The sequence below is a fragment of the Oncorhynchus clarkii genome, chromosome 19 (genome assembly GCF_045791955.1).
Source record: "Oncorhynchus clarkii lewisi isolate Uvic-CL-2024 chromosome 19, UVic_Ocla_1.0, whole genome shotgun sequence".
Classification (NCBI taxonomy): domain Eukaryota; kingdom Metazoa; phylum Chordata; class Actinopteri; order Salmoniformes; family Salmonidae; genus Oncorhynchus; species Oncorhynchus clarkii.
Window position 1 is genome coordinate 5147877 of NC_092165.1, and position 70736 is coordinate 5218612.

At 40.3% G+C, this 70736-nt stretch overlaps 3 protein-coding genes and 1 long non-coding RNA gene across 4 annotated transcripts; 1 reads left to right on the forward strand and 3 right to left on the reverse strand.

Annotated features, from left to right (window-relative positions):
* Positions 1 to 13519: 13519 nt before the first annotated feature.
* Positions 13520 to 22716, reverse strand: LOC139375513 (pneumococcal serine-rich repeat protein-like). Its single transcript, XM_071117345.1, has 9 exons — positions 22662 to 22716; positions 18311 to 18490; positions 18019 to 18222; positions 17071 to 17834; positions 16341 to 16972; positions 15442 to 16083; positions 14421 to 15256; positions 14055 to 14298; positions 13520 to 13775 (listed from the first exon to the last, which is right to left on the reverse strand). Exons 1-9 carry the CDS (start codon positions 22714 to 22716, stop codon positions 13520 to 13522), a joined length of 3813 nt encoding a protein of 1270 aa, XP_070973446.1.
* A 9477-nt stretch (positions 22717 to 32193) lies between these two features.
* On the forward strand, positions 32194 to 36399 carry LOC139374632 (uncharacterized). The gene is made up of 3 exons (XR_011627705.1): positions 32194 to 32253; positions 32337 to 32651; positions 36329 to 36399. It is a non-coding gene; the product is annotated as an uncharacterized lncRNA (long non-coding RNA).
* Positions 36400 to 52696: 16297 nt separating this feature from the next.
* Positions 52697 to 58626, reverse strand: LOC139374633 (up-regulator of cell proliferation-like). Its single transcript, XM_071115664.1, has 3 exons — positions 58549 to 58626; positions 57761 to 57836; positions 52697 to 57446 (listed from the first exon to the last, which is right to left on the reverse strand). Exon 3 carries the CDS (start codon positions 57322 to 57324, stop codon positions 52774 to 52776), a length of 4551 nt encoding a protein of 1516 aa, XP_070971765.1. The 5' UTR covers positions 57325 to 57446; positions 57761 to 57836; positions 58549 to 58626; the 3' UTR covers positions 52697 to 52773.
* Positions 58534 to 66337, reverse strand: LOC139375514 (uncharacterized protein DDB_G0284459-like). The gene is made up of 5 exons (XM_071117347.1): positions 65944 to 66337; positions 65742 to 65800; positions 64430 to 64520; positions 58860 to 58915; positions 58534 to 58632 (listed from the first exon to the last, which is right to left on the reverse strand). The coding sequence occupies exons 1-5, from the start codon at positions 66272 to 66274 to the stop codon at positions 58534 to 58536; spliced, it is 636 nt and encodes a 211-aa protein (XP_070973448.1). The 5' UTR covers positions 66275 to 66337.
* Between the last annotated feature and the right edge of the window lie 4399 nt (positions 66338 to 70736).

Below are 70736 nucleotides of genomic sequence, written 5' to 3' on the forward strand. Positions count from 1 at the left end.
ATTGAATATCCTTTACTCAATCAAAGTGTATCGATGTGAACAATCCCTCTGTAAATATTGATGGAGATGTTTACTTTCTGCATTTCTTTTTAGAGTTTATGTTGATATTTTTACTGGGGAAAAGGTAGATATTCACAACTATATAGCCTCTATAGCTCATGAAGCATTGTGGGGATACATAGATACATTGAGGACCAACTAGTGCATAAATAAAACATGGAATGGAGTACTTAGTGCATCAGTTATCAGTATAATGAAAACATGGACTGGATTTCAGTAATGTTCACTAGTAGGTTACACTACAGTCGTTATCAGTATAATGAAAACATGGACTGGACTATCAGTAATGTTCACTAGTAGGATACACTACAGTAGTTATCAGTATAATGAAAACATGGACTGGACTGCAGTAATGTTCACTAGTCAGATACACTACAGTCGTTATCAGTATAATGAAAACATGGACTGGACTATCAGTAATGTTCACTAGTAGGATACAATACAGTAGTTATCAGTATAATGAAAACATGGACTGGACTATCAGTAAAGTTCACTAGTAGGATACACTACAGTAGTTATCAGTATAATGAAAACATGGACTGGACTATCAGTAATGTTCACTAGTAGGATACACTACAGTAGTTATCAGTATAATGAAAACATGGACTGGACTATCAGTAATGTTCACTAGTCAGATACACTACAGTAGTTATCAGTAAAATGAAAACATGGACTGGATTATCAGTAATGTTCACTAGTAGGCTACACTACAGTAGTTATCAGTATAATGAAAACATGGACTGGACTACCAGTAATGTTCACTAGTAGTATACACTACAGTAGGTATCAGCATAATGAAAACATGGACTGGACTATCAGTAATGTTCACTAGTAGTATACACTACAGTAGTTATCAGTATAATGAAACCATGGACTGGACTATCAGTAATGTTCACTAGTAGTATACACTACAGTAGTTATCAGTATAATGAAAACATGGACTGGACTATCAGTAATGTTCACTAGTCAGATACACTACAGTAGTTATCAGTATAATGAAAACATGGACTGGATTATCAGTAATGTTCACTAGTAGGCTACACTACAGTAGTTATCAGTATAATGAAAACATGGACTGGACTATCAGTAATGTTCACTAGTAGTATACACTACAGTAGTTATCAGTATAATGAAAACATGGACTGGACTATCAGTAATGTTCACTAGTAGTATACACTACAGTAGTTATCAGTATAATGAAAACATGGACTGGACTACCAGTTCACTAGTAGTATACACTACAGTAGTTATCAGTATAATGAAAACATGGACTGGACTACCAGTTCACTAGTAGGATACACTACAGTAGTTATCAGTATAATGAAAACATGGACTGGACTATCAGTAATGTTCACCAGTAGACTACACTACAGTAGTTATCAGTATAATGAAAACATGGACTGGACTATCAGTAATGTTCAGTAGTAGGATACACTACAGTAGTTATCAGTATAATGAAAACATGGACTGGACTATCAGTAATGTTCACTAGTCAGATACACTACAGTAGTTATCAGTATAATGAAAACATGGACTGGACTATCAGTAATGTTCACTAGTCAGATACACTACAGTAGTTATCAGTATAATGAAAACATGGACTGGACTGCAGTAATGTTCACTAGTCAGATACACTACAGTCGTTATCAGTATAATAAAAACATGGACTGGACTATCAGTAATGTTCACTAGTAGGATACAATACAGTAGTTATCAGTATAATGAAAACATGGACTGGACTATCAGTCATGTTCACTAGTAGGATACACTACAGTAGTTATCAGTATAATGAAAACATGGACTGGACTATCAGTAATGTTCACTAGTCAGATACACTACAGTAGTTATCAGTATAATGAGAACATGGACTGGACTATCAGTAATGTTCACTAGTAGGATACACTACAGTAGTTATCAGTATAATGAAAACATGGACTGGACTACCAGTAATGTTCAGTAGTAGGATACACTACAGTAGTTATCAGTATAATGAAAACATGGACTGGACTAGCAGTAATGTTCCCTAGTAGTATACACTACAGTAGTTATCAGTATAATGAAACCATGGACTGGACTATCAGTAATGTTCACTAGTAGTATACACTACAGTAGTTATCAGTATAATGAAAACATGGACTGGACTATCATTAATGTTCACTAGTCAGATACACTACAGTAGTTATCAGTATAATGAAAACAGGGACTGGATTATCAGTAATGTTCACTAGTAGGCTACACTACAGTAGTTATCAGTATAATGAAAACATGGACTGGACTATCAGTAATGTTCACTAGTAGTATACACTACAGTAGTTATCAGTATAATGAAAACATGGACTGGACTACCAGTTCACTAGTAGGATACACTACAGTAGTTATCAGTATAATGAAAACATGGACTGGACTATCAGTAATGTTCACCAGTAGACTACACTACAGTAGTTATCAGTATAATGAAAACATGGACTGGACTATCAGTAATGTTCAGTAGTAGGATACACTACAGTAGTTATCAGTATAATGAAAACATGGACTGGACTATCAGTAATGTTCACTAGTCAGATACACTACAGTAGTTATCAGTATAATGAAAACATGGACTGGACTATCAGTAATGTTCACTAGTCAGATACACTACAGTAGTTATCAGTATAATGAAAACATGGACTGGACTGCAGTAATGTTCACTAGTCAGATACACTACAGTCGTTATCAGTATAATAAAAACATGGACTGGACTATCAGTAATGTTCACTAGTAGGATACAATACAGTAGTTATCAGTATAATGAAAACATGGACTGGACTATCAGTCATGTTCACTAGTAGGATACACTACAGTAGTTATCAGTATAATGAAAACATGGACTGGACTATCAGTAATGTTCACTAGTCAGATACACTACAGTAGTTATCAGTATAATGAGAACATGGACTGGACTATCAGTAATGTTCACTAGTAGGATACACTACAGTAGTTATCAGTATAATGAAAACATGGACTGGACTACCAGTAATGTTCAGTAGTAGGATACACTACAGTAGTTATCAGTATAATGAAAACATGGACTGGACTAGCAGTAATGTTCCCTAGTAGTATACACTACAGTAGTTATCAGTATAATGAAACCATGGACTGGACTATCAGTAATGTTCACTAGTAGTATACACTACAGTAGTTATCAGTATAATGAAAACATGGACTGGACTATCATTAATGTTCACTAGTCAGATACACTACAGTAGTTATCAGTATAATGAAAACAGGGACTGGATTATCAGTAATGTTCACTAGTAGGCTACACTACAGTAGTTATCAGTATAATGAAAACATGGACTGGACTATCAGTAATGTTCACTAGTAGTATACACTACAGTAGTTATCAGTATAATGAAAACATGGACTGGACTACCAGTTCACTAGTAGGATACACTACAGTAGTTATCAGTATAATGAAAACATGGACTGGACTATCAGTAATGTTCACCAGTAGACTACACTACAGTAGTTATCAGTATAATGAAAACATGGACTGGACTATCAGTAATGTTCAGTAGTAGGATACACTACAGTAGTTATCAGTATAATGAAAACATGGACTGGACTATCAGTAATGTTCACTAGTCAGATACACTACAGTAGTTATCAGTATAATGAAAACATGGACTGGACTACCAGTAATGTTCAGTAGTAGGATACACTACAGTAGTTATCAGTATAATGAAAACATGGACTGGACTACCAGTAATGTTCCCTAGTAGTATACACTACAGTAGTTATCAGTATAATGAAACCATGGACTGGACTATCAGTAATGTTCACTAGTAGTATACACTACAGTAGTTATCAGTATAATGAAAACATGGACTGGACTATCATTAATGTTCACTAGTCAGATACACTACAGTAGTTATCAGTATAATGAAAACATGGACTGGACTATCAGTAATGTTCACCAGTAGACTACACTACAGTAGTTATCAGTATAATGAAAACATGGACTGGACTATCAGTAATGTTCAGTAGTAGGATACACTACAGTAGTTATCAGTATGATGAAAACATGGACTGGACTACCAGTAATGTTCACTAGTCAGATACACTACAGTAGTTATCAGTATAATGAAAACATGGACTGGACTATCAGTAATGTTCACTAGTCAGATACACTACAGTAGTTATCAGTATAATGAGAACATGGACTGGACTACCAGTAATGTTCCCTAGTAGGATACACTACAGTAGTTATCAGTATAATGAGAACATGGACTGGACTATCAGTCATGTTCACTAGTAGGATACACTACAGTAGTTATCAGTATAATGAAAACATGGACTGGACTACCAGTAATGTTCCCTAGTAGGATACACTACAGTAGTTATCAGTATAATGAAAACATGGACTGGACTATCAGTAATGTTCACTAGTAGGATACACTACAGTAGTTATCAGTATAATGAGAACATGGACTGGACTATCAGTCATGTTCACTAGTAGGATACACTACAGTAGTTATCAGTATAATGAAAACATGGACTGGACTATCAGTCATGTTCACTAGTAGGATACACTACAGTAGTTATCAGTATAATGAAAACATGGACTGGACTATCAGTAATGTTCAGTAGTAGGATACACTACAGTAGTTATCAGTATAATGAAAACATGGACTGGACTATCAGTAATGTTCACTAGTCAGATACACTACAGTAGTTATCAGTATAATGAAAACATGGACTGGACTACCAGTAATGTTCAGTAGTAGGATACACTACAGTAGTTATCAGTATAATGAAAACATGGACTGGACTACCAGTAATGTTCCCTAGTAGTATACACTACAGTAGTTATCAGTATAATGAAACCATGGACTGGACTATCAGTAATGTTCACTAGTAGTATACACTACAGTAGTTATCAGTATAATGAAAACATGGACTGGACTATCATTAATGTTCACTAGTCAGATACACTACAGTAGTTATCAGTATAATGAAAACATGGACTGGACTATCAGTAATGTTCACCAGTAGACTACACTACAGTAGTTATCAGTATAATGAAAACATGGACTGGACTATCAGTAATGTTCAGTAGTAGGATACACTACAGTAGTTATCAGTATGATGAAAACATGGACTGGACTACCAGTAATGTTCACTAGTCAGATACACTACAGTAGTTATCAGTATAATGAAAACATGGACTGGACTATCAGTAATGTTCACTAGTCAGATACACTACAGTAGTTATCAGTATAATGAGAACATGGACTGGACTACCAGTAATGTTCCCTAGTAGGATACACTACAGTAGTTATCAGTATAATGAGAACATGGACTGGACTATCAGTCATGTTCACTAGTAGGATACACTACAGTAGTTATCAGTATAATGAGAACATGGACTGGACTACCAGTAATGTTCCCTAGTAGGATACACTACAGTAGTTATCAGTATAATGAAAACATGGACTGGACTATCAGTAATGTTCACTAGTAGGATACACTACAGTAGTTATCAGTATAATGAGAACATGGACTGGACTATCAGTCATGTTCACTAGTAGGATACACTACAGTAGTTATCAGTATAATGAAAACATGGACTGGACTATCAGTCATGTTCACTAGTAGGATACACTACAGTAGTTATCAGTATAATGAAAACATGGACTGGACTATCAGTAATGTTCACTAGTAGGATACACTACAGTAGTTATCAGTATAATGAAAACATGGACTGGACTATCAGTAATGTTCACTAGTAGGATACACTACAGTAGTTATCAGTATAATGAGAACATGGACTGGACTATCAGTAATGTTCACCAGTAGACTACACTACAGTAGTTATCAGTATAATGAAAACATGGACTGGACTATCAGTAATGTTCAGTAGTAGGATACACTACAGTAGTTATCAGTATGATGAAAACATGGACTGGACTACCAGTAATGTTCACTAGTCAGATACACTACAGTAGTTATCAGTATAATGAAAACATGGACTGGACTATCAGTAATGTTCACTAGTCAGATACACTACAGTAGTTATCAGTATAATGAGAACATGGACTGGACTACCAGTAATGTTCCCTAGTAGGATACACTACAGTAGTTATCAGTATAATGAGAACATGGACTGGACTATCAGTCATGTTCACTAGTAGGATACACTACAGTAGTTATCAGTATAATGAGAACATGGACTGGACTACCAGTAATGTTCCCTAGTAGGATACACTACAGTAGTTATCAGTATAATGAAAACATGGACTGGACTATCAGTAATGTTCACTAGTAGGATACACTACAGTAGTTATCAGTATAATGAGAACATGGACTGGACTATCAGTCATGTTCACTAGTAGGATACACTACAGTAGTTATCAGTATAATGAAAACATGGACTGGACTATCAGTCATGTTCACTAGTAGGATACACTACAGTAGTTATCAGTATAATGAAAACATGGACTGGACTATCAGTAATGTTCACTAGTAGGATACACTACAGTAGTTATCAGTATAATGAAAACATGGACTGGACTATCAGTAATGTTCACTAGTAGGATACACTACAGTAGTTATCAGTATAATGAAAACATGGACTGGACTGCAGTAATGTTCACTAGTCAGATACACTACAGTAGTTATCAGTATAATGAAAACATGGACTGGACTATCAGTAATGTTCACTAGTAGGATACACTACAGTACACACATAAATTAGAGTTTCTTAAGTGCCTTGCTGCAAACAGGATGCATGTTTTGGAATATTTTTATTCTGTACAGGCTTCCTTCTTTTCACTCTGTCATTTAGGTTAGTATTGTGGAGTAACTACAATGTTGTTGATTCATCCTCAGTCCTCTCATATCACATCCATGAAACTATATAGCTGTTTGCGTCGTGCATAAGAACAGCCCTTAGCTGTGGTATATTGGCCATGTACAGTACCACACCCCCTCAGGCCTTATTGCTTATTAAGTATACAACCCTCTGCCATTTTAGGACATATTTATCTGATGGAGAACAGTGATTCATTAACCTAGCCTGGTAATTCATTAACACCTGACCCCTTTACTAAACAGCAAGATGGCGTTCCATCTGTGTGAGTGGGGACAATTCAGGATGAGGAGGGAGTTTCACACATTCCCATGTGCACATAGTACAAATATAATCTACGGCCTGATGTTAACTGTAAAACCATTTTCATGAACTTGAATGTTGACAATTACCATAACAATGTCCTGCTACATTTAGAGTTGCATGGAACAAATTTAGGTTATTACATAGTTTAGACCATGTATTCTAGATCACCCTAGAGATCACATGGTCTAAGAATGAATCAGCACAGCATCAGTCTGTAAATATATAACAGACACTCCTGTTACTGACAGTATGAAGAGAGTACATCATCACCCTGTAAATATATAACAGACTTTCCTATTACTGACAGTACGAAGAGAGTACATCATCACCCTGTAAATATATACAGACTTTCCTATTACTGACAGTATGAAGAGAGTACATCATCACCCTGTAAATATATACAGACTTTCCTATTACTGACAGTATGAAGAGAGTACATCATCACCCTGTAAATATATACAGACTTTCCTATTACTGACAGTATGAAGAGAGTACATCATCACCCTGTAAATATATGCAGACTTTCCTATTACTGACAGTATGAAGAGAGTACATCATCACCCTGTACATGTATACAGACTTTCCTATTACTGACAGTATGAAGAGAGTACATCATAGTACCTGATAGTACCTGATAATACCTGATAATACCTGATACTACATGATTAGTACCTGACCATATCATCATAAAGACATCTGAAAGCAAGTACACTTTCAAGGTTACCTTGTTGTCTATGATTCTGATTAGTTAAAGCAATGACATGTCATAGTAACTAGGGCTAGGGTCCCTTTTTCAGAATTTCCACCTGTCTTACGTGCCCAAAATAAACTGCCTGTTATTCAGGCCCAGAAGATAGGATATGCATATAATTGGATAGAAAACACTTTGAAGTTTCTAAAACTGTTCAAATAATGACTGTGAGTATAACAGAATTGATATAGCAGGCGAAAATCTGAAGAAAATCCAACCGAAGAATATATTGTTTTGAGCTCCCAGGCTCTTCCAATGCAAAGCTATTGCTCAATGTTATTTCTGTCACCCAGATTGCAGTACCTATGGCTTCCACTAGATTTCAACAGTCTTATACAAGGTTTCAGGCTTGTTTTTTGAAAAACGAAGAAGTAATTGTAGTTTTTCTGAAGAGAGCTCCATATGAAAAGTATGAATGGCGTGAATGAGGCCGCGCTCTTCGTTCTTTTGCTTTCCTATTGAACATACTACTTTCCGTATGAAATATTATCGTTTATTTAGATATTAGAGTACCTGAGGATTAATTAGAAACATTGTTTGACTTGTTTGGACGTAGTTTACCAGTATCTTTTTGGACTCCTTTGTCTGCATATTGAACGAGTGGATTACTGAAATCGATGGCGCCAACTAAACAGACTTTTTGGGATATAAAGAAGGACTTTATCTAACAAAACAACCATTCGTTGTGTAGCTGGAACCCTTGGGATTGCAAACAGATGAAGATCTTCAAAAGTAAGTGATTTATTTTATCACTGTTTGTGATTTTGTGACGCCTGTGCTGGTTGATAAATATGTTGACGTGTGGCGCTGTCCTCAGACAATCGCATGCTATGCTTTCGCCGTAAAGCCTATTGTAAAACGGACAACGCAGTTCGATTAACAAGATTCTAAGATTTTAAAAGATGTCAGACACCTGTATTTTCATGAATATTACAACTTTTATTTGAATTTTGCGCTCTCCAATTTCACCGGATGTTGTTGACTTTCATCCCGCTAGCGGGACACCTAGTCCTAAAAGGTTTTAAGAACACATTAACAAATAATATTCTTTCTAAATATAAGGCTCTGTCAACAACAGTTTGACATGATGTTCACAGCAGACTCAAGTCAAAGTTTTGATCGACTGAAATACATTTGGTAACAATTAAATAATCAACAATATAATAACTTCCAGAACAAATTAATTGTCCTTGAATATTTTCAAGTTGAATTGTCTACATGCACAGTATATTTTCCCTTTGACAATCTTGGCCATTTTCTCTGGCACCATTTTGATGGTAGACTGAGGGTCACTTTCATTGACAAATCAGTTTGGTAACTGTGTGATCAACAACAGTAAAACGTTTCCTAATTACAAAACACATAGTAGAAACACATTACAAGATGAAATAGCTTTCATGAAGTTAATGTTTTAGTGGTACATGTGTACAAATCCAGGCAGGAACTACTGACATTACAAAGAGAGTACAGCACATAATAAATCATACTACACCATATAAAGTCAATGACAACGTTTGACTGACTACATTTTGGAGGGAAATACTCAATGATCAACAACAAATAACTTCCAGATAAGAAACTCAACCTTCAGTAAATATTACCTACATCAATGTATTCCACTTTTAACCATTTCTTTACCATTCACTCTAACACCATGTTGATGGGAGCCTGAGGGTCACTTTCAATCCAATATTATAGTAATTACTGATCATGAACACTAAAGCATGTCTTAATCACAAAACAACTGCAGTAACACATTATTCATAAAATGATTATTTTAAAACACACAAAAACAATAACTTTTTTAATTTTAGCCTGTGCTTTACTCCAACAGATTAGACACTGGAAAAGAGACAGATGGCTCAAAACAACATACAGTTAATGAATGTAAATGTCAAAAGATTGATCAGATACATACAGTGGGGAAAAAAAGCCACCAATTGTGCAAGTTCTCCCACTTAAAAAGATGAGAGAGGCCCCAGATTGAGGGAGATTATCAGTGGTCTTGTATGTCTTCCATTTCCTAATAATTGCTCCCACAGTTGATTTCTTCAAACCAAGCTGCTTACCTATTGCAGATTCAGTCTTCCCAGCCTGGTGCAGGTCTACAATTTTGTTTCTGGTGTCCTTTGACAGCTCTTTGGTCTTGGCCATAGTGGAGTTTGGAGTGTGACTGTTTGAGGTTGTGGACAGGTGTCTTTTATACTGATAACAAGTTCAAAAAGGTGCCATTAATACAGGTAACGAGTGGAGGACAGAGGAGCCTCTTAAAGAAGAAGTTACAGGTCTGTGAGAGCCAGAAATCTTGCTTGTTTGTAGGTGACCAAATACATATTTTCCACCATAATTTGTAAATAAATTCATTAATAATCCAACAATGGGATTTTCCTGTTTTTTTTTCTCATTTTGTCTGTCATAGTTGAAGTGTACCTATGATGAAAATTACAGGCCTCTCTCATCTTTTTAAGTGGGAGAACTTGCACAATTGGTGGCTGACTAAATACTTTTTTGCCCCACTGTAACTGGAAGAAGCCCAGGTGCTCAGCCTGACTGAACCACTTGCTATTCAAAGACTAGTTGGGCTTTCCATGCATTGTTATTTTATAACTTTACAGGCTGTAAAGAGAGCTATTAAAACTGTCTACAGTATGACATGTTTTCCAGACTTTGAACCACCGTTAAAGTTACAAGAGGTTCTCATTCATTGTGAATATGTGTGCCTCACCTAATTGTATGTGTGAACTAAGTAATATGTGTGTACAGTGGAGTTGTTTTGGTTAAAAAACGTCTTCTAAGTGTCTTTCTATTTGTGTTGTCACCACAGCAAGTTGATACTCTGTTGTTCATTAATATTATACTAGATCAAGCATTATGCATCATTACATAATTGTATTTTAGAATAATAACTATGCAGGGAAATGCCCCCTTAGCTTTACACCTCTGATGCTCCCATGTCATCATGGTACAGTGCCTTGCGAAAGTATTCGGCCCCCTTGAACTTTGCGACCTTTTGCCACATTTCAGGCTTCAAACATAAAGATATAAAACTGTATTTTTTTGTGAAGAATCAACAACAAGTGGGACACAATCATGAAGTGGAACGACATTTATTGGATATTTCAAACTTTTTTAACAAATCAAAAACTGAAAAATTGGGCGTGCAAAATTATTCAGCCCCTTTACTTTCAGTGCAGCAAACTCTCTCCAGAAGTTCAGTGAGGATCTCTGAATGATCCAATGTTGACCTAAATGACTAATGATGATAAATACAATCCACCTGTGTGTAATCAAGTCTCCGCATAAATGCACCTGCACTGTGATAGTCTCAGAGGTCCGTTAAAAGCGCAGAGAGCATCATGAAGAACAAGGAACACACCAGGCAGGTCCGAGATACTGTTGTGAAGAAGTTTAAAGCCGGATTTGGATACAAAAAGATTTCCCAAGCTTTAAACATCCCAAGGAGCACTGTGCAAGCGATAATATTGAAATGGAAGGAGTATCAGACCACTGCAAATCTACCAAGACCTGGCCGTCCCTCTAAACTTTCAGCTCATACAAGGAGAAGACTGATCAGAGATGCAGCCAAGAGGCCCATGATCACTCTGGATGAACTGCAGAGATCTACAGCTGAGGTGGGAGACTCTGTCCATAGGACAACAATCAGTCGTATATTGCACAAATCTGGCCTTTATGGAAGAGTGGCAAGAAGAAATCCATTTCTTAAAGATATCCATAAAAAGTGTTGTTTAAAGTTTGCCACAAGCCACCTGGGAGACACACCAAACATGTGGAAGAAGGTGCTCTGGTCAGATGAAACCAAAATTGAACTTTTTGGCAACAATGCAAAACGTTATGTTTGGCGTAAAAGCAACACAGCTGAACACATCATCCCCACTGTCAAACATGGTGGTGGCAGCATCATGGTTTGGGCCTGCTTTTCTTCAGCAGGGACAGGGAAGATGGTTCAAATTGATGGGAAGATGGATGGAGCCAAATACAGGACCATTCTGGAAGAAAATCTGATGGAGTCTGCAAAAGACCTGAGACTGGGACGGAGATTTGTCTTCCAACAAGACAACGATCCAAAACATAAAGCAAAATCTACAATGGAATGGTTCAAAAATAAACATATCCAGGTGTTAGAATGGCCAAGTCAAAGTCCAGACCTGAATCCAAATCGAGAATCTGTGGAAAGAACTGAAAACTGCTGTTCACAAATGCTCTCCATCCAACCTCACTGAGCTCGAGCTGTTTTGCAAGGAGGAATGGGAAAAAATGTCAGTCTCTCGATGTGCAAAACTGATAGAGACATACCCCAAGCGACTTACAGCTGTAATCGCAGCAAAAGGTGGCGCTACAAAGTATTAACTTAAGGGGGCTGAATAATTTTGCACGCCCAATTTTTCAGTTTTTGATTTGTTAAAAAAGTTTGAAATATCCAATAAATGTCGTTCCACTTCATGATTGTGTCCCACTTGTTGTTGATTCTTCACAAAAAAATACAGTTTTATATCTTTATGTTTGAAGCCTGAAATGTGGCAAAAGGTCGCAAAGTTCAAGGGGGCCGAATACTTTCGCAAGGCACTGTATATTTTCATAGAACTGTACCATGTCATTATATATTCTTTACTTAAATCAGTGTATCTATGTGAACAATCCATCTGTAAATATTGATGTACAATTGTAGGGGAGAGCAGGGATGGTTGCAACCCTTTTCACTTTACATCAGTTTCTCAGAGATCCTTTATGGTAGTGTGTCCAAAACTTGATACAAACAACCTACATCTGTCCTTCACAAATTGGTGTGGTTATTATCGATGTAAATCAAACTGCAAATGCATGGTGTTGTCTTAAATACAAGGAGTGAAGTGTTACAATGTACCCCATTGTCTGGGTTAGTTGTAACAGTGCTTGGGGTGAATTGTAACAGACTGAAGAAGTACATAAATCATGACATGCAACTAATTATTGAACGCCTTTATTGCGACCATGAGAGCAACATTGCATGTTCAACATTGTGTTTGGTAGAAATAATAATAAATATAAATAATAAAATGGTTATTTTACCCTAAACTTAATGGTCTTGCTCAACCAAACAACAACTAGGCTAAACTAAGCACCTGTGTGTGTGTGTGTGTGTGTGTGTGTGTGTGTGTGTGTGTGTGTGTGTGTGTGTGTGTGTGTGTGTGACTGAATGTTGGACGTGTTCACTAAATTAGAGTCACAGTTGTGGCAGTGGTATGGCTGTCCTGGGGTACAGGCTTGGTGGGCCCATAATTTGCATTCCCAGCATTGCACCCAGACACCCTTGGACTTGGAATTGTTAAAGTGCTTCATGCACACAATGCAGAAGTTTTCGAGGATTTGGAATCTTCTTCTGGCTCAATGTGCTTTTTTGGGGCTTTTTTCTTAGGCAGGAGAGTTGTTTGTTGTTGTTCAATGTGTTTTGTCTTGGCTTTCTTCATTCCAGTTTTTTTTAGGCAGGGCCATTTTTATTTTTGCCTTCTGAGTGCATGGCTTTTTATCTGTCAAAATCATTTTTTCTCCTCTTCCTACCCCTTGTTGTAATTTTCATTGGCCAACTGTGTTGAAATCAGCAGAGTAATCAGGTGTTTCCCAGCCACAGACTGAGAGGCAGCTGGAGGGGTGGCCTGAGAGGCAGCTGGAGAGGTGGCCTGAGAGGCGGCTGGAGAGGTGGCCTGAGAGGCGGCTGGAGAGGTGGCCTGAGAGGCGGCTGGAGAGGTGGCCTGAGAGGGGGCTGGAGAGATGGCCTGGAGAGGCAGCTGGAGAGGTGGCCTGGAGAGGCAGCTGGAGAGGTGGCCTGAGAGGCAGCTGGAGAGGTGGCCTGAGAGGCAGCTGGAGAGGTGGCCTGGTTAGGCAGCTGGAGAGGTGGCCTGAGAGGCAGCTGGAGAGGTGGCCTGGAGAGGCAGCTGGAGAGGTGGCCTGAGAGGCAGCTGGAGAGGTGGCCTGAGAGGCAGCTGGAGGGGTGGCCTGAGAGGCAGCTCGAGAGGTGCCCTGAGAGGCAGCTGTAGTGGTGGCTTGAGAGGCAGCTGGAGAGGTGGCCTGAGAGACAGCTGGAGAGGTTGCCTAGAGTGGCAGCTGGAGGCGTGGCCTGGAGAGACAGCTAGAGGGGTGGCCTGAGAGGCAGCTGGAGAGGTGGCCTGAGAGGCAGCTGGAGAGGTGCCCTGAGAGGCAGCTGTAGTGGTGGCCTGAGAGGCAGCTGGAGAGGTGGCCTGAGAGGCGGCTGGAGAGGTGGCTTGAGAGGGGGCTGGAGAGATGGCCTGGAGAGGCAGCTGGAGAGGTGGCCTGGAGAGGCAGCTGGAGAGGTGGCCTGAGAGGCAGCTGGAGAGGTGGCCTGAGAGGCAGCTGGAGAGGTGGCCTGGTGAGGCAGCTGGAGAGGTGGCCTGAGAGGCAGCTGGAGAGGTGGCCTGGAGAGGCAGCTGGAGAGGTGGCCTGAGAGGCAGCTGGAGGGGTGGCCTGAGAGGCAGCTGGAGAGGTGGCCTGAGAGGCAGCTGGAGAGATGGCCTGGAGAGGCAGCTGGAGGGGTGGCCTGAGAGGCAGCTGGAGGGGTGGCCTGAGAGGCAGCTGGAGAGGTGGCCTGAGAGGCAGCTGGAGGGGTGGCCTGAGAGGCAGCTGGAGAGGTGGCCTGAGAGGCAGCTGGAGAGGTGGCCTGAGAGGCAGCTGGAGGGGTGGCCTGAGAGGCAGCTCGAGAGGTGCCCTGAGAGGCAGCTGTAGTGGTGGCTTGAGAGGCAGCTGGAGAGGTGGCCTGAGAGGGGGCTGGAGAGGTTGCCTGGAGTGGCAGCTGGAGGCGTGGCCTGGAGAGACAGCTGGAGGGGTGGCCTGAGAGGCAGCTGGAGAGGTGGCCTGAGAGGCAGCTGGAGAGGTGCCCTGAGAGGCAGCTGTAGTGGTGGCCTGAGAGGCAGCTGGAGAGGTGGCCTGAGAGGCAGCTGGAGAGATGGCCTGAGAGGCAGCTGCAGAGGTGGCCTGAGAGGCAGCTGGAGAGGTTGCCTGGAGTGGCAGCTGGAGAGGTGGCCTGAGAGGCAGCTGAAGAGGTGGCCTGGAAAGGCAGCTGGAGGGGTGGCCTGAGAGGCAGCTGGAGAGATGGCCTGAGAGGCAGCTGCAGAGGTGGCCTGAGAGGCAGCTGGAGAGGTTGCCTGGAGTGGCAGCTGGAGAGGTAGCCTGGAAAGGCAGCTGCAGAGGTGGCCTGGAGAGGTGTCCTGGAGAGATAGCCTGAGAGGCAGCTGGAGAGGTGGCCTGAATGGCAGCTGGAGAGATGGCCTGAGAGGCAGCTGGAGAGATGGTCCGAGAGGCAGCTGGAGAGATGGCCTGAGAGGCAGCTGGAGAGATGGCCTGGAGAGGTGTCCTGGAGAGATGGCCTGAGAGGCAGCTGGAGGGGTGGCCTGAGAGGCAGCTGGAGGGGTGGCCTGAGAGGCAGCTGGAGAGGTTTGCCTGAGAGGCAGCTGGAGAGGTTTGCCTGAGAGGCAGCTGGAGGGGTGGACTGAGAGGCAGCTGGAGAGGTGGCCTGAGAGGCAGCTGGAGAGGTGACCTGAGAGGCAGCTGGAGGGCTGGCCTGAGAGGCAGCTCGAGAGGTGCCCTGAGAGGCAGCTGTAGTGGTGGCCTGAGAGGCAGCTGGAGAGGTTGCCTGGAGTGGCAGCTGGAGGGGTGGCCTGGAGAGACAGCTGGAGGGGTGGCCTGAGAGGCAGCTGGAGAGGTGGCCTGAGAGGCAGCTGGAGAGGTGGCCTGAGAGGCAGCTGGAGGGGTGGCCTGAGAGGCAGCTCGAGAGGTGCCCTGAGAGGCAGCTGTAGTGGTGGCTTGAGAGGCAGCTGGAGAGGTTGCCTGGAGTGGCAGCTGGAGGGGTGGCCTGGAGAGACAGCTGGAGGGGTGGCCTGAGAGGCAGCTGTAGTGGTGGCCTGAGAGGCAGCTGGAGAGGTTGCCTGGAGTGGCAGCTGGAGAGGTGGCCTGAGAGGCAGCTGAAGAGGTGGCCTGAGAGGCAGCTGGAGAGATGGCCTGAGAGGCAGCTGCAGAGGTGGCCTGGAGAGGTGTCCTGGAGAGATGGCCTGAGAGGCAGCTGGAGAGGTGGCCTGAATGGCAGCTGGAGAGATGGCCTGAGAGGCAGCTGGAGAGATGGTCCGAGAGGCAGCTGGAGAGATGGCCTGAGAGGCAGCTGGAGAGATGGCCTGGAGAGGTGTCCTGGAGAGATGGCCTGAGAGGCAGCTGGAGGGGTGGCCTGAGAGGCAGCTGGAGGGGTGGCCTGAGAGGCAGCTGGAGAGGTTTGCCTGAGAGGCAGCTGGAGAGGTTTGCCTGAGAGGCAGCTGGAGGGGTGGCCTGAGAGGCAGCTGGAGAGGTGGCCTGAGAGGCAGCTGGAGAGGTGACCTGAGAGGCAGCTGGAGGGCTGGCCTGAGAGGCAGCTCGAGAGGTGCCCTGAGAGGCAGCTGTAGTGGTGGCCTGAGAGGCAGCTGGAGAGGTTGCCTGGAGTGGCAGCTGGAGGGGTGGCCTGGAGAGACAGCTGGAGGGGTGGCCTGAGAGGCAGCTGGAGAGGTGGCCTGAGAGGCAGCTGGAGAGGTGGCCTGAGAGGCAGCTGGAGGGGTGGCCTGAGAGGCAGCTCGAGAGGTGCCCTGAGAGGCAGCTGTAGTGGTGGCTTGAGAGGCAGCTGGAGAGGTTGCCTGGAGTGGCAGCTGGAGGGGTGGCCTGGAGAGACAGCTGGAGGGGTGGCCTGAGAGGCAGCTGTAGTGGTGGCCTGAGAGGCAGCTGGAGAGGTTGCCTGAGAGGCAGCTGAAGAGGTGGCCTGGAAAGGCAGCTGGAGGGGTGGCCTGGAGAGGCAGCTGGAGGGGTGGCCGGAGAGTCAGCTGGAGGGGTGGCCTGAGAGGCAGCTGGAGAGGTGGCCTGAGAGGCAGCTGGAGAGATGGCCTGAGAGGCAGCTGCAGAGGTGGCCTGGAGAGGTGTCCTGGAGAGATGGCCTGAGAGGCAGCTGGAGAGGTGGCCTGAATGGCAGCTGGAGAGATGGCCTGAGAGGCAGCTGGAGAGATGGCCCGAGAGGCAGCTGGAGAGATGGCCTGAGAGGCAGCTGGAGAGATGGCCTGGAGAGGTGTCCTGGAGAGATGGCCTGAGAGGCAGCTGGAGGGGTGGCCTGAGAGGCAGCTGGAGAGATGGCCCGAGAGGCAGCTGGAGGGGTGGCCTGAGAGGCAGCTGGAGAGGTTTTCCTGAGAGGCAGCTGGAGGGGTGGCCTGAGAGGCAGCTGGAGAGGTGGCCTGAGAGGCAGCTGGAGAGGTGACCTGAGAGGCAGCTGGAGGGCTGGCCTGAGAGGCAGCTCGAGAGGTGCCCTGAGAGGCAGCTGTAGTGGTGGCCTGAGAGGCAGCTGGAGAGGTTGCCTGGAGTGGCAGCTGGAGGGATGGCCTGGAGAGACACCTGGAGGGGTGGCCTGAGAGGCAGCTGGAGGGGTGGCCTGAGAGGCAGCTGGAGAGGTGGCCTGAGAGGCAGCTGGAGAGGTGCCCTGAGAGGCAGCTGGAGAGGTGGCCTGAGAGGCAGCTGGAGAGATGGCTTGAGAGGCAGCTGCAGAGGTGGCCTGGAGAAGTGTCCTGGAGAGATCGCCTGAGAGGCAGCTGGAGAGGTGGCCTGAGAGGCAGCTGGAGAGGTGGCCTGAATGGCAGCTGGAGAGATGGCCTGAGAGGCAGCTGGAGAGATGGCCCGAGGGGTAGCTGGAGAGATGGCCTGAGAGGCAGCTGGAGAGATGGCCTGGAGAGGTGTCCTGGAGAGATGGCCTGAGAGGCAGCTGCAGAAGGGGCCTGGAGAGGTGTCCTGGAGATATGGCCTGAGAGGCAGCTGGAGAGATGGCCTGAGAGGCAGCTGGAGAGATGGCCTGAGAGGCAGCTGGAGAGGTGGCCTGAGAGGCAGCTGGAGAGATGGCCTGAGAGGCAGCTGGAGAGATGGCCCGAGAGGCAGCTGGAGAGATGGCCTGAGAGGCAGCTGGAGAGATGTCCTGGAGAGGTGTCCTGGAGAGATGGCCTGAGTGGCAGCTGCATAAGGTGCCTGGAGAGGTGTCCTGGAGAGATGCCCTGAGAGGCAGCTGGAGAAGTGTCCTGAAAGGCAGCTGGAGAGATGGCCTGAGAGGCAGCTGGAGAGGTGGCCTGAGAGGCAGCTGGAGAGATGGCCTGAGAGGCAGCTGGAGAGATGGCCTGAGAGGCAGCTGGAGAGATGGCCTGAGAGGCAGCTGGAGAGATGGCCTGAGAGGCAGCTGGAGAGATGGCCTGAGTGGCAGCTGGAGAGATGTCCTGGAGAGGTGTCCTGGAGAGATGGCCTGAGTGGCAGCTGCATAAGGTGCCTGGAGAGGTGTCCTGGAGAGATGCCCTGAGAGGCAGCTGGAGAAGTGTCCTGAAAGGCAGCTGGAGAGATGGCCTGAGAGGCAGCTGGAGAGGTGGCCTGAGAGGCAGCTGGAGAGATGGCCTGAGAGGCAGCTGGAGAGATGGCCTGAGAGGCAGCTGGAGAGATGGCCTGAGAGGCAGCTGGAGAGATGGCCTGAGAGGCAGCTGGAGAGGTGGGCTGGATTGCAATCAGCTGCCCTCAAAAGATACTCTGACAACTTCTGCTCATCCATGAAGACCCTTGCATCAGTCCAAACACTTAAAAGACACACCAGAGGGAATAAAGTAGACGGCACGGATCAAAATTTTGATTGATGACCCTGTGTCCATGATGACGTGTACATGTCCAAATATGGGCCTCCGCCCAGGCCATCCTGTTCCTGTGGTCACGTGTTAGAGGGTGTTTTTTTTTATATACATTTGCACAAATTTATAAAAAAGAAACTGTTTTCACTTTATCATTATGGGGTATTGTGTGCAGATTGAGGAATAAATATAATTAAGTCAATAATTAAGTCAATTCTAGATTCCATGTTAATATTAAAGTATAAAACAGAGGTGTCTTGTCCTTCTAGATTCCATGTTAATATTAAAGTATAAAACAGAGGTGTCTTGTCCTTCTAGATTCCATGTTAATATTAGATAAAGTATAAAACAGAGAGGTGTCTTTCCCTTCTAGATTCCATGTTAATATTAGATAAAGTATAAAACAGAGAGGTGTCTTTCCCTTCTAGATTCCATGTTAATATTAAAGTATAAAACAGAGAGGTGTCTTTCCCTTCTAGATTCCATGTTAATATTAAAGTATAAAACAGAGAGGTGTCTTTCCCTTCTAGATTCCATGTTAATATTAAAGTATAAAACAGAGGTGTCTTGTCCTTCTAGATTCCATGTTAATATTAAAGTATAAAACAGAGGTGTCTTGTCCTTCTAGATTCCATGTTAATATTAAAGTATAAAACAGAGAGGTGTCTTGTCCTTCTAGATTCCATGTTAATATTAAAGTATAAAACAGAGGTGTCTTGTCCTTCTAGATTCCATGTTAATATTAAAGTATAAAACAGAGAGGTGTCTTGTCCTTCTAGATTCCATGTTAATATTAGATAAAGTATAAAACAGAGAGGTGTCTTGTCCTTCTAGATTCCATGTTAATATTAAAGTATAAAACAGAGGTATCTTGTCCTTCTAGATTCCATGTTAATATTAGATAATGTATAAAACAGAGAGGTGTCTTGTCCTTCTAGATTCCATGTTAATATTAAAGTATAAAACAGAGGTGTCTTGTCCTTCTAGATTCCATGTTAATATTAGATAATGTATAAAACAGAGAGGTATCTTGTCCTTCTAGATTCCATGTTAATATTAGATAAAGTATAAAACAGAGAGGTGTCTTGTCCTTCTAGATTCCATGTTAATATTATATAAAGTATAAAACAGAGGTATCTTGTCCTTCTAGATTCCATGTTAATATTAAAGTATAAAACAGAGAGGTGTCTTGTCCTTCTAGATTCCATGTTAATATTAAAGTATAAAACAGAGGTATCTTGTCCTTCTAGATTCCATGTTAATATTAGATAAAGTATAAAACAGAGAGGTGTCTTGTCCTTCTAGATTCCATGTTAATATTAGATAAAGTATAAAACAGAGAGGTGTCTTGTCCTTCTAGATTCCATGTTAATATTAAAGTATAAAACAGAGGTATCTTGTCCTTCTAGATTCCATGTTAATATTAGATAAAGTATAAAACAGAGAGGTGTCTTGTCCTTCTAGATTCCATGTTAATATTAAAGTATAAAACAGAGGTGTCTTGTCCTTCTAGATTCCATGTTAATATTAGATAATGTATAAAACAGAGAGGTATCTTGTCCTTCTAGATTCCATGTTAATATTAGATAAAGTATAAAACAGAGAGGTGTCTTGTCCTTCTAGATTCCATGTTAATATTATATAAAGTATAAAACAGAGGTATCTTGTCCTTCTAGATTCCATGTTAATATTAAAGTATAAAACAGAGAGGTGTCTTGTCCTTCTAGATTCCATGTTAATATTAAAGTATAAAACAGAGAGGTGTCTTGTCCTTCTAGATTCCATGTTAATATTAAAGTATAAAACAGAGAGGTGTCTTGTCCTTCTAGATTCCATGTTAATATTAAAGTATAAAACAGAGAGATGTCTTGTCCTTCTAGATTCCATGTTAATATTATATAAAGTATAAAACAGAGAGGTGTCTTGTCCTTCTAGATTCCATGTTAATATTAGATAATGTATAAAACAGAGAGGTGTCTTGTCCTTCTAGATTCCATGTTAATATTAGATAAAGTATAAAACAGAGAGGTGTCTTGTCCTTCTAGATTCCATGTTAATATTAGATAATGTATAAAACAGAGAGGTGTCTTGTCCTTCTAGATTCCATGTTAATATTAGATAAAGTATAAAACAGAGAGGTGTCTTGTCCTTCTAGATTCCATGTTAATATTAGATAATGTATAAAACAGAGAGGTGTCTTGTCCTTCTAGATTCCATGTTAATATTAAAGTATAAAACAGAGAGGTGTCTTGTCCTTCTAGATTCCATGTTAATATTAAAGTATAAAACAGAGAGGTGTCTTGTCCTTCTAGATTCCATGTTAATATTAGATAATGTATAAAACAGAGAGGTGTCTTGTCCTTCTAGATTCCATGTTAATATTAGATAAAGTATAAAACAGAGAGGTGTCTTGTCCTTCTAGATTCCATGTTAATATTAGATAAAGTAGAAAACAGAGGTGTCTTGTCCTTCTAGATTCCATGTTAATATTAGATAAAGTATAAAACAGAGTCAAAGAGCAATAATGTACTAGACAGGAAACGTCTTTCATCTCGGTTTAATGATTTATTGAATTAGCAGGAAGTACACCTTGTTTATGTTCAGAATGATAAAAGCAGAAGAAGTAAACGTACCTGATAAACAGTCATTTTAAATGTATTTAAAAGTGTAAAACTTAACAGTAATTGATTGACAGCAGCTATTGAATGATATCTATATTCTACACATCATTGTTTGACATATGAATAAATGATTGTCAGCTTGTATAGCAGACATGAGTCGGTAATGATTAGTTGCTCATGGTCAAGGGATGAGGTATCCCAACCTGCGACTTCCTAATCAGTGTCACCTCTCTCCGAGAGGGAATTACCTCGTCTAATTAAGACTCAGGTTCAGATCAGTGTCTTTGTGTGTGTGTGTGTTTCTGAATGTGTGCATGTGTTTGTACCATTCTATCAAATCACACCAGTCTTCAGACCATCATTAACATACAGTAGAGAGTTCATTCATCAGCAGTGCAGAGAAAGTACTTATGAGAAGCCTATTTCTCACAGATCCATTGTTTTGAATAGATACAATCAAAATCCCACAATGCTCCTTGGCCTGACGACTGGTAAATGATTCCCCCACAGTTCTGGAATGTACCACCATTGGGCTGTCCATCATCCCAATACCTGCAGTAGAACCAACACAGAGTTAGACTGACCTCTCTCTCAGAACCTAGAGTATGAACAACACCGAGTTAGACAGACCTCTCTCTCAGAACCACAGAGAATCAGTCCTACTCCTTCCACTGTGGTCAGTGTTACTATAGAGCAGTAGTCTCTTACCTTGGGGTGGTCAGTGTTATTATAGATCAGTAGTCTCTTATCTTGGGGTGGTCAGTGTTATTATAGAGCAGTAGTCTCTTACCTTGGGGTGGTCAGTGTTATTATAGAGCAGTAGTCTCTTACCTTGGGGTGGTCAGTGTTATTATAGATCAGTAGTCTCTTATCTTGGGGTGGTCAGTGTTATTATAGAGCAGTAGTCTCTTACCTTGGGGTTGTCAGTGTTATTATAGAGCAGTAGTCTCTTACCTTGGAGTGGTCAGTGTTATTATAGAGCAGTAGTCTCTTACCTTGGGGTGGTCAGTATTATAATAGAGCAGTAGTCTCTTACCTTGGGGTGGTCAGTGTGATTATAGAGCAGTAGTCTCTTACCTTGGGGTGGTCAGTGTTATTATATACCAGTAGTCTCTTACCTTGGGGTGGTCAGTGCTATTATAGAGCAGTAGTCTCTTACCTTGGGGTGGTCAGTGGGGTGCCGTCCACCCATTTCCAGGTCCCCTCAGTAACATTCTCTTCTAGAATTACTAATTATAAAACTGGGTCAATGTATTACATTACACTTTCGACACAGATTGGAAAATGCACCTTCAGTTATGTTGCAGCTTAAATGTGGAACAATACTTCTTGAATATGTTTATGTGTGAGATAATAGGTCCACAACCGAAACTGTGTGTGTGTGTGGGAGGGGGGGGGGCTGTCCTTACCTTTGTTCTCCCAGTTCAGCCTTTCTATCAACTTCTGTAGCTGGTCACGCTCCATAGATGCAGTGTTCAGACTCTTTGTCAACTCATCTATTTCAGTGGTTCTGGTATTTAGACTACTTTGTAGCTGCTCTTTCTCTGTGGTCGTGGTATTTAGACTATTCTGTAGCTGGTCTCTCTCTGTGGCCATGGTAATTAGACTATTCTGTAGCTGGTCTCTCTCTGTGGCAGTGGTAATTAGACTATTATGTAGCTGGTCTCTCTCTGTATTCATGGTATTTTCACTATTCTGTAGCTGGTCTCTCTCTGTGGTTGTGGAAATTAGACTATTTTGTGGCTGATCTCTCTCTGTGTTCATGGTATTTACACTATTATGTAGCTGGTCTCTCTCTATGGCCGTGGTAATTAGACTATTCTGTAGCTGGTCTCTCTCTGTGGTCGTGGAAATTAGACTATTTTTTAGCTGGTCTCTCTCGGTGTTCATGGTATTTAAACTATTCTGTAGCTGGTCTCTCTCTGTGGTCATGGAAATTATACTATTTTGTGGCTGGTCTCTCTCTGTGGTCGTGGAAAATAGACTATTACATTGCTGGTCTCTCTCTGTGTTCATGGTATTTAGAATATTCTGTAGCTGGTCTCTCTCTGTGGTCATGGTATTCAGACTATTCTGTAGCTGGTCTCTCTCTCTGGTTGAGGTATTTAGACTTTTTTGTAGCTGGTCTCTCTCTGCAGTTGCATCTGTAAAGGGGAAAAGTCAATCAAAATGTGTAACTGTCTCAACATTGACTACAAATGTTTTAGTAAAAAACAATGTTCACTTACAGGAATCCCACAGGCCAATGATCACATCCAGTAGAACAAACACTGCAGCAACTGTGGAGGGTCTCCTCCACCTTTGAAAATGTACTGAATAACAAGTTATTAAAGTCAGATCTTTGGTAATGTGTTTTACTTGTATCACCAGCGCTTTATTTCAGATGGATTCTGCAGGAACAGGATCCGGCAACTCTCAGTTTTGGACTGATGCATTCCAGAACCAATTTTCCGGATCGTGGCATGAACAATAATTCTTAGTGCTTGCAATGTACAAATGTGAATTAAAGAGCTCAAAGTTAATTTGAGTTTCCTCCTCTGTAATTATCCTGCCCCTTAAAAAAATGCAATGTGAAAATGTTTTTCAGCCCGCGCCTGATATCCTGAGAATTTTAAACTTTTCAATACTTTATTACACATGATGTTATTTCTAAATGGTTCACCCGATATGGTTGAAAATACCCTAAAATGAAAGCTGATGGTCTGCACCTTAACCTCAGTCATTATTTCAAATCAAAACTTTTGGAGTATAGAGCCATAAGAAGAAAACATGCTTCACTGTCCCAATAACTACAGAGGGTACTGTAGGTAGGGGTAAGGTAGATGCAGGTAGCCTCAATATTAACAGAGGATACTGTAGGTAGGGGTAAGGTAGAGGCAGGTAGCCTCAATATTAACAGAGGGTACTGTAGGTAGGGGTAAGGTAGAGGCAGGTAGCCTCAATATTAACAGAGGGCACTGTAGGTAGGGGTAAGGTAGAGACAGGTAGCCTCAATATTAACAGAGGGTACTGTAGGTAGGGGTAAGGTAGATGCAGGTAGCCTCAATATTAACAGAGGATACTGTAGGTAGGGGTAAGGTAGAGGCAGGTAGCCTCAATATTAACAGAGGGTACTGTAGGTAGGGGTAAGGTAGAGGCAGGTAGCCTCAAAATGAACAGAGGGCACCGTAGGTAGGGATAAGGTAGAGGCAAGTAGCCTCTAGGTTAGAGTGTTGGGCCAGTAACCAAATCCAGCAAAAGTTGCATTTGTAATGTAATATCTTCAGTGCATTCGGAAAGTTAGATCCCTTGACTTTTTCCACATTTTGTTACATTACAACCTTCTTCTATAATGGATTTGGAAAACTGAAATATCACATTTACAAAAGTATTCAAACCCTTTACTCTGTACTTTGTTGAAGCACCATTGGCAGCGATTACATCCTTGTCACGTTCTGACCTTAGTTATTTTATTATGTATTTTAGTATGGTCAGGGCGTGAGTTGGGTAGGTTGTCTATGTTCCTTTTTCTATGTTGTGGGATTTCTGTGTTTGGCCTGGTATAGTTCTCAATCAGAGGCAGCTGTCAATCGTTGTCCCTGATTGAGAACCATACTTAGGTAGCCTGGTTTCACTTTTGAGTTGTGGGTGTTTATTTTCTGTGTCTGTGTGTTCCACACGGAACTGTTTCGGTTGGTTATTTCACCTGTCCTTTATTGTTTTGTTTCAGTGTTCGCTTGTTTTAATAAAGAGCATGAACACGTACCACGCTGCGCATTGGTCCTCCGATCCTTACTACTACTCCTCCTCGTCGGAGGAGGAGGAAGACAGCCGTTACAGTCCTTGAGTCTTCCTGGGTATGACTACAAGCTTGGCACACCTGTATTTGGGTACTTTTCCCCATTCTTCTCTGCATATCCTCTCAAACTCTGCCAGGTTGGATGGGGAATGTTGCTGCTACAATTATTTTTATCCTGCTGCTCAGCCACTTTACCCCTGATTGTATGCCTAGAACTACCTCGTCTATCACTGATATCATTATTGAAATTGTTGGAATCGGCTAAACTATGATCATTGAGATAGTAAATCAATTATAAGAAATTAAAGAGACTGGGTTATGTCAGAAGTTAATGGTTTTCTGAAGAAAAACAATTGACATCTGTAGATTAGATGAAGGAATGTGTTGAGGTCAGGAGGTGAGGAGCCTATCAGAGCCTTTTGCTGGTTATAGCTAGTTATGAACCTGGTTGGTTAGCTACCTGCAGATTCATGCAAGGTAGTAACGTCATGAGTTGGGAATATTGTTAATTGTTTAGCTAGCTACATGTCTTAGATACGAATGACTCCACTATGCAAGTAACCATTTAAATAGAATGTTCATGATGTAACTGCGAAAACTGTTGATAGATGTAGCTGGTAAATTCCCTCTAGCTGTCTACTCAGATTTCAGAGCACTCTCGTCTGTGTGCCAGAGGGCAGAACCAATTTATGAGCGCTCAACACCCGTTGAATATGGCCGGTGTCAGTAAACGTTGGCAAATTAAACGTAATTAAATTGTTACCAGCAGCACAGTTGCAGTCACCAACGCTCTGGATAACATAAAAACAGCCTAACCAGCTCTGCTAGGACAAGTAAAATGGTCACAGTCTGGTCTCTCATTAATATCTGGAAGTAGTTAGTAAGCTAGCCAACGTTAGCTTGGGTGCTTGACTACTGCTGTTAGGACAGAACGCTCGGATCAACCCTACTTTTTGGCCAGAGCGTCCAGTGTGCGCTCTGAACGCTCCGAGAGCGAAACACTCTGAATTTACGAACGGACATTCTGGCAATACTCTGAGTTTACGAACACCCAGAGCAAACTCTGGCACGTTAGTTAAAATTTACGAACACACCGTAGTTTAAACCAGCCTTTAGTCTTAAAATGTTTAGTACATGGCCTCACATGTGAATCCCTAAAGAGATGGGTGGGGCTAAAGCTTAAGAGGGTGTGAGCGATGCTGAATGGGTGTAGACAAAGAAGAGCTCTTCAGTAGGTTTACCAAAGCATTCAAAGGCCATTTTCTCAAAAGTGAGGTTACTTTCCCATTGTTCCTCAACTGTAGTGTATGCTATACCATTTTGTAGCTCTGAGTTTCTACTTTTATCCAATGTAAAAAAAACACAATTAAAAATGTTGCATCGAGCTTGTCGGTCACGTATTACCGGCAGTCATGGGTCATGACCTCAGTAAAATTCCACATGACTACTGAGTTAATCTCCTTTTTTATGCACTCTGGACATGCTTTGGTAGTACCTAACTTGCTAACTACCAGCAGGTCCTAATGGCTTGGTACTCAGGGCTCTATTGTCCCTGTAACTACTCTGACATCAATGCAATTGAAAATCACATACACAGGACCATACACAGGACCATACACAGGCCCATACACAGGACCATACACAGGACCATACACAGAACCATACACAGGACCCAAAACTGTCCGGAAAAATAAAATACAAACGAACATCCACAAACTAACAGCATAGCAATCCCGCACAAACCTAGGCGGGCCTAACAGGCTTAAATAGACAAACATCAAGAAACACAGAAAGGAACAGGTGCAACTAATAAGACTAAACTAACAGAAAAGGAAAAAAGGGATCGGTGGCGGCTAGTAGACCGGTGACGACGACCACCGAGCACCGCCCTTCGGTGGGAGTCGTGACAGGTTGAAAAAGTAACCATTTGTCATACTTGAGTAAAAGTAAAGATAATAGAAAATTATTTGAGTAAAGGTGAAAGTCACGCAGTAAAATACTACTTGAGTAAAGTCTAAAAGTATTTGGTTTTAAAGATACTCAAAAGTAAAAGTATAAATAATTTCAGATGGAACCATTTTTATTTTTTTACAGATAGCCAGGGGTACACTCCAACACTCAGACATCATTTGAGTTTAGGGTGTCCGCCAGATCAGAGGCAGTAGGGATGATTACTTGATAAGTGTGTGAATTAGAATATTTTCCTGTCCTTCTAAGTATTCGAAATGTAACGAGTACTTTTGTGTATCAGGGAAAATGTATGGAGTAAAAAGTATGTTATTTTCTTAAGGGATGTAGTGAAGTAAAAGTAGTCAAACATAAATAGTAAAGTAAAGTACAGATACCTTAACTACTTAAGTAGTACTTTCAAGTAATTTTATTAGTACTTTCAAGTATTTTTATTAGTACTTTCAAGTATTTTTTATGTAAGTACGTTACACCACTGTGAGTCATTATGTCAAGGAGTTGATCTGCTTGCTTTAACTTTATCCAAAGTACAGCGTAAAACACTTGTTATTGTGGAGAGGATTTATAATCACAGCATTCTTTTTAATTTATATGAATTGATGAATATAAATCAAATCAGTTTTTTTGTCACGTGCGCCGAATACAACAGTGAAATGCTTACTTACAAGCCCTTAACCAACAGTGACATTTTTAAGTAAAAAATAGATATTAGGTAAACAATAGATTAGACATTTTTTATCTGTCATCTGCAAACTTAATGATGTTGTTGGTGACGTGCCTGGCCATGCAGTCGCGGGTGAACAGGGAGTACAGGAGGGGACTGAGCACGCACCCCTGAGGGGCTCCAGTGTTGAGGATCAGTGTGGCAGATGTGTTGCTACCTACCCTCACCACCTGGGGACGGCCCGTCAGGAAGTCCAGGCGTGGGACGGCGCCGGAAGAAATGGTGCCGGAATAGCAGAAACACTTAATTTTTGTTACAAATCAGCTTCTGTTGTGACTTCTGCTTCAGCTTATTTCTTCCCATATCAAAAGGAATTGCAAACTGGCTTTTCCTATTTTTTAAACTACTCTTCTACTTTTCCTATTGTAGTCTATTTCTGGAGTTAAACGATAACACTGACAATAATGTATTTTCTCTTAGTACTTCCTGCTCCAGACCAGCTGACTGTTGACTCAGTGGACACCACATCAGCTGCTGTTAGCTGGAACCAGCCACCAGGATTGGACCAAACCCAACATCAGTACCAGATCTCCTACCACTGTCCAGGGACAGAACCACACATCACCACCACGTCTTCACCCAGCATCACTCTCTCTGACCTGAAACCTGCTACTGAATACTCTGTCACTGTCTGCACTGTGCTGGAAAATGGAAAGCAAAGTGAACTGGTGTCAACAACCTTCACCACAAGTAAGGAAGTCAAATAAGTCAAGTTTGTCACCAGACATAATATTTATCGAACCTTAACTAGTTATCAAAATAACTATGAACTAATCATAATGGATGTGTCAGCATGGGATGTTAAGGTCCAGTATCCTTCCTGATGAGAAATATATGATGGTGAATTCCCCAGATCTCAACATGCAGTTTGGTGCTGAAATTAATACAAGTTTTTTATAGTGTCTGAATTCTTGCTTTCTTCGATTAGTGTGAGTCATTATGTCAAGGAGTTGATCTGCCTTTGCTTACTATAACTTTATCAGTAGTGCAGTGTTAAACACTATTGCGGAGAGGATTTAGAACTGCAGTGTTTTTTGCTTTGTTGCCATGGTGACAACAATGTAGCAGTGAAGTTGATAAATGCATATCTAACCTCTGTTGTGACTTCTGCTTTAGTTTATTTCTTCCCTTCCCATTACCCTCATAAAACTGACGGTCCTACCGATCCTTGACTTCCACGATGTCATTTACAAAATAGCCTCCAACACTCTACTCAGCAAATTGGATGCAGTCTATCACAGCGCCATCCGTTTTGACACTAAAGCCCCATATATTCCCCACCACTGTGACCTGTATGCTCTCGTTGGCTGGTCTTCGCAACATATTCGTCGCCAAACCCACTGGCTCCAGGTCATCTATAACTCTTTGCTAGGGAAAGCTCCGCCTTATCTCAGCTCGCTGGTCACCATAGCAACACCCACCCCTAGCACACGCTTCAGCAGGTGTATTTCACTGGTCACCATAGCAACACCCACCCGTAGCACACGCTTCAGCAGGTGTATTTCACTGGTCACCATAGCAACACCCACCCGTAGCACACGCTTCAGCAGGTGTATTTCACTGGTCACCATAGCAACACCCACCCGTAGCACGCACTTCAGCAGGTGTATTTCACTGGTCACCATAGTAACACCCACCCGTAGCACGCACTTCAGCAGGTGTATTTCACTGGTCACCATAGTAACACCCACCCGTAGCACGCACTTCAGCAGGTGTATTTCACTGGTCACCATAGCAACACCCACCCGTAGCACACACTTCAGCAGGTGTATTTCACTGGTCACCATAGCAACACCCACCCGTAGCACACGCTTCAGCAGGTGTATTTCAATGGTCACCATAGCAACACCCACCCGTAGCACGCACTTCAGCAGGTGTATTTCACTGGTCACCATAGCAACACCCACCCATAGCACACGCTTCAGCAGGTGTATTTCACTGGTCACCATAGCAACACCCACCCGTAGCACACGCTTCAGCAGGTGTATTTCACTGGTCACCATAGCAACACCCACCCGTAGCACGCACTTCAGCAGGTGTATTTCACTGGTCACCATAGCAACACCCACCCGTAGCACACGCTTCAGCAGGTGTATTTCACTGGTCACCATAGCAACACCCACCCGTAGCACACGCTTCAGCAGGTGTATTTCACTGGTCACCATAGCAACATCCACCCGTAGCACACGCTTCAGCAGGTGTATTTCACTGGTCACCATAGCAACACCCACCCGTAGCACGCACTTCAGCAGGTGTATTTCACTGGTCACCATAGCAACACCCACCCGTAGCACGCACTTCAGCAGGTGTATTTCACTGGTCACCATAGCAACACCCACCCGTAGCACACACTTCAGCAGGTGTATTTCACTGGTCACCATAGCAACACCCACCCGTGGCACGCACTTCAGCAGGTGTATTTCACTGGTCACCATAGCAACACCCACCCGTAGCACACGCTTCAGCAGGTGTATTTCACTGGTCACCATAGCAACACCCACCCGTAGCACGCACTTCAGCAGGTGTATTTCACTGGTCACCATAGCAACACCCACCCATAGCACACGCTTCAGCAGGTGTATTTCACTGGTCACCATAGCAACACCCACCCGTAGCACACGCTTCAGCAGGTGTATTTCACTGGTCACCCCCAAAGCCAACACCTGTTTTTGATGTGTTGCTACCTACCCTCACCACCTGGGGACGGCCCGTCAGGAAGTCCAGGCGTGGGACGGCGCCGGAAGAAATGGTGCCGGAATAGCAGAAACACTTAATTTTTGTTACAAATCAGCTTCTGTTGTGACTTCTGCTTCAGCTTATTTCTTCCCATATCAAAAGGAATTGCAAACTGGCTTTTCCTATTTTTTAAACTACTCTTCTACTTTTCCTATTGTAGTCTATTTCTGGAGTTAAACGATAACACTGACAATAATGTATTTTCTCTTAGTACTTCCTGCTCCAGACCAGCTGACTGTTGACTCAGTGGACACCACATCAGCTGCTGTTAGCTGGAACCAGCCACCAGGATTGAACCAAACCCAACATCATTACCAGATCTCCTACACCTGTCCAGGGACAGAACCACACATCACTACCACATCTTCACACAGCATCACTCTCTCTGACCTGCAACCTGCTACTCAGTACTCTGTCACTGTCTGCACTGTGCTGGAAAATGGAAAGCAAAGTCAACTGGTGTCCACAACCTTCACCACAGGTAAGGAAGTACCCTACTTAAGTATTGTGCCTGGTGTTAATGTAATGAATGTGTTGCGATGTTCCTGCTTGTTTCTGTTCCTGTGAGTCATTGTGTCAAGGAGTTGATCTGCCTCTGATTGCTTTAACTTTATCAGTAGTGTTAAACTCTTGTTATTGTGGAGAGGATTTATAATGCATTCAGAAAATATTCAGACACCTTGACTTTTTCCACATTTTGTTCTGTTACAACCTTATTCTAAAATGGAACAAATGTTTTTCCTCGTCTATCTACACACAATACCCAATAATGACGAAGTGAAAACAGCTTTAGAAATTGTTGCAAATATATAAAAAACAGATACCTTATTTACATAAGTATTCAGATCCTTTGCTATCAGACTCGAAATTGAGCTCAGGTGCCATGAGGTCGAAGGAATTACATTTCTAACACCAGTGGGACTTTGAGACAATGATCACAATGTCTCCAACGTACAGCGCTCCCGGAGCAATTAGGATGAAGTGCCTTGTTGAAGGGCACAACAACAGATTTTTCACCTTGTCTGCTCCGGTATTTAAACCAGCAACCGTTTGGTTACTGGCCCAACACTGTAACCTCAAGGCTACCTGCCTCTACCTTACCCCTACCTACAGTGCCCGTTAATATTGAGTTTACCTGCCTCTACCTTACCACTACATACAGTATCCTCTGTTAATATTGAGGCTACCTGTCTCTACCTTACCCCTACCTACAGACCCTCTGTAGTTATTGGGACAGTGAAGCATGTTTTCTTCTTATGGCTCTATACTCCAAAAGTTTGGATTTTAAATAATGACTATGGGGTTAAAGTGCAACTCGTCAGCTTTAATTTGAAGGTATTGTCATCCATATCGGGTTAGAAATAACAGCGTAATGAGTAATAAAATTGTGAAAAGTTTAGTATTCTCAGAAAATCAGTCCCGGGATAGAAATCTACGTTTTTACATTGCATTTATTTTAGGGGGCAGGAGAATTAACGAGGAGGAAACTCAAATTAACTTTGAGCTCTTTAATTCAAATTCTTTCATTGCAAACAGTAACAATTATTTTCTATGCCACGAGAGGTAGCGGATCCGACCAAATAGGTTGTGGAATCCATCAGTCCAAAACTGAGAGCTGCCGGATCCTGTTCCTGCAGAATCCAGCTCAAATAAAACACTGATACAGTAAAACACATTACCAAAGATCTGACTTTAATAACTTGTTATTCAGAACATGTTCAGTGGTGGAAGAGACCCTCCACAGTTGCTGCAGTGTTTGTTCTACTGGCTGTGATCATTGGCCTGTGGGATTCCTGTAAGTGAACATTGTTTTTTACTAAAACATTTTTGTCAATGTTGTGACAGTTACACATTTTGATTGACTTTTCCATTTTACAGATGCAACTTCAGAGAGAGACCAGCTACAGAATAGTCTAAATACCAGGACCACAGAAAGAGACCAGCTACAGACCAGTTACAACACCCCGACTAAAGAGAGAGACCAGCTACAGAATCGTCTAAATACAAGGACCACAGAAAGAGACCAGCTACAGACCAGTTACAACACCCTGACTAAAGAGAGAGACCAGCTACAGAGTAGTCTAAATACCAGAACCACTGAAATAGACAAGTTGAAGAAGAGTCTGAACACTACAACTATGGAGCGTGACCAGCTACAGAAGGAGATAGAAAGACTGAACTGGGAGAACAAAGGTAAATGTGTACAAAGGGCCCACCTTTTTATTTGCTTCCTGATCCACAGTGTCTGTAGTTGACCTGTTATCTCACACAAGCATATTCAATAAGTATTGTCAATGCTATCCATGACCATTAGGACCAAAAACAAATTAAATTGACTGGAGCTGTGTTCTGCCTTCGCGCTCAACACACGCCACAGGAGATCAGAGGTCATCAGAACTACCTAGAACTCAGATTGTATAATTTTTTTAAGGGGGTAGGTCATCTTTAATGTTGCAGATTGTGGCTTCCTTCAATGTGGAGCGGCAGGGTAGGGGCAGCAGGGTAGCCTAGTGGTTAGATTGTTGGACTAGTAACCAAAAGGTTGGAAGATCGAATCCCTGAGCTAGCAAGGTAGAAATCTGTTGTTCTGCCCCTGAACAAGTCAGTTAACCCACTGTTCCCCTGAACAAGGCAGTTAACCCACTGTTCCCCTGAACAAGGCAGTTAACCCACTGTTCCCCTGAACAAGGCAGTTAACCCACTGTTCCCCTGAACAAGGCAGTTAAACCACTGTTCCCCTGAACAAGGCAGTTAAACCACTGTGCCCCTGAACAAGGCAGTTAACCCACTGTTCCCCTGAACAAGGCAGTTAAACCACTGTTCCCCTGAACAAGGCAGTTAAACCACTGTGCCCCTGAACAAGGCAGTTAAACCACTGTGCCCCTGAACAAGGCAGTTAAACCACTGTTCCCCTGAACAAGGCAGTTAAACCACTGTTCTTAGGCCATCATTGAAAATAAGAATTTGTTCTTAACTGACTTGCCTAGTTAAATAATTAAATATAAAAACATGTAATTGTCTGCACCATTTCCAATCCCCCATTTATATTGTCTGTAAAGGGTTTTTCTTTATTTGTACTATTTTCTACATCGTAGAATAATATTGAAGACATCAAAACTATGAAATAACACATATGGAAACATATAGTAACCAAAAAAGTGTTAAACAAATCTAAATATATTTTATATTTGAGATTCTTCAAATAGCAACCCTTTGCCTTGATGACAGCTTTTCACACTTGGCATTCTCTCAACCAGCTTCATGAGGTAGTCACCTGGAATGCATTTCAGTTAACAGGTGTGCCTTCTTAAAAGTTCATTTGTGGAATGTCTTTCCTTAATGTGTTTGAGCCCATCAGTTGTGTTGTGACAAGGTAGGGGTGGTATACAGAAGATAGCCCTATTTGGTAAAATACCAAGTCCACATTATGGCAAGAACAGCTCAAATAAGCAAAGAGATACCACATTCCATCATTACTTGAAAGAATCTCAAATATAAAATATATTTTGATTTGTTCAATACCATGTGTTATTTCATAGTGTTGATGTCTTCACTGTTATTCTACAATGTAGAAAATAGTAAAACTAAAGAAAAACCCTTGAATGAGTAGGTGTGCCCAAACTTTTGACTGGTAGTATATATATTTAAAAATATATATTTTACTTATTAATTCCACATACCCTACCGCCCGTCCCCTAATTGTTGTAAACCAACTGAAAACAACACTTAGGCTTCTACTTCCAGCTTGTGCATACTATATACATATTATGGACTGAGCATATTTTACAATAATTATAATTTGCTTGTTTTTAGTCCCATCCTTCAGCTCCACTCAACCCCTCCCATCTATATCTGAACACCATCCAGTTTTCATTCATATTTGTCATATTTTTCAACTGTGCTGTGACGTTTCACAAACATCTGGAACCTTTCTAGTCTCCCAGATTCCACATATTGTAACAAAGTAAAAATGTTTTGCTAGGAGTATTATTATAATATTGATGGATTGACTATGGCTTCTTAAATCACCCAGCAGTGCTATCTGCAGAGTTAGCTCCGGGTAAATGTTGCAATTCTCCAGTCATTCCTGAACCTGCGACCAAAAACAAGCTACATATGGACAGTACCAAAAGAATTGATCTAATGATTCTTTCTCTAAGCAGCAAAATCTGTGGAGCTGGGATGGTTGTATCCCCTCCATATACAATGCATTCAGAAAGTATTCAGACCCCTTCACTTTTTCCACATTTTATTAAGTTACAGCCTTATTCTAAATTGGATTTTAGAATGGCTATCCTCATCAATCTACACACAATACCCCACGATGACAAAGCGAAACAGTTTTTTGGGGGGTGTGCAAGTTGAATAAAAAACAGATACCTTGTTTACTTAACCTCTGAAGTGTGGGACCTTTTTCTTGTTACATTTTCACCTAAAATGACATTCCCAAATCTAACTGCCTGTAGCTCAGGACCTGAACAAGGATATGCATGTTCTTGATACCATTTGTAAGGAAACACTTTGAAGTTTGTGGAAATGTGAAATTAATGTAGGATAATATAACACATTAGATCTGGTAAAAGACAATACAAAAACAATATGTTTGTTTTTTCCATCTTTTATAATGCAAAGAAAGGCAAATATATGACTACGGAATTTAGATTTTGTCCACTAGATGGCAGCAGTATATGTGCAAAGTTTTAGACTAATCCAATGAACCATTGCATTTCTGTTCAAAATGTTGTATCAAGACTGCCCAAATGTGCCTAATTGGTTTATGAATACATTTAAGTTCATAACTGTTCACTCTCCTCAAACAATAGCATGGTATTATTCAGGACCTCAGAATGGGGGCGAAAGTTCACCTTCCAACAGGACAACGACCCTAAGCACACAGCCTAGAAAACACAGGAGTGGCTACGGGACAAGTCTCTGAATGTCCTTGAGTGGCCCAGCCAGAGCACGGACTTAAACCCGATCCAAAATCTCTGGAGAGACCTGAAAATAGCTTTGCAGCGACACTCCCCATCCAACCTGACAGAGCTTGAGAGGATCTGCAGAGAAGAATGGAAGAAACTCTCCAAATACAGGTGTGCCAAGCTTGTAGCGTCATACCCAGGAAGACCTCAAGGCTGTAATCACTGCCGAATGTGCTTCAGCAAAGTACTGAGTAAACTGTCTTAATACTTATGTAAATGTAATAATTCCGTTTTTAATTTTTAATACATTTGCAAAAATGTTTTTTTAACTGTTTTTGCTTTGTCATTATGGGGTATTGTGTGTGGATTGATGACGGGGGATTTATTTTTTACATTTAACACTTTCTGAAAGCACTGTATATAACCTTCTATTGGTTGCAAGAATGGTGTGTAATAATTTTAACCTTTTTTTAATCCAGGGTCGTTTTGTGTATCAGTTCATAAACCATGTACCATGGAATAGGTACATGGAAAATCTCTTCCCCAACGTTGGTTTTCATTTAGAGTAGAACAGACATTTCCATATATTTTTGTTAGCTGCATGTGTAACAACTCTACCAGTCCTATTTCTATAACGTAGAAAGATTATAACGCTTTATATAAAAAATAAAAATAACGTTTTTTAAAAATCAATTAGTATATTTGAGTTTAACCATAATATTTGGAATAAACTGAAATTGCAACCAACTTTTTATGGCTTGTTTTAAAAATAGCGATATTTTGGAGATCATTTCATTTTAAAATAACCAAAAGTGAGAGGTTGTAATGTAATGCCATTCTTGAACATGGGGTGAGACATTTTTACTAATTTGCTGGAGAACCACTTCAGATTTAAGTATAACTTTAGTATGACTGAAGCCTTTAGTGAGAGGTTTAATGTGAAACTTCTAGGGTCCTGTCCTGAAGGATGGAGAAGGTTTGGCTGCAGCTGTTACTTCCTCTCTACTGAGAGGAAATCCTGGGAGGAGAGTAGACAGGACTGTCTGGAGAGAGGAGCAGATCTGGTGATCATTAACAGTGAAGAGGAACAGGTGAGAGACAGAGAGAGATACTCTATTTATTAGTCCATCATGTGTTAGTAACAATGCTTTTTCTGTTCCTCAACAGACATTCATCAATGGGTTTAAATCAGTCAGTTATGTCTGGATTGGTCTGACTGACTCTGTTACTGAGGGGACCTGGAAATGGGTGGACGGCACCCCACTGACCACCCCAAGGTAAGAGACTACTGATCTATAATAACACTGATCACCCCAAGGTAAGATACTACTGATCTATAATAACACTGACCACCCCAAGGTAACAGACTACTGATCTATAATAACACTGATCACCCCAAGGTAAGAGACTACTGATCTAATAACACTGACCACCCCAAGGTAAGAGTCTACTGATCTAATAACACTGACCTCCCCAAGGTAAGAGACTACTGCTCTAATAACACTGACCTCCCCAAGGTAAGAGACTACTGCTCTAATAACACTGACCACAGTGGAAGGAGTAGGACGGATTATCTGTTTTGTTCATACTCTTTCTGAGAGAGAGGTCTGTCCAACTCTGTGTTGTTCATACTCTAGGTTCTGAGAGAGTGGTCAGCCTAACTCTGTGTTGTTCATACTCTTTCTGAGAGAGTGGTCAGTCTAACTCTGTGTTGTTCATACTCTAGGTTCTGAGAGAGTGGTCAGCCTAACTCTGTGTTGTTCATACTCTAGGTTCTGAGAGAAAGGTCAGTCTAACTGTGTTGTTCATACTCTAGGTTCTGAGAGAGAGGTCAGTCTAACTCTGTGTTGTTCATACTCTAGGTTCTGAGAGAGAGGTCAGTCTAACTCTGTGTTGTTCATACTCTAGGTTCTGAGAGAGAGGTCAATCTAACTCTGTGTTGTTCATACTCTAGGTTCTGAGAGAGTGGTCAGCCTAACTCTGTTGTTCATACTCTAGGTTCTGAGAGAGTGGTCAATCTAACTATGTTGTTTCTACTGCAGGTATTGGTGGAGTGGAGAGCCTGGTGGTGGTACGTACCAGAACTGTGGGGAAATCTATTACATATCGTCAGGCCAAGGAGTATGGAGGGATTTGGGATGTTCGTTTTCACAAGAATGGATCTGTGAGAAATAGGCTTCTCATAGGTACTTTTAATGAACTCTCTACTGTATGTTAATGATGCTCTGTAGACTGGTGTGATTTGATAGAATGGTACTCTGAACTTCAGGTAGGAGAGAAACAAATGTTCACATTCAGACAGACACACACACACAAGAAGACACTGATCTGAACCTGAGTCTCCCACAGGAGAAACCAACTTCTTCATTAGATAAGGAGGTAATCCTCTTGGGCCGAGAGCTGACACTGATTTTTGAAGTCGCAGGTTGGGCTGCCGCATCACGTGACCAGGAGCAACATGACTGACTACTGTCTGCTGCACAAGCTGACACACAATCATGTATTCATACTGTATGTCAAAAAGTGTGAATAAATAGGGGCATAACATCTGTAATCTAGAAGGACAAGACATCTCCCTGCCTCTTTAGGACAGTGAATTTTACAGTGTACATTTTAAAGGTCTACTCCTAAACTTGAAGAAAGAAAAACTGGTGTCAATAAGACATTGTGCCTTTTAAGACAGAGTGAATGTTACTATTTACATTTGAACTCATATCTTGTTCACTTCCTGTTTGTGGTGACAACACCAGAATGAAGGGTTGGATCATAACCATCAGTTATCAAAACAGTGTCTAAGGTTTTGCAACAAACAGGTCACGACCCCTGGTGACCTTTAATACAGGTAGTGATTAGATTCAACTGTTTTGAAAAGCAGATATTATTTAGCAAGTGAATGTAGTTGTTTAATGGTTGTATTATATTTCAGAGGGAGAGATAGAATCCCAAATGATACCCTATCCCCTTTGTATTGCATTCCTTTTGGTGAGTAGTGCACTATAAAGGGAATGGGGTGTCATTTGGGATTCTCTCACAGCCAGAGAGTTAGGCCGAATACAGGGAGAGACAGTTTACGCACGACTCACCATGGCCCAATGGAGGCCCGTTGAGGCTCTTCAGTTGGCCATCCCAAGATCTCAACAAAATCACAACAAGGAAAACAAAAAGACTATCCAAACCAACCTGGTTGGGAGGCTACTTTCATATAGCTTCTCTGATCAGTAATTACCTGTCAATCATCCATGCCTGAGAGCAACAGGGTTGGGAGGCTACTTTCATATAGCTTCTCTGATCAGTAATTACCTGTCAATCATCCATGCCTGAGAGCAACAGGGTTGGGAGGCTACTTTCATATAGCTTCTCTGATCTGTAATTACCTGTCAATCATCCATGCCTGAGAGCAACAGGGTTGGGAGGCTACTTTCATATAGCTTCTCTGATCAGTAATTACCTGTCAATCATCCATGCCTGAGAGCAACAGGGTTGGGATCAATTCCATTTAAAAAAGGAAACGCCACATGTACGTTTAAACATTTCTTAGAAAAGATTACAATGCATAGTCTTGGAGGTTGGCAGTGAGCTACCCTGAAGGAGCAGATCCTGAGTGAAGTGTCATATTAAGTTAATAATATAGAACTGTTCTGTAGAATAGACCACATGTAAGTACAGTGTGAATCCAATTGGCACAATATCTGCTGATGCGATCAAATGATGTCACCACACTCAGGTTTCTTTCATGAACTGGCTTCGCTTCATATCCATTCAGTCAATTCAAGAAATAAACAGAAATTCCTATTTAACATTGTTTCTCATAGACAACTCCAACTTCCAATTTCAACATTCTCATTACATAGACAAGCTTTGAGGAAAATGTATTTCAGTTTATTCACTGTATTGAAATGGAATTGACCCTAAACCTGGTGCGAAATCACTTTCTTAAAGGCCCAGTCCAACAAGAACTTGGCCCTGGCTACTGCTGCCCCCTAGTGGTAGGATGTGAGACGTGGAAATAGACTTGATTTGTCCCAATCTCTCTTCCCACGACAAGTTTAAAAGCATTGGATTGGTTTAGGCATAGGCCATGGAACAAGTTTCCATACCTGGCATTTTCTTTCCAATTTGACATTTTATTTCACCTTTATTTAACCAGGTAGGCCAGTTGAGAACAAGTTCAAATTTACAACTGCGACCTGGCCAAGATAAAGCAAAGCAGTGCGACACAAACAACAACACAGAGTTACACATGGAGTAAAACAAACATACAGTCAATAACACAATAGAAAAGTCTATATGCAGTGTGCGCAAATTAGGTTTCCAAGAAGGGAAGTGAACACGTGCACACTACAGGAGAAGGGAGATATTGGCCCGCAACTTGTCGCATAATCCACATATCTACCTCCATTCCTAACATTATTACACTGCGTCTCATACTAAATGTTGATTTTTTATGACAATTACAAAATGCAGAAAAATGGTTTGAAAGCATTTCTGTTGTGAAATGTTAACTAAAAAAGTAGACTCAGCAATATGACGTAGATGCAGAAAGTAAACCGCATAGTGGGTCAATTTCAACAACAACTAAGAGCGTTCTTCTCTGCTGTTTTGGTGCCCTGGATACCACACTTTAAACAGCGTGATGCGAACCTGTGCACATGCGCAGATACTGTGTGTGACTGCGAAGTGTTGCATCTCGTTAATCTCAATATCTCCGGTGCGGCCCGTGGCATCGTCATTTCACGGAGTCTACCTGGATGTGTTATATTTTCCTTGTGTCAAAATGACAGGTATATTTATCCATGGCTTGAGCAGGGAGGTCTGGATTGGACTTCAGCCATACAGAGGGAGTTTGGGAGTGGGTTGATCGGACCAGTGGTGTAAAAAGTACCCTATTTTCATACTTGAGTAAAAGTAAAGATACCTTAATAGAAAATGACTCAAATAAAAGTAATCCAGTAAAATACTACTTGAGTAAAAGTAAAAAAGTATTTGGTTTTGAATATAGTTAAATATAGTTATAGTTAAGTATCAAAAGTAAATGTATAAATAGTGGGTTGATGGGACACCTCATCTTATGGAGTTGTGTTGGATATCAATTTCAAGTTTTAAGCAGTTTGTTTTTATTTGTAATTAAACTGGCATATCAGAAATGTAATATGTAATAGAAGTTAGCAGGTGTTATATTAGTGGTGAAGAATACATGTACACCATTGTGTAATGTATTGTAGTGAATGTGGGGACTAGTCCCTCATCCAGCAACTGTCAAACCAACACCTTAGTAGTTACACCAAGAGATATGAAACCTTTGACAAGGTTGCTAGGTGTTGGGTTAAGGTCACTACAGTATATACTCAGTATAGACCAGGTTATGAGGTTGCTAGGTGTTGGGTTAAGGTCACTACAGTATAAACTCAGTATAGACCAGGTTATGAGGTTGCTAGGTGTTGGGTTAAAGTCACTACAGTATAAACTCAGTATAGACCAGGTTATGAGGTTGCTAGGTGTTGGGTTAAGGTCACTACAGTATAAACGCAGTATAGACCAGGTTATGAGGTTGCTAGGTGTTGGGTTAAGGTCACTATAGTATAAACTCAGTATAGACCAGGTTATGAGGTTGCTAGGTGTTGGGTTAAGGTCACTACAGAATAAACTCAGTATAGACCAGGTTATGAGGTTGCTAGGTGTTGGGTTAAGGTCACTATAGTATAAACTCAGTATAGACCAGGTTATGAGGTTGCTAGGTGTTGGGTTAAGCTCACTATTGTATAAACTCAGTATAGACCAGGTTATGAGGTTGCTAGGTGTTGGGTTAAGGTCACTATAGTATAAACTCAGTATAGACCAGGTTATGAGGTTGCTAGGTGTTGGGTTAAGGTCACTACAGTATAAACTCAGTATAGACCAGGTTATGAGGTTGCTAGGTGTTGGGTTAAGGTCACTATAGTATAAACTCAGTATAGACCAGGTTATGTGGTTGCTAGGTGTTTGGTTAAGGTCACTATAGTATAAACTCAGTATAGACCAGGTTATGAGGTTGCTAGGTGTTGGGTTAAGGTCACTACAGTATAAACTCAGTATAGACCAGGTTATGAGGTTGCTAGGTGTTGGGTTAAGGTCACTACAGTATAAACTCAGTATAGACCAGGTTATGAGGTTGCTAGGTGTTGGGTTAAGGTCACTACAGTATAAACTCAGTATAGACCAGGTTATGAGGTTGCTAGGTGTTGGGTTAAGGTCACTATAGTATAAACTCAGTATAGACCAGGTTATGAGGTTGCTAGGTGTTGGGTTAAGGTCACTACAGTATAAACTCAGTATAGACCAGGTTATGAGGTTGCTAGGTGTTGGGTTAAGGTCACTACAGTATAAACTCAGTATAGACCAGGTTATGAGGTTGCTAGGTGTTGGGTTAAGGTCACTACAGTATAAACTCAGTATAGACCAGGTTATGAGGTTGCTAGGTGTTGGGTTAAGGTCACTACAGTATAAACTCAGTATAGACCAGGTTATGAGGTTGCTAGGTGTTGGGTTAAGGTCACTACAGTATAAACTCAGTATAGACCAGGTTATGAGGTTGCTAGGTGTTGGGTTAAGGTCACTATAGTATAAACTCAGTATAGACCAGGTTATGAGGTTGCTAGGTGTTGGGTTAAGGTCACTACAGTATAAACTCAGTATAGACCAGGTTATGAGGTTGCTAGGTGTTGGGTTAAGGTCACTACAGTATAAACTCAGTATAGACCAGGTTATGAGGTTGCTAGGTGTTGGGTTAAGGTCACTACAGTATAAACTCAGTATAGACCAGGTTATGAGGTTGCTAGGTGTTGGGTTAAGGTCACTACAGTATAAACTCAGTATAGACCAGGTTATGAGGTTGCTAGGTGTAGGGTTAAGGTCACTACAGTATTAACTCAGTATAGACCAGGTTATGAGGTTGCTAGGTGTTGGGTTAAGGTCACTACAGTATAAACTCAGTATAGACCAGGTTATGAGGTTGCTAGGTGTAGGGTTAAGGTCACTACAGTATATACTCAGTATAGACCAGGTTATGAGGTTGCTAGGTGTTGGGTTAAGGTCACTACAGTATAAACTCAGTATAGACCAGGTTATGAGGTTGCTACACTAGGTGTAGGGTTAAGGTCACTACAGTATAAACTCAGTATAGACCAGGTTATGAGGTTGCTAGGTGTTGGGTTAAGGTCACTACAGTATAAACTCAGTATAGACCAGGTTATGAGGTTGCTAGGTGTAGGGTTAAGGTCACTACAGTATAGACTCAGTATATACCAGGTTATGAGGTTGCTACACTAGGTGTAGGGTTAAGGTCACTACTACAGTATAGACCAGTATAGACCAGGTTATGAGGTTGCTAGGTGTTGGGTTAAGGTCACTACAGTATAAACTCAGTATAGACCAGGTTATGAGGTTGCTAGGTGTTGGGTTAAGGTCACTATAGTATAAACTCAGTATAGACCAGGTTATGAGGTTGCTAGGTGTTGGGTTAAGGTCACTACAGTATAAACTCAGTATAGACCAGGTTATGAGGTTGCTAGGTGTTGGGTTAAGGTCACTATAGTATAAACTCAGTATAGACCAGGTTATGAGGTTGCTAGGTGTTGGGTTAAGGTCACTATAGTATAAACTCAGTATAGACCAGGTTATGAGGTTGCTAGGTGTTGGGTTAAGGTCACTACAGTATAAACTCAGTATAGACCAGGTTATGAGGTTGCTAGGTGTTGGGTTAAGGTCACTACAGTATAAACTCAGTATAGACCAGGTTATGAGGTTGCTAGGTGTTGGGTTAAGGTTACTACAGTATACACTCAGTATAGACCAGGTTATGAGGTTGCTAGGTGTTGGGTTAAGGTCACTACAGTATAAACTCAGTATAGACCAGGTTATGAGGTTGCTAGGTGTTGGGTTAAGGTCACTACAGTATAAACTCAGTATAGACCAGGTTATGAGGTTGCTAGGTGTTGGGTTAAGGTCACTACAGTATAAACTCAGTATAGACCAGGTTATGAGGTTGCTAGGTGTAGGGTTAAGGTCACTACAGTATATACTCAGTATAGACCAGGTTATGAGATTGCTAGGTGTAGGGTTAAGGTCACTACAGTATATACTCAGTATAGACCAGGTTATGAGGTTGCTACACTAGGTGTAGGGTTAAGGTCACTACAGTATAAACTCAGTATAGACCAGGTTATGAGGTTGCTAGGTGTTGGGTTAAGGTCACTACAGTATAAACTCAGTATAGACCAGGTTATGAGGTTGCTAGGTGTAGGGTTAAGGTCACTACAGTATAGACTCAGTATATACCAGGTTATGAGGTTGCTACACTAGGTGTAGGGTTAAGGTCACTACAGTATAAACTCAGTATAGACCAGGTTATGAGGTTGCTAGGTGTTGGGTTAAGGTCACTACAGTATAAACTCAGTATAGACCAGGTTATGAGGTTGCTAGGTGTTGGGTTAAGGTCACTATAGTATAAACTCAGTATAGACCAGGTTATGAGGTTGCTAGGTGTTGGGTTAAGGTCACTACAGTATAAACTCAGTATAGACCAGGTTATGAGGTTGCTAGGTGTTGGGTTAAGGTCACTATAGTATAAACTCAGTATAGACCAGGTTATGAGGTTGCTAGGTGTTGGGTTAAGGTCACTATAGTATAAACTCAGTATAGACCAGGTTATGAGGTTGCTAGGTGTTGGGTTAAGGTCACTACAGTATAAACTCAGTATAGACCAGGTTATGAGGTTGCTAGGTGTTGGGTTAAGGTCACTACAGTATAAACTCAGTATAGACCAGGTTATAAGGTTGCTAGGTGTTGGGTTAAGGTTACTACAGTATAAACTCAGTATAGACCAGGTTATGAGGTTGCTAGGTGTTGGGTTAAGGTCACTACAGTATAAACTCAGTATAGACCAGGTTATGAGGTTGCTAGGTGTTGGGTTAAGGTCACTACAGTATAAACTCAGTATAGACCAGGTTATGAGGTTGCTAGGTGTTGGGTTAAGGTCACTACAGTATAAACTCAGTATAGACCAGGTTATGAGGTTGCTAGGTGTTGGGTTAAGGTCACTACAGTATAAACTCAGTATAGACCAGGTTATGAGGTTGCTAGGTGTTGGGTTAAGGTCACTACAGTATAAACTCAGTATAGACCAGGTTATGAGGTTGCTAGGTGTAGGGTTAAGGTCACTACAGTATTAACTCAGTATAGACCAGGTTATGAGGTTGCTAGGTGTTGGGTTAAGGTCACTACAGTATAAACTCAGTATAGACCAGGTTATGAGGTTGCTAGGTGTAGGGTTAAGGTCACTACAGTATATACTCAGTATAGACCAGGTTATGAGGTTGCTAGGTGTTGGGTTAAGGTCACTACAGTATAAACTCAGTATAGACCAGGTTATGAGGTTGCTACACTAGGTGTAGGGTTAAGGTCACTACAGTATAAACTCAGTATAGACCAGGTTATGAGGTTGCTAGGTGTTGGGTTAAGGTCACTACAGTATAAACTCAGTATAGACCAGGTTATGAGGTTGCTAGGTGTAGGGTTAAGGTCACTACAGTATAGACTCAGTATATACCAGGTTATGAGGTTGCTACACTAGGTGTAGGGTTAAGGTCACTACAGTATAAACTCAGTATAGACCAGGTTATGAGGTTGCTAGGTGTTGGGTTAAGGTCACTACAGTATAAACTCAGTATAGACCAGGTTATGAGGTTGCTAGGTGTTGGGTTAAGGTCACTATAGTATAAACTCAGTATAGACCAGGTTATGAGGTTGCTAGGTGTTGGGTTAAGGTCACTACAGTATAAACTCAGTATAGACCAGGTTATGAGGTTGCTAGGTGTTGGGTTAAGGTCACTATAGTATAAACTCAGTATAGACCAGGTTATGAGGTTGCTAGGTGTTGGGTTAAGGTCACTATAGTATAAACTCAGTATAGACCAGGTTATGAGGTTGCTAGGTGTTGGGTTAAGGTCACTACAGTATAAACTCAGTATAGACCAGGTTATGAGGTTGCTAGGTGTTGGGTTAAGGTCACTACAGTATAAACTCAGTATAGACCAGGTTATGAGGTTGCTAGGTGTTGGGTTAAGGTTACTACAGTATACACTCAGTATAGACCAGGTTATGAGGTTGCTAGGTGTTGGGTTAAGGTCACTACAGTATAAACTCAGTATAGACCAGGTTATGAGGTTGCTAGGTGTTGGGTTAAGGTCACTACAGTATAAACTCAGTATAGACCAGGTTATGAGGTTGCTAGGTGTTGGGTTAAGGTCACTACAGTATAAACTCAGTATAGACCAGGTTATGAGGTTGCTAGGTGTAGGGTTAAGGTCACTACAGTATATACTCAGTATAGACCAGGTTATGAGGTTGCTAGGTGTAGGGTTAAGGTCACTACAGTATATACTCAGTATAGACCAGGTTATGAGGTTGCTACACTAGGTGTAGGGTTAAGGTCACTACAGTATAAACTCAGTATAGACCAGGTTATGAGGTTGCTAGGTGTTGGGTTAAGGTCACTACAGTATAAACTCAGTATAGACCAGGTTATGAGGTTGCTAGGTGTAGGGTTAAGGTCACTACAGTATAGACTCAGTATATACCAGGTTATGAGGTTGCTACACTAGGTGTAGGGTTAAGGTCACTACAGTATAAACTCAGTATAGACCAGGTTATGAGGTTGCTAGGTGTTGGGTTAAGGTCACTACAGTATAAACTCAGTATAGACCAGGTTATGAGGTTGCTAGGTGTTGGGTTAAGGTCACTATAGTATAAACTCAGTATAGACCAGGTTATGAGGTTGCTAGGTGTTGGGTTAAGGTCACTACAGTATAAACTCAGTATAGACCAGGTTATGAGGTTGCTAGGTGTTGGGTTAAGGTCACTATAGTATAAACTCAGTATAGACCAGGTTATGAGGTTGCTAGGTGTTGGGTTAAGGTCACTACAGTATAAACTCAGTATAGACCAGGTTATGAGGTTGCTAGGTGTTGGGTTAAGGTCACTATAGTATAAACTCAGTATAGACCAGGTTATGAGGTTGCTAGGTGTTGGGTTAAGGTCACTACAGTATAAACTCAGTATAGACCAGGTTATGAGGTTGCTAGGTGTTGGGTTAAGGTCACTACAGTATAAACTCAGTATAGACCAGGTTATAAGGTTGCTAGGTGTTGGGTTAAGGTTACTACAGTATAAACTCAGTATAGACCAGGTTATGAGGTTGCTAGGTGTTGGGTTAAGGTCACTACAGTATAAACTCAGTATAGACCAGGTTATGAGGTTGCTAGGTGTTGGGTTAAGGTCACTACAGTATAAACTCAGTATAGACCAGGTTATGAGGTTGCTAGGTGTTGGGTTAAGGTCACTATAGTATAAACTCAGTGTAGACCAGGTTATGAGGTTGCTAGGTGTTGGGTTAAGGTCACTACAGTATAAACTCAGTATAGACCAGGTTATGAGGTTGCTAGGTGTTGGGTTAAGGTCACTATAGTATAAACTCAGTATAGACCAGGTTATGAGGTTGCTAGGTGTTGGGTTAAGGTCACTATAGTATAGACTCAGTATAGACCAGGTTATGAGGTTGCTAGGTGTTGGGTTAAGGTCACTACAGTATAGACTCAGTATAGACCAGGTTATGAGGTTGCTAGGTGTTGGGTTAAGGTTACTACAGTATAAACTCAGTATAGACCAGGTTATGAGGTTGCTAGGTGTTGGGTTAAGGTTACTACAGTATAAACTCAGTATAGACCAGGTTATGAGGTTGCTAGGTGTTGGGTTAAGGTCACTACAGTATAAACTCAGTATAGACCAGGTTATGAGGTTGCTAGGTGTTGGGTTAAGGTCACTACAGTATAAACTCAGTATAGACCAGGTTATGAGGTTGCTAGGTGTTGGGTTAAGGTCACTACAGTATAAACTCAGTATAGACCAGGTTATGAGGTTGCTAGGTGTTGGGTTAAGGTCACTACAGTATAAACTCAGTATAGACCAGGTCATGAGGTTGCTAGGTGTTGGGTTAAGGTCATTACAGTATAAACTCAGTATAGACCAGGTCATGAGGTTGCTAGGTGTTGGGTTAAGGTCACAACAGTATAAACTCAGTAGGTGTTGGGTTAACGTCACTACGGTATAAACCAGGTTATGGGGACTGTTCGGTAATTAGTCAAATCCTATGTCATTGGGACAGAAAAAGTAATGATCTGTAGTCAATGTATAATAAACATTGTATTGTTAAAACATGTTTATTGTGTTAATAATGAACACAGTGTGCTGCAATCTGTTCATTATGTTTATTAAAACCAGTCTTGCTGTCTGTGGAACATGTCTATGGCTGAACATGGAACAGAACACGAGTGTGATTCAGGAAGGATTCTGGAATGTTAAAGGCAAGATTCACACATTTTGAATCTTATATCGTATTTGTGTATCTGAGCAATTTTTGCCAGATAACTGACCTGTTATAGTGTAGATGTCAGAACATTATACTATCACCAGAAAACTGACCTGTTATAGTAGTGTAGATGTCAACACTATACTATCACCAGATAACTGACCTGTTATAGTAGTGTAGATGTCAACACAATACTATCACCAGATAACTGACTTGTTATAGTAGTGTAGATGTCAACACTATACTATCACCAGATAACTGACCTGTTATAGTAGTGTAGATGTCAACACTATACTATCACCAGATAACTGACCTGTTATAGTAGTGTAGATGTCAACACTATCCTATCACCAGATAACTGACCTGTTATAGTAGTGTAGATGTCAACACTATACTATCACCAGATAACTGACCTGTTATAGTAGTGTAGATGTCAACACTATACTATCACCAGATAACTGACCTGTTATAGTAGTGTAGATGTCAGAACACTATACTATCACCAGATAACTGACCTGTTATAGTAGTGTAGATATCAACACTATACTATCACCAGATAACTGACCTGTTATAGTAGTGTAGATGTCAGAACACTATACTATCACCAGATAACTGACCTGTTATAGTAGTGTAGATATCAGAACACTATACTATCACCAGATAACTGACCTGTTATAGTAGTGTAGATGTCAAAACTATACTATCACCAGATAACTGACCTGTTATAGTAGTGTAGATGTCAGAACACTATACTATCACCAGATAACTGACCTGTTATAGTAGTGTAGATATCAACACTATACTATCACCAGATAACTGACCTGTTATAGTAGTGTAGATGTCAGAACACTATACTATCACCAGATAATTGACCTGTTATAGTAGTGTAGATGTCAACACAATACTATCACCAGATAACTGACTTGTTATAGTAGTGTAGATGTCAACACTATACTATCACCAGATAACTGACCTGTTATAGTGTAGATGTCAACACTATACTATCACCAGATAACTGACCTGTTATAGTAGTGTAGATATCAACACTATACTATCACCAGATAACTGACCTGTTATAGTAGTGTAGATGTCAACACTATACTATCACCAGATAACTGACCTGTTATAGTAGTGTAGATGTCAACACTATACTATCACCAGATAACTGACCTGTTATAGTAGTGTAGATGTCAACACTATACTATCACCAGATAACTGACCTGTTATAGTAGTGTAGATGTCAACACTATACTATCACCAGATAACTGACCTGTTATAGTAGTGTAGATGTCAGAACACTATACTATCACCAGATAACTGACCTGTTATAGTAGTGTAGATGTCAACACTATACTATCACCAGATACCTGACCTGTTATAGTGTAGATGTCAACACTATACTATCACTAGATAACTGACCTGTTATAGTAGTGTAGATATCAACACTATACTATCACCAGATAACTGACCTGTTATAGTAGTGTAGATGTCAACACTATACTATCACCAGATAACTGGCCTGTTATAGTAGTGTAGATGTCAACACTATACTATCACCAGATAACTGACCTGTTATAGTAGTGTAGATGTCAACACTATACTATCTTCAGATAACTGACCTGTTATAGTAGTGTAGATGTCAACACTATACTATCACCAGATAACTAACCTGTTATAGTAGTGTAGATGTCAACACTATACTATCACCAGATAACTGACCTGTTATAGTAGTGTAGATGTCAGAACACTATACTATCACCAGATAACTGACCTGTTATAGTAGTGTAGATGTCAACACTATACTATCACCAGATAACTGACCTGTTATAGTAGTGTAGATGTCAACACTATACTATCACCAGATAACTGACCTGTTATAGTAGTGTAGATGTCAGAACACTATACTATCACCAGATAACTGACCTGTTATAGTAGTGTAGATGTCAACACTATACTATCACCAGATAACTGACCTGTTATAGTAGTGTAGATGTCAACACTATACTATCACCAGATAACTGACCTGTTATAGTAGTGTAGATGTCAACACTATACTATCACCAGATAACTGACCTGTTATAGTAGTGTAGATGTCAGAACTATACTATCACCAGATAACTGACCTGTTATAGTAGTGTAGATGTCAACACTATACTATCACTAGATAACTGACCTGTTATAGTAGTGTAGATATCAGAACACTATACTATCACCAGATAACTGACCTGTTATAGTAGTGTAGATATCAGAACACTATACTCTCACCAGATAACTGACCTGTTATAGTAGTGTAGATGTCAACACTATACTATCTTCAGATAACTGACCTGTTATAGTAGTGTAGATATCAACACTATACTATCACCAGATAACTGACCTGTTATAGTAGTGTAGAAGTCAGAACACTATACTATCACCAGATAACTGACCTGTTATAGTAGTGTAGATATCAACACTATACTATCACCAGATAACTGACCTGTTATAGTAGTGTAGATGTCAACACTATACTATCACCAGATAACTGACCTGTTATAGTAGTGTAGATGTCAACACTATACTATCACCAGATAACTGACCTGTTATAGTAGTGTAGATGTCAGAACACTATACTATCACCAGATAACTGACCTGTTATAGTAGTGTAGATGTCAACACTATACTATCACCAGATAACTGACCTGTTATAGTAGTGTAGATGTCAAAACTATACTATCACCAGATAACTGACCTGTTATAGTAGTGTAGATGTCAACACTATACTATCACCAGATAACTGACCTGTTATAGTAGTGTAGATATCAACACTATACTATCACCAGATAACTGACCTGTTATAGTAGTGTAGATGTCAGCACTATACTATCACCAGATAACTGACCTGTTATAGTAGTGTAGATGTCAACACTATACTATCACCAGATAACTGACCTGTTATAGTAGTGTAGATGTCAACACTATACTATCACCAGATAACTGACCTGTTATAGTGTAGATGTCAGAACACTATACTATCACCAGATAACTGACCTGTTATAGTAGTGTAGATGTCAACACTATACTATCACCAGATAACTGACCTGTTATAGTAGTGTAGATGTCAGAACACTATACTATCACCAGATAACTGATCTGTTATAGTAGTGTAGATATCAACACTATACTATCACCAGATAACTGACCTGTTATAGTAGTGTAGATGTCAACACTATACTTTTACCAGATAACTGACCTGTTATAGTAGTGTAGATGTCAACACTATACTATCACCAGATAACTGACCTGTTATAGTAGTGTAGATGTCAGAACACTATACTATCACCAGATAACTGACCTGTTATAGTAGTGTAGATGTCAACACTATACTATCACCAGATAACTGACCTGTTATAGTAGTGTAGATGTCAACACTATACTATCACCAGATAACTGACCTGTTATAGTAGTGTAGATGTCAGAACACTATACTATCACCAGATAACTGACCTGTTATAGTAGTGTAGATGTCAGAACACTATACTATCACCAGATAACTGACCTGTTATAGTAGTGTAGATGTCAACACTATACTATCACCAGATAACTGATCTGTTATAGTAGTGTAGATATCAACACTATACTATCACCAGATAACTGACCTGTTATAGTAGTGTAGATGTCAACACTATACTATCACCAGATAACTGACCTGTTATAGTAGTGTAGATGTCAACACTATACTATCACCAGATAACTGACCTGTTATAGTGTAGATGTCAACACTATACTATCACCAGATAACTGACCTGTTATAGTAGTGTAGATGTCAACACTATACTATCACCAGATAACTGACCTGTTATAGTGTAGATGTCAACACTATACTATCACCAGATAACTGACCTGTTATAGTAGTGTAGATGTCAACACTATACTATCACCAGATAACTGACCTGTTATAGTAGTGTAGATATCAGAACACTATACTATCACCAGATAACTGACCTGTTATAGTAGTGTAGATGTCAACACTATACTATCACCAGATAACTGACCTGTTATAGTAGTGTAGATATAAACACTATACTATCACCAGATAACTGACCTGTTATAGTAGTGTAGATATCAGAAGACTATACTATAACCAGATAACTGACCTGTTATAGTTGTGTAGATGTGAGAAGAACAGTGGTGTTGAGATCCCAGATGTCTGTGTTATGACTACTTTTGGGTAAAGAGGGATAAACTAGTAAACAAGTGGTCAGATGCTGTTTTGTTCTTTTTCAAATCCCAGATTTAAACTGAAAATTACATTTTGATTTCAGATCCATAGAGGAGTGTTTAGACGACTCAAGGACTCTATGACAGGTTCTTCAGGTCCAATAATATTTTAATACACAACGGTGGAAGGGTTGTACTTCAACAAAAACCTTGAAAATGTCAATAAAATTACATTAAGATGAAAACAAAAGGTTGAATAACAAAAACAAAAGTCAAGCCAACTTTTTCCCACTGAATCATGCAGTCCCTTCTAATGCATAAAGGACATAGGTTAAATGGTAAGTAATGATTATTATAAATATAATTATTATAATTGAAACTAAATGAACAATGTCAGACTAGTTCTGTATTTACCTGTCGGTGTACTTTTCTTATTTGTAGGATTTCTGAATTAGCTTAAAGCACTTTTCTTACATCTACATCTGGTGAGAAAATGTTATTCCTTTCACATCAAACTCAGTGTTAGCTACATATTTCATTATGGAACGTCAGATCTTTAAATAGCTAGATGTCATATAATTTATGAATGCATATTGAATAAAATATGTTTTCCATTCTGCATTTTTTTTCTTCTCAAAATTGCATCGGGTATGGACAGATCTGCATATTATTTTTTTTAAACTGTATTGAGGCAACCGGCCTTACATATTTTGATTCTGTGATGTCATTTCTGGTTGTTAAGTCTATGAAAAGTCAACCATGTTTTGGTCAACAAGTTATTATATAGCACTCCACTTTATTTCATGTTGAATGACTTTTTCAAGCTTGTCAATGCATCATCAGGTGTTAAAGCCTTCCAGTCCCATGGGATATCAGCAGGAAGTGCCTTTTCTTCCTCAGCTATTCTCTTATTGAAAGTGGCCATCACATACTTCCAGTAGTCTGAAGCCTCCATGCTGGAATCTCCAGTTATGGTCCAGTCAGGGTAATGTGTCTGATAGTCCTTGTAGGGGTGAAATGTTCCTCCAGTCTTGGCGTTGGAGAATGATGTGTCACTAACCACAAGAGATGAACATATCTCTATTACTAATTTCTGTGAACAATGATCCCTATAACCATAGATACCTTGTGGACGGTGAATGGAAGAATGGTGTTTGGTATGCTCTTTACCTCCTGCTTCACAGGGTGCACCACAGAAGGGACATTTCTTCCCACAGCCAAACAGACTGGTGAACATCTCATCCTGAGGCTTGAATGGCAGAGATCTGAGTCTCTCTTTGATGTCTCCTCCCTTGTCATACTTAGATGCAAGTGACTGCTTCATTTCTTCCACAAACTCTGTGAGGTAGACAGCAAACTGTTTTGTGTCTGCAGTATTCAGAATCAAGATGGACTCCAGAGCATCCTTGAGGACCAGCTTCTCTTTAAGGGCTCTGCAGATGTTCTGAATGAATGTCTTGACATCATTTACATTTTTTGTGTCAGTTGTTTCTCTGATGTTAGAGATTGTGTCAGTGATTATCTTGACCATCTCTGAAAGATGTTTATTCTCCAATTTCTTCAGACTGTTCTCCTTTGAAAGTCGTTGGACAATTTGGTCAAACAGCCAGTCCTTCACAAAGCTTTCATAATGGTTTATGTACTCAGTGTATTTCGCAAAGTTTTTATCAGTCAGGAGTTGTTTCAAAATGGAGAACTGGAAAGCCCCGTTTGTGCTGTAATCCTCTGACCCTTCACCTGTCTTCACTTCATCAACCACATCAGGACCAATCATGTTGGTCACATAGTCCTTTACAGCTGGCTCTAGACAACGCTTCGTGAACTCCTTTGCTTTCTTTAGGCACTGGTCTCGGTTATGAAACAAGTCTTTGAACTCAGTAAGGTACTTGTTCTTAGACTTTTCCAGACAATTCCTTGGGTCATTGACTTCAATGAACTCATCATGCATCTTCTGAAACTCTCTGGCTGCTCTGCCACAGATGTGTTGTTTGAGAGAAACCTCACATTCCTCATTGGCTTTAACTTCTGTGTGTTGTTGCAATGTTTTGTCAATTATTATAAGCAGTTCTTTGATGTGAGTGTCATGGTAATCGGTCTTGCTTTTCACCCTCTGGGTTACAAACTCCAGACACTGTTTTATGATATCATCACAGAGGTCTTGTAGTTTTTTCCTGTGATGGTTGGGATCCCAGTGCTTTACTGTGTTTTTAGCCTGCTGCCACCAACTCTCTGATTCCAAAACAAAAGCTTTTCTCCCACAATCCACCAGACTGTTTACAACCAACATCTTGTTGACATGACTCCCCCTTGTTGTCAGATTATCACGTAACATGAGGAAGGCATCAAGAGCCACATCTCTTCTTTGGAGTCCTTTGAAAGTTATCTCAGACAGAGTGTTCTTCCACATGATGTCAAACTCTTCACTGAGGGATACATCTGATAGAACAGATTCTTTCTTTCTACAGTTCTGCAGCAGAGTCAGAACCTTCTTTTCCATTGTTTTTGTCTGTGAACTCTTGATGTTGTTCAGTTCTGTCATTCCCTCATTAATTTCAACAGTTCCTAGCAATTTGTTCTTCACTGTGTTTTCTATCTCTTTTCTCAGTGTTTTGGCACTGGACACAAAGTCCTCCTTGAATTTTTCCACCAGATTGACATGGCCATCTTTCTGTTTAAAGTATTTTACTAGATTGTCTTGGATTTCTTTTTCTCCCTCTGCAAGCTTCTTAGATGCTTCTCTCAACAAGTCGTTTTGCACATCTCTTATGGACCTCTGAGGATGTTGATCTGTCATGACAATATTGGATATTTCAGTTTCAGCACTCACCATCCATTTATACATCTCCTTCTGGAAGGCCCATTTCCAACTATTGTACTCAGAACATAATCTGGCGTATGCATCTGCAACCAAACTGTTTCTGAAACTAAAGATGAATTTCTCAAACTTCACTGCCTCCCACAAGCTTTGTGTCCACTTCAAGAAATGTGTCAAGTCATCATTTTTCTGGCATTTTCTGAAATCTTTCATCAAGGTCTTCTTGAAGCTGTAAACAGCCTCACTGTATCCTGCATTGACTGGAGACATAGGGGGAGTCCCATGCCAGAGTCCTGGGATGTAGCAGCTGCTTGTGTCTGGATCATAATCCATCACGTCAGTGAACTTAGTGATATCCTCCTTCTTCTCCATTCTGGCTGCTGCCTGGGTCATTTCATTCAACTGTTCCAACAACTTCTTCCTGTCCCTCATGTTGTTGTCATGAGCAGACATGTCTGACACATTCTGGTGCACAAAATGACATATCGGCTTCTTCCCCACTTCCTGCATCCTGATAAAAGCATGAACAACAATCTGTAGAATGTCTTTCATCTCTGTGGAGTTCTCCATGGCAATGTTGATGATAGTGACATCACTGAGTCCAATTACCAGTGTGGCCAGTTCATTGTCATGTTCATAGCTATCATCTAGTTGAGCCAACTCTGGTGATTTCAACCCCTCTGTGTCAATCACCATGATGAAGTCACATTTCAGCTCCTCCTTGAGTTCTTTGTTGACTTTAATCAGCAGCATGAAGGCCCCTCTGGTGCATCTTCCACTGCTGACAGCAAACTGGACCCCAAACATGGTGTTGAGGAGAGTGGACTTCCCTGTGCTTTGGACCCCTAAAACTGTGATCACCCGGATCTTGCTGTTAGAGTCCACAAGAGTATGAAGCTGAGTCAGTACAGCTGACATCCATTTCAGGGGGATATTTGATGCATCTCCATCCACAAGCTCAATGGGGAAACCATCCAACAGCATCTGAGCACACAATCCAGGGAGATGCTCCATCTGTTCCCTTTGAGGGCTGTCTTCAGGGAGGGAGCAGGCGGCTTCATATAACTGGCCCAACTCACGCAGGAAGTGTTCAAGACCCAAGGAACAGTCAGATAATTGCTTATCCAAATTTTTAATTTGGTCTTTTTTCTCTGGAGAATTTTGGCAAAGATCTTTGTACCGGTCCCGCAAAGCAGACAGGTTCTGCCGTGACAGATTGTCCAGATTTATCCGCATCCATTTGAGGAAATAGGAACGCTCAGGTCCTGATCTTGACATTCCAAAAATGAAGCTTGCCATTGCATCTGACATATCACATGTATGTTGCTTCTTTCTCAGCTCTTCCTCCTTCCTCTTCAGAGAGCTCTTGTAGTGTTCAATTTCTTGACCTCCTGCTTTTCTCAGTCTACATCTCTCTTTCTCCAACTGGGAAAGCTCTTTCCAGATTGTTCCCTGTAAGGGTAGCTGTTTGTCTTTGAATTGAATTGTGTCTTTGATGTTCCTGGTGATTTCATCTGCCATCTTCCTGGCACTCTGACAGTCATCACTGTCTTCATCAACCAGAATCCCAAACTGATGAGCCACATCAGCCATGTTTTCAATTGTCAATATGTTTTTACTTTTTTCCATGACATCACCCACAGACGACTTCAGGATTTTGACGAATTCTGCATCATTCTGCTTCTTCTTCACAATCACATTTGTTGGGTTGATACTGTAGTTTGTGATTATTTTCTTCAATGTGTCTACCCTGAATGTTTTATTCTGAGAGTTGACAACCAGAAATAACTCTGCTTTGGTGATTCTTCCTTCCAAAACCTTGAGATCGGCCTCGAAATCATCAGTGAAAATGTAAACTGCAGCTGATGTTTGACACAGAAAGGAGAACTGTGTTTCAAAGGACCTGATGTCTCCTCTGAGATTGGCCACCACCACAGGCTTGGTGAACATGTCTATGTTTCTGTTCCCACATGGAAAGTACCAGCTGATTTCAACCAGTCCATTTGAGATTTGCAAAGGGACATCTCCACATTCCATATCATGATGAACAAATGTATCATGGTACTGTTGAGGGTTACTAAGCAACTTGTTCAAAATATTAGACTTGGACAAGCTGCTCTTTCCTAGCCTAACAAAGGACACCATAGGAATATCAGAGACAACAATTCTGTCCTCCACAAAAGCATTTGTGGCTGTTTGGGAAGATTGTCTGAACTTCCTCACTATGTCCCTCAAGGCCCACAGCATCAAAGTGATTTGTTCTGTGTCACAGTTGGGCAGCAGAAGAGGAACAGCAAACTGACACATGGACATTTTCTGGACCATCTCCTGCTGCAGGAAACCATCTGAGCACAGAAACAGGGCAGTTATCAGGTCCAGTGGATTAATGACATCACTAGTATCAGAGTCAGTGTCCAGGTTGTCTACATCATAATAGGAAACCTCCTGGTCAGTGGTCAGACATTTAACACTCCTTGCATTCACATTTGCCATCATTAATTTCTTAAGGAAGGCCCGTGGAAGTGACTGCATAGTGGTAAGAGGTTCATCTGATGTAGTATCAGCATTTATCTCAAGGACAGTACTTAACGTCAGCTTGTTTTCATAATGATCTTCTAGTCCAGTCTTTGACAACAGCTCCTTGAGACAGGATCCTGTAAATAGAAATGAAAAGATAACCATGATAACAAATACAATTTCCTCTTCAAAGTATAGCAGAAAAGCACACCAACAGGTGTTTTACACTGTACTTTGGATAAGGTTACAGAAGGCAGAGGCAGACCATCTCTGTGACTCAATGACTCACAAAAATGGAAGCTAACATTTAAATGTGAATTCAGAAATGAAAATGTACAATTCTTACAAATACTTATAATGATTACAAATGTGTATAAATGCTGGAACAGTGCACACATGTCAAACCAAAATGCTTATTAATAATGCTATTGAAAGTGAAATGTCGTGGTACCTTGGGGTGTTTCTCCTGAGGAACCCTCCTTCTTTGGCTTCAACTCATCTCTGGCTTTTGGCACTGGCTCAATATTCTATAAAAAGTTGAATTCACATGTTAACATGTTTAATTTATTATGACATTGAATCTACAATTCTGGTCTGTTGAGGATAAAGCACAATAGCTTCCATTTCGAATAATGGCACATTAATGCCTAGTCTGGCATGCCGAGCTTTGGTTTAATTCACATTAGGATGTGGTTGCCTTGTTGTGGTGCCTATCATACAGACATAGCCAATGTTGCATCAGGATAGGCAGTATGTTTGGAAAAAGAAAAGTTACTTTACACTTTTTAAATAAATATGTCCCGTATCTTCCCATTTTAACCTTTTGCGACAAGCAATCCCGGATCCGGGATCGTAATCATAGCCTCAAACGAATTAGCATAACGCAGGGGACATAACTACCCCTAGAAACTTTTCCTATTCATGAAAATCACAAATGAAACGAATTAAATATATTCAAACACAAGCTTAGCCTTTTGTTAACACAGGTATTAAATCATATTTGAAGATCCAGTATATCCCTGTTAAAGCAGCAGCCATAACATCAAACTATCCATGATAAACTATTCAACTTTTTCAAAGTGAACCCCTAGAAAGTTCAAGATCTCACCCACTAGACTTAATTAGAGCAAGATTACACAATGTGATCGCACAACAACAGTGGTTGGCTGCACTCTTGGATTTTATGGAAGTAAATATGTTCATAGTAGCCTACACAGCACAACCCTAGTCAACACCCACTTTTAGTTTTCCTTGTTCTCCCTGGTGAATCTTCTCTTCCCAGCCCTTCAGTGGTTTGGAAGGAGATGGAATCTCTGGATGGGGCTTTGGGTCAAGAATACATCCACAAATTAGTGATTTCACTAGATTCAGAGTTAATTTACTGTTTTATTGTTATTCACTTTACATAGCTTATTTTCAAAATGTATATTACACAGAAACAAGCTGGAACGCAACGTTATATAACATTTAGCTTTAACCTTGAAATGAAACATGTCACATTACAGGAACATGATCAGCATGATCACTGAGGATGTAAAAGTGTGTCTTACCCTCTCTTCCTCTTCCTTCTTGTCATTGTGATTCCCCAATACCTCCTCTGCTGCACCTGGAATAGAGGTTGAGATATAATACTTTAGTGATGGCAGTATCTCAGATGCGGAAGGGAGATGCAGTGAGATCAGTGAAACCGTGTTTATGACTCTGGCTTACAAAGCCCTGACCTCAATCCCATAGAAAATTTGTGGGCAGAACTGAAAAAGCGTGTGCGAGCAAGGAGGCCTACAAACCTGACTCAGTTACACCAGCTCTGTCAGGAGGAATGGGCCAAAATTCACCCAACTTATTGTGGGAAGCTTGTGGAAGGCTGCCTAAAACGTTTTACCCAAGTTAAACAATTTAAAGGCAATGCTAACAAATACTATTTGAGTGTATGTAAACTTCTGACCCCCTGGGAATGTGATGAAAGAAATAAAAGCTGAAATAAATCATTCTTTCTACTATTATTCTGACATTTCACATTCTTAGTGGAGATCCTAACTGACCTAAGTCTGGGCATTTTTACTATGATTAAATGTCAGGAATTGTGAAAAACTGAGTTTAAATTTATTTGGCTAAGGTGTATGTAAACTTCCGACTTCAACTGTACATAGTAATTGCTATTAGCTAATTCATATTGTAGTTTGTAAGCTGAGAGTTAGAAAATATGACCGCTTGTGTTGCTCAATCTTTCCTCAGTTAGCGTTAGGACAAATGTAGCCTACATTTGTCCGGTTAGGATGATTGTGTTATGCTATAGTTACTTCTGTGAATATCTGAACAATGCATCCAAAAATAAACTGCTCACATTTTGGACATAACTTTGTAAGGACTGTGTTTGTGTAAATAGTTTCAGAAAAAATGTGGCCAGCTCAAACGCTGATTGTTGCGTCATTCGAAACTGGCCGTTCTAAATAAGAGTTCTAAATAAGTGTCCTAATCACACGGGTGTAATCGTATGCTTCAGGGACCACTGTGGAATGATCACACCCGTGTGATGGTACGTGTGAAAGGGTTAATTAGATACCACTATTACTACCAACTATATACATAATTATATACTACTACTACCACTACTACTACTACTACTACATAATAATAATTATTATAATAGTACTACAACTACTAATACATACTAATACTACTACTACCACTATTTAATGATATACTACTACTACTACTACTACTGCTACTACTACTATATAATTAGATACGATTACTACTACTACTACTACTGTCACGCCCTGGCCTTAGTATTCTGTGTTTTCTTTATTATTTTGGTTAGGCCAGGGTGTGACATGGGTGATTTATGTGTCTTGTTTTGTCTAGGGTTTTTTGTAGTCTATGGGGTTGTGTTCAGTTGAGTGTTCTAGGTAAGTCTATGGTTGCCTGGAGTGGTTCTCAATCAGAGGCAGGTGTTTATCGTTGTCTCTGATTGGGAACCATATTTAGGCAGCCATATTCTTTAGGTATCTTGTGGGTGATTGTTCCTGTCTCTGTGGTTTGCACCAGTTAGGACTGTGTCGGTTTTTCCACGGTTTCTTATTTTGTATAGTTGATCAAATGAAGTGCCGTTTTCTTTGATAAAATCCATTTTTATAGCCTAAATCGAAATATTTTGTAAACCGTTTGTGACGTGAATTCCATCTCTATCAATTTTTTACGGAGCATTCGGCATGGTGGGTTTCAGTGCATTCCTCTGGATGTTTGCAACACAGTCCAACATCACTTTTTTTTTGCAGGGAGAATTGACCGAAGTGAGCTGATTTGAAGACAACTATAAATGACTGCCTTACGCACCAATAATTTTAGCGAAGCTTCATTGATTGACTATTTCTGCCCAATGACCACTGATCTTATTGAAATCTAGCTGGGTAGATAGCCAATGAGCTGAGGTAAAAGCCATTATGTAATGGTTTGGGGTTGGACCACAATTCCTTGTTTGTAATCGCATGCGCAGGGAACTCCATTTTCGCCTTGACGATCAGAGGAGTTGCTGTAAGGCTTTTTAGCTGTTTTTCGGAAAGTTGTAGTTTCAACGATTTCATTGAAGATATAAAGGCGAATAAATCATGTAAAGCAAAGTGAAAGTGAGATTTTTTGTTTGAGGAATCTTGAAGTGTTATGATTCAAACAGGAACTGAGGAGCTGTTTCTGCAAGGACAGGACGTACTTCTGGACGGGTAAGTGCTAATGCCATTTTATGAAATATAAAAATATATACGTATTATATATATAAAAAATAAAACATATTTTTTTGCAATGAAATGTATGGTGTGTGTGTCCTCTCCTTCCCAGGAAGAACCGTTACAACTACAATATAATTAAATACTGCTACTTCTACTACTATACAATTAGATACTAATACTACTAGAACTAAGACTATAACATTATATACTACTATCAGTACAACTAAAACTATATAAGTAGATACCACTACTACAACCATTAATACTACTGTATAATTAAATACTACTACTACTAGTGATACTACTTCTACTACTAATATATAATTACAAACTACTACTAGAGATTTAGATACTACTACTATATAAATATATACTACTAATAATAATACATCTACTATATAATTTGATACTACTACTATATAATTAGATACTACTACTACTACTATATAATTAGATACTACTACTACTATATAATTAGATACTACTACTATATAATTAGATACTACTACTACTATATAATTAGATACTACTACTACTACATAATTAGATACTACTACTATATAATTAGATACTACTACTACTATATAATTAGATGCTACTACTACTACATAATTAGATACTACTACTATATAATTAGATACTACTATATAAATAGATACTACTACTAATAATACATCTACTATATAATTTGATACTACTACCATTACTACAACATAATTAGATACTACTACTATATAATTAGCTACTACTACTACTACTATATAATTAGATACTACTACTACTACTACTATATAATTAGATACTACTACTATATATTTAGCTACTACTACTATATAATTAGATACTACTACTATATAAATAGATACTACTAATAATAATATTAATACATCTACTATATAAGTTGATACTACTACCATTACTACAACTATATAATTAGATACTACTACAACCATATAATTAGATACCACCACTACTACTACAACTAGAATTAGATACTGCTACTATATAATTAGATAATACTACTGCTACTACTTTTAATACTACTGCTGCTACTAGAACTTCCAGTACTGCTACAATTACTTCTAATGCTGCTGCTGCTACTACTGCTGCTACTATTACTGTTGCTGCTACTACTGCTACCACTGCTACTATATAATTAGATACTACAACTAATCAATAATGAGATACTACTACTACTACTACATAACTAGATTCTACCACTACTACTACTACTACATAACTAGATTCTACCACTTCTACTACTACTACTATATAATTAGATACTACTGCTACTATAACTACTTCTACTATATAATTAGATACTTCTACTACTAGTACTAGTATATAATGATATACTACTACAAGTATATCATTATCTACTACTACTACTTTATAAGTATATACTACTGCATAATTGTATTCTACTACTACTACTACATAATTATATAATACTACTGTCACGTTCTGACCATAGTTTTGTGTTTGTCAGGACGTGAGCTGAGTGGGCATTCTATGTTGTGTCTAGTTTTCCCGTTTCTATGTTTGGCCTGATATGGTTCTCAATCAGAGGCAGGTGTTAGTCATTGTCTCTGATTGGGAACCATATTTAGGTAGCCTGTTTTGTGTTGGGTTTTGTGGGTGGTTGTCTTCTGTCTTCGTGTGTCTGCACCAGCAGAACTGTTTCGGTTTTTTCACATTTGTTGTTTTGTATTTTGTCTTTACTAAACATGATGAACACTAACCACGCGGCGCTTTGGTCATCTCCTTCGTCCACAGAAGAAAGCCGTTACAACTACTACTATATAATTCGATAATTCTACTACTAATATTATATAAGTATATACTACTACTATATAATTAGATCTTACTACTACTTTATAATTAGATACTTCTACTAGTATATAATTATACACTACTACTAGTTTATAATTATTGACTACTATATAATTATATACTACTACTACATACGTATATACTACATAATTAGATACTTCTACTACTACTACTAATACTATATAAGTATATACCACTATTACTATATAATTAGATCTTACTACTACTATATAATTAGATACTTCTACTCCTACTACTATAAAATTAAATACTACTGCTACTACATAATTTGATACTACTACTACTATATAATTATATACTACTACTATATAATTACTGTATATACTACTACTACATAATTTGATACTACTACTACTGATTCAACTTCTACTACTATGAGACTCCTACTACTACTACATAACGTTCCATTACTATGCCAACTTCAATAGTTTGAGTTATTACATTGACAAAATGTACATTTTAGTCATTAGAGATCATGCGAATTTTTGCAACTTTTTGTGAAAAATCGCGCAACTTTTCAACGTCCTGCTACTCATGCCAGGAATATAGTATATGCATATGATAAGTATGTGTGTATAGAAAACACTCTGAAGTTTCTAAAACTGGTTAAATCATGTCTGTGGCTATAACAGAACGTGTTCAGGAGTAAAAATCCCAGGGAAAACTGTTCACCAAAAACACACAAAAAATATTCATCAGCCAGTCTTTGAATTGTCTAAGGCGATAGAAAATAGATGAGGTTCCCATTACAATGCCTACAGCTTCCACACGATGTCGCCAATACTGGCATTTTATTGCAGGTTTATCCTTGGTGGGATGACGTGTAGGCACTTCCTGTCTTGTGGTGCACCGAGGAAGTTTATGAAAGTGAAAAAATGGACGACGATTTCAAGACTTGCTGCTATCGAATACAGATCGCTCCGTGATCAATTTGATCGATTATTAACGTTTATTAATACCTAAAGTTGGTTTACAAAAGTAGTTTGAAGTGATTTGTAAAAGTTTATAGGCAACTTGTTTAATTTTAAAAAGTGACGTTGCGTCTTGTAAAGGTGTTTTTTTTTTTTTTTTTTTTTTTTCTGGATCAGACGGGCTTTATAAATAGACATTTTAGGTATACAATGACGGATTTAATCGGGAAAAAGACCCAATTGTGATGTTTATGGGACATATAGGAGTGCCAACAAAGAAATTAATGTTTTATATTTTATTTCTGCGTTTTGTGTAGCGCCGGCTACCGCTAAATCTTTCGTTTAGGTCTCGTTAGATAATAGCTTTCATGCTTTCGCCGAAAAGCATTTTACAAATCTGACATGTTGGCTAGATTCACAACGAGTGTAGCTTTAATTGAGTACCTTGCATGTGTGTTTTAATGAAAGTTTGAGTTTTATCGAGTACTACAGGTGGCGCTCTGAAATTTCCGCTGATTTTGGTTCCTGTACAGGAACAACAATACGCGTCATCCTTAAGAGGTTTTAACAGACATGACGTTTAAGGGCAATTAAAGGTGGTGTAAAGAACTTTAAAACAGGAGACAATACCTTTGGTTGTTTCTCTGTTTCCTTCTGAAGAGCCATCGGTCTCTGGTTTTGACTCATCATCGGACAAAGGCTGTTGAACATCTTCCAATTTCTAACAAAACAGTTAAATCAATAAATAACATTGGTTAAACTGAACTTGAAAATAAAAAGGGAAATTCCACCACTTTTTAATCTCATTTCCATTTATTAACCATTTACTAATCACTAGTAAAGTGTTTTTGCAACCCCTCATCTAAAGCGATTGCTGTTCATTCTTTATAAATGTTTTGCAAAGTGATGCATTGGTAGACCTGCCATTGGTAGACATTCCAGCTGTACTTGATGCCCCTTTAAGGTGTCAAAATGGCTCAGAACATATCAATGGTAAAATAATAATCACAGAATGTGAAAGGAAACGTATCATATAAGCTATATTAAAAAAAAGAGAGCAGCACACTCATATATATATACACACACACACTCTCCCAGGGACTATCTTTATTTTTATACCTTACAGTTTATTGGGCGTTAGTCATCACTACATCAAATATTTTTATCTGGGTGTGCGCCAGCTCATGTATATTAAAGGAAATATATCAAACATTTTCTATAAATAATTTGCAAATGTTGGGGTAATGGTGAGCAAACTGTTTCTAAATGCTCTATACATAGTTTATTACTGACTGTTAATACATAGTATTACCCTTTTCTGTCTGTTTATACATGGTTTATTACTGACTGTTAATACACAGTATTACCCTGTTCTGTCTGTTTATACATGGTTTATTACTGACTGTTAATACACAGTATTACCCTGTTCTGTCTGTTTATACATGGTTTATTACTGACTGTTAATACACAGTATTACCCTGTTCTCTCTGTTTATACATGGTTTATTACTGACTGTTAGTACACAGTATTACTCTGTTCTCTGTTTAGACATGGTTTATTACTGATGTCTAATACACAGTATTACCCTGTTCTCTCTGTTTATACATGGTTTATTACTGTCTAATACACAGTATTATCCTGCTCTGTCTGTTTATACATGGTTTATTACTGACTGTTAAGACTGTTCTGCCCCTGAACAGGCAGTTAACCCACTGTTCCTAGGCCGTCATTGAAAATAACAATTTGTTCTGACTTGCCTAGTTAAATTTAAAAAAATACAAAGTATTTCCCTGTGATCTCTCAATTACTATGAATTTCACAAACATGTAGAGGCCCCTGGATGGAAATTCATCAGGGTTTTTAAATATCAGTTTTAACTTTAGATGACATCATAATGTGATACTTTCTTAGGACCTTTTCTTCTTATGTAATTGTGTCTTACCATCTCTGCTGCCTCCTCCTTCTTGTCAACGTGTTCACCTGATACCTCCTCTGCTGGGTCTAGAATGGAGGGTGAGATATAGTACTGTAGATCAGCATACATGCAGAAAGTGGTTAGTTTGCAGACTGCTTATGAACTGTTGAATTGTTGTGTATTGTATATTTATACTCAAAGAGCTGCATCTTTTTGATTAACAACTTACCTCGAGACTGAGGAGCTGGTCTTGTCAGAGTGTCTGAGTTTGCTGCTGGTAGAGGGGTCACAACACACTGTTGCTTTGTCTTTCCTTTCTGCACCTCCTCCTGTAGCTGGCTGATCTGCTGCTGCATCTGCTGCTGCATGGATTGCATTGCCTGTTGCATTGACTGCTGTTGCTGTTGCATTGACTGCTGTTGATTTAACATGAAGCCCTGTAGCATGACTCCTAGTGCTGCCATACCATCAGGAGTACCAGTGTTGTGAACAGGTGTGATGTCTCTTCCATCCCCTTCACCACCTGTTGCACCAGGTGACTCCTCATCATTCTTCTCCATCACTATAACTCCACCAGGAGGGGAATCCCACCACCTAAAGTTGGACGGGCTGCAGCAGTCTTCTAAAGTCTGACAGGGGAAACATATGTTTTTACATTTTCTCAAAGTAAGGTAAAAAAAAGAAAACAACATTGTTAGTGGTTTACTCAAAAAAAACGAGTGGATGATCAACCAACACTAAGAACAGATCTCATATTAGTCAAATGTTGGTCTCCTTACACAGGCTGTCAGTGGTATTATTCTCTCGATCACCAACAAAGCATTGCCCCTGAATATTTAGCAACATTTTACTTACATTACAAAATATACTGTCATACTTTGCTAATGCCGATACAGAACAGAGTAACGGAGAACAAGCTAGATATGGAAAACTTAACAAACAAGGCATTTGTGGTAAATGCGTGGAGGCTGACATCTTTATGCATGTCTGCTAATATGGAATTACGTTTTATTTGTATTTTTTACATTTATTTAACCAGAGAAGTCACATTCAGATTTACATCTCTTTTTCAAGTGAGCCCTGGTCAAGAAACCAGCATACATAGTTACACACGAGACACAACACAACAGCAATGAATGTAAGTTAAAATAGTGCCAAGTGTATAAAAGAGTTTAAAAGAGCAGGTTTAAAAACATGTTCAATCTGTGGTCAACAGCCCTCCAATCTGGGATTTAAATTCATTAAAATATAATACAGATTATGCACTTCTAATGCTTATCTTAGTGTTAGATCACAATGTGTACAGGTTGATGACATGACTTCTGACAAGCTTTCTGGAAATACTGGAGTACCACAGTGTTCCATTCTTGGGTATTTCTCAAATTGCAGGGAGAGGTTTATGTAGCCCAACATTACCTCTTTAATCTCAAATTGGTTTTATGGTGGTAATCAGAAGTTGTAACTAACAAATCCCCGTCCCTGTTTTGGTATAAAGCTGTGGGATTGAGAATTGTAATTACTCTCAAATTCATCGACAGAGCTATGGATGCAAGGACAGACAATCTATGATACCAACAGTTTTAACTATGTTTGGAGGCAATAGTGTTTGTTTGTTTACTTTGTTTACAAACATTTTACAAAAATAAGCTTGGATTTGGGGTTTTGAAAGGGTATGACAGTTGAACTAAGCTCATGAGGCATTTATACATTTATATTCTTCAAGAATCAATGGGTACATATCAATAATTTTGATGTCCAAAAATTGATGTAGCAACCGCTAACTGCCCCTTTAAATGCAGAAAAAAATGATATTCTCAAGAACAAGAAAGCAATCTCCTACACTGTCTCAGATGGTCATTTTGCAAAACGAGCCCAGTTCTTGTTCTTGAGAATAGCATTAGTTGTTCTTACCTGCACACACTAGACACACATTACCATGCTGCTTTAAGATTTGTAACAAACACAAGATATCTTACCACTCTACCTTATATCAGTTAGCATGAAGGCCATCCTTAACTGTAATACAATAGACTCACTGGTACATGTTTGTCTATAAGACCATCTTAGGGCAGCTGACAACATATTTAAGCACTTTACTCACCCTACAGAGTCATGGGGAGATTCTCAATTGCAGAATCCTTGCATCCTTTCTCCTTTCTCCTTGCCTCCTTTTCAAACCCCATTGGATTAGAAGAGGTCCCGCCCCTCTTACCTTTTCCAATGGGTTTTGAGAAGGCGGTGAGGAGAAAATATGCAAGGAGTATGCAATTTGAGATTATCCCATGGATGTTACCGTCTGAGATCACAGAACTGTTTTTTATGTTTCCAACACAAGAATTGAGTTTGTTAAGAGTGACTATCTTTGCTGCCCCATCTTGAAAAACTTTGGAAAAGGACTTAAAACAAGATCATTTTATTCTGACTAATTGGTTTATTAATATCTTTTCAAGTCCAAAACTGTATACTCTCCTCAAACAATGGTATTATTTCACTGTAATAGCTACTGTAAATTGGACAGTGCAGTTAGATTAACACACATTTAAGCTTTCTGCCAATATCAGATGTGTCTGTGTCCTGGGAAATCTTCTTGTTACTTACAACCTCATGCTAATCACATTAGCCTAAGTTAGCTCAACCGTCCCGTGGATGGGACACCGATCCCATTTGTCCATTTGATGAATGGACAAAATGCCTACATCATATTGCATGTGTTGCCTATATTATTTTAATAATCTAGAAATTACACATTTACATCAGTTATTCTTGTTACAATGAACATAAAAACATCTCATTACGCATATTACTCATACAACTTATTACAGAAGTAGTTGTATAAAGTAAACTTTTTTTTATGTCAATTTGGAAATACCAAACATAGCCATTTGTATTTGCACACACAACAATGTGTTTGGTGTTGAAATAGTACAGTTCTAGATGTCCTTACCTTTGCCTGCCTGCTGAGTTGGGGACCTACAGTCATATGTCTACAAGTGGAAATTCAACTGATGTTTTATAGAGATGTGGGTGTAATCTAAGGTCAAGAGCAACGTCATCAGAACATGATTAACCCTATCAGTACTGAGATCCCAGCAAAAACTGTATTTTCAATGATCTGTATCTTTTCAGGACAACCAGGGCTAAAAGTAGAACACAAACAGTATTCCTATAATATATGCCATATGTCACGATGAGAGTGACAATGAGTCAGTGATACGAATAAGGTTATCTTGTCTTAATCAGGAAAGTATTGGTACTAACTGCAGCAGAGAGCATGATTTACAAGAAATCCCTTGACTGACTAGAAACTGACTTGCTCAGACCCCCCCCCCCCCCCCCCCTTCTAGTAAGTGATGGGATTTCTTGTAAATCATGCTCACTGCTAGAGTTACATAATGAGTTACATAATGAGTTACTGATTAAATGGGTTGTTTTCCTAAGGTCATTTTAGGTGACTCAAACTAACATAGAACAAATATTATTTAAACTCAAAGTAACATATATTGGATGTGTATGATTCAATACATGTTAGGTAGTATTTGTGTTTACATAAGTGTTGTGTGTTGTGCTATTTCTGATCTGCAGATAAAGGAGTGATGGGTGACTTTTTATTTTAACAGGTAAATTGACTGACAAAACATTCTCATTTACAGCAACAACCTGGGGAATAGTTACATGGGAGAGGAGGGATGAATAAGCCAATTGTAAGCTGTGGATGATTAGGTGACGGTGATGGTATGAGGGCCAGATTGGGAATTTAGCCAAGACACCAACCCTACAGGACACACGTTTAACGTCCCATCCAAAAGACAGCACCCTGCACATGGCAATGTCCCCGATCACTGGCCTTGGATATATTTTTTAGACCAGAGGAAAGGGTGCCTCCTATTGGCCTTCCAACACCACTTCTAGCAGCATCTGGTCTCCCATCCAAGGACCAACCCCACTTAGCTTCAGGAGCAAGCCAGCAGTGGGAGGCAGGGAGAAAGGTCAGTTCAAGACCAGTTAAACAAACCTGACAGCAGAGAGAGAACAGATATAAAAAGAGAAATAACAGCTTCTACTATCATGAAGACAAGAATATATAATGTATTGATCGATTGTAATTTGTGACATTGTATAACATGTTACGAATTTGAAAAACAAATAATATGTTCCGAATTTTCAAAACATATGATGTGGTACAAATTGTAATTTGCTGTGTCTAAAGTTAGCTAGGTGGCTTACGCTAACATTAGCTAGCTGGCTAACAGTAGATGGGCTATGGGTTAAGATTACGAGTAAGTTTAAAGGGTTAAGGTTAGTTAAAAGAGTTAAGGTTTGGGTTAGGGGAATGGGTAGCTAACATGCTAATTAGTAGGTAAGTCGCTAAAAATAAGTAAGTAGTTGAAAAGTTGCTATTTAGGTCAAATGCTCAAGTTGTCCATGAGATTGGAAAATGTAACCTTTGGGTTGCTAGACGTCCGCGCTATACGCCCACCCACCCTCATTTCGTTTTTGACTTATTAAGTAACTTTGTCATATGTAACCATACCAAACGTAACATATCATACTAATTTGTGTGTCCCGGATTTACATTTACTATGTTACGTCAAGTCTATGAGACCAGAATGGGAACCCAGAAGAGAAGAGGAAGTTGTTTCTCATGGTCTGAGGGTCCTTTAGGTGACTCTTGGCAAACTCCAAGTGGGCTGTCATGTGCCTTTTACTGAGTAGTGTCTTCCGTCTGGCCACTCTACCATAAAGGCCTGATTGGTGCTGCTGCAGAGATGATTGTCCTTCTGAAAGGTTCTCCCATCCCCACAGAGGAACTCTGGAGCTCTTTCAGAGTGACCATCGGGTTCTTGGTCACCTCCCTGATCAAGGCCCTTCTCCACCAATTGCTCAGTTTGGCAAGGCGGCCAGATCTAGGAAGAGTTTGGTGGTTCCAAATCAAATCAAATCCAAACTTCTTCCATTTAAGAATGATTGATGCCACTGTGTTCTTGGGGACCTTCAATGCTGCAGACATTTTTTGTGCCTCGA

Coding starts and splice junctions, on each gene's coding strand:
- LOC139375514 (XM_071117347.1), bottom strand. CDS start 66,274: ATGGAGAAGAATGATGAGGAGTCACCTGGTGCAACAGGTGGTGAAGGG. Junction 65,801..65,943: donor ACCAGCTCCTCAGTCTCGAG/GTAAGTTGTTAA, acceptor CCTCCATTCTAG/ACCCAGCAGAGGAGGTATCA. Junction 64,521..65,741: donor AGGAGGAGGCAGCAGAGATG/GTAAGACACAAT, acceptor CTGTTTTGTTAG/AAATTGGAAGATGTTCAACA.
- LOC139375513 (XM_071117345.1), bottom strand. CDS start 22,716: ATGGAGCGTGACCAGCTACAGAAGTTGATAGAAAGGCTGAACTGGGAG. Junction 18,491..22,661: donor GCTGAACTGGGAGAACAAAG/GTAAGGACAGCC, acceptor CCACCTCTCCAG/CTGCCTCTCAGGCCATCTCT. Junction 15,257..15,441: donor CCCCTCCAGCTGCCTCTCAG/GCAAACCTCTCC, acceptor CCATCTCTCCAG/CTGCCTCTCAGGCCATCTCT.
- LOC139374633 (XM_071115664.1), bottom strand. CDS start 57,324: ATGCAGTCACTTCCACGGGCCTTCCTTAAGAAATTAATGATGGCAAAT.